The sequence below is a fragment of the Anopheles cruzii genome, chromosome 3, assembly GCF_943734635.1.
Source record: "Anopheles cruzii chromosome 3, idAnoCruzAS_RS32_06, whole genome shotgun sequence".
In the NCBI taxonomy this organism is placed as follows: Eukaryota; Metazoa; Arthropoda; class Insecta; order Diptera; family Culicidae; genus Anopheles; species Anopheles cruzii.
Window position 1 is genome coordinate 14,697,267 of NC_069145.1, and position 68,339 is coordinate 14,765,605.

Sequence of the window (68,339 nt, forward strand, 5' to 3'; positions counted from 1 at the left end):
CATCATCAGCAGCAGCACGGTCACCACGGTGGTCATCCGGGGCTGCATCCGCATCACCTGCTGACGCACGACGACCTGGCCGGCATCCCGATCGTATCGTCGTCCTCCAACCCGGCGACCAGCAGCTTGTAGACCGAGCTTTCGTCGATCGATATTATGCGATTGAATGATCCCCAGATCGAGCTAGTCCACGACGACCCATTCATGGGCTACATCAACGAAGAGAGCCCCACCGCCGTGGCGGGCGCACAATCCCCGCCACTCACCGTAGTAGACGACAAGCAGGAGCAGGAACCGGGCCCGACCACCAGACCACCCGGGGCCGACGTGGTGGACGACGACGACGAGCTGAGCGTGGTGGACGTTGGTGAAAACAGCCGGTCGGAATCTGGACCCCGGGAAGCTCCAGAAGAACCGCGCTCCGGCACGACCACCACGGGCACCAACCCTGCGCAACCACTTGTGATCGTTTTACTGATGGAGTGAAGTCCCGGAGTGAAGTCCCGCCGTTTCGTATACGACCGACAGCGACAGCGACTGCCGCTGTCACACGCTTCACCACGTGCCAACAAGTCGGCGGACAGTGGACGAACAGCTAGCAAAAAGGAAAACATCACCGCATCATCGCTCACAACGGAGGAGGACGGAGGAGATTCAGATCAGAGATCACCAGAGACCATTCATTGCTCGCTCAATACCGTTTGACAAAATAGAACCAGAAGCACAAACAAACCACCAACTCTTACGCTCAAATTCATAAATCCCGGAGTTCCGAAGATCCGGAAACTTCCGGGATCCATTTTTGACGTTTCTGCACCCGATTCACGTTTACAACGTTGTCTTCAGCACTTCAGCGCACACTTTATGTCTATTCCATCGCAGCACTCTTGGATGTGTGCACCACCAATGTTTCCCATTTTTGCGTGTCTCTTTGTGGTGTTGTTTGCGTGTTGATAACTTTCGATGTCCGATCTCGTTTCTTCGCTAGTGTTCGGTGTGTCCGATTTTAGTTTTCCCTGTCCGAGAGGGGCCACCGGCAACTGAGCAACCGGTGACTTCCGCGGCGTGCGGTACCTAAGCTGCCCAAAAAAACAAACAAACAAAAAAAAACGGTAACAAAAAACCCTTGCTCTCAACTATTTAATCCTTTATCCCTTAGAACACTGTGATCTCATTGTTTCGTAAGAGCAGCAAAATGGGCGCCTCCTGCGATCGCCCATAGAAGAAAGCCCCGCGCGCGAAAGGTACCGTAAGCCGTAAAGTTGTTGGTGGTTGTTGTCGAAGCCCATGCCGGTGATGAACGTCTTAAGCCAAACTCCGCTCAAATCAGCCTGGGTGGACAAATCCGTTGCCCCGTTGCTACCTGTCACACATCCGCGACGAAATCATTAGCGTAGGAAGATCATTTTTGATGTTGTAAAAGGACGAACAAACGTATCTCTCGTACCGTCCGGCCAGCTCCATCGCGTAAGAGGCTCCCGGAGTCGTAAGACGATTTCGTGGAGCCCCGGAACCGACCGATCCGAGAGATTACGAATCGAGTGGGGCTCCCCTTTTAGTGTTATCATAGTAATTAGATGTACTCCCAGTGTAGGTTAAGCAGAGAACGTTAGTTAGGATGCATTTTTCTAAAAGAAAATAGAACACGCCCGGTTGGTTGATGAAACGAAACCCCTTCGTTCCTTTCGTAGCCTGTGTGAGGTCTTCGAGGTCATTGGCCTTACCCTTGGCGTACCCTAATACCCTTTGTCTCATACCGTGTTTTTGCTAACCGGAAGTAATCGGCTAACGTCCCGTAGCAGCAGCAGCAGCATAACAAAACGTCAGCACCGACACCGATCTGTACAGACCTGTGGCTGTAGGCTGAGATGTAAAGCAAAACTAGGCCGAGAACCGCTAAGCCCGAGTGCGCTGCCATATTAAGATATCGTAGACCCCCGGCCCAAGATTGCGACCCGATCGCCTACGGTGGTAGTTCCAAGAGAGCGTCCGGCTTTTCTTGTGCTCACCACCGGACTGTGTACAGTTGACTAGGTTCCGGGAGGTCTTGTGTGTTGTTTGATTTGTAAATAGGTTCGTTCGATTTAACACTACACTACATACTTTGTTCGTTTTGCCTCCCCCTATTTGCCGTTTTGCACCCGCAGAGGTTCTCGCAGTGCCATTAGTAAGTCATCAGTGCCAGCATTTTGTGTGCGCCGCAATAAGAATAATCAGTATATAGTTTTTTTTAACAATTATATATATTTAAACAACACTTTGTCCGCTTTCTATCGAGTAAGATTTAACTACTTTCCACCGACCGAAGCCTAGCCTATAGCAGGCGGAACCCGCACGGTGCCAGTAACTGGTAGGCCGAGCCGAGCTCAGGAGCGCAGCTCGTCGAGTGGTGGGCCGCTTAGCCTCCCTTAGCCACCGATCGTTTTGTTTTGGCGAAACCGTATCCTTACTGTGTATCACCCCCCGGATTGTGTGCCGCCAGTGGTTCGCAGCTAGTCGTAACGCTTGTTCTAGTTTTAACAGTACAACTACACGTCTGACGGTAGCGAACGTTTTAGCGCATTTGCTGCCCGCAGACAGTGTTACTATTTAGTGTTTGCTGTGTGTGAGCGTTTGTGTTTTTAACATACTAATTTGCAATAACCTGTTTATTAATGGAAGGTGAGCGAAGAAGCCCACAGGCACCGGCTTTAATAAATTAATCTTAGTCGCATAAGTTTGCTACGCGGCAAGTAAATTGGAGTAACCACGCTGGCACGCTGAACTAAACCATCGAAGGTTTTCATAAATCATTTAAGCATAAAGTCACTACGAAAAGCATACCTTGAAAATGGGGAAATGAAAGTAGTAAAACAGAAACCGATCGTGGCAAAGAGAGAATTAAAGAAGGATCGTGAGCTAGGATCATAAAAGGAGACTGGAACGAACGTAGGAAATGAAGAGAAATATAGATAGTGCAAAAAAGAGAGAGAGAGAGAGAGTGAAAGGACAGAATAGAATGTACACCTCCACACACACAATGGTGCCTCTTTTCTCGCCTTTAGGCTTACCACATCGGTACCACCCCCCTTGTAGTTGATCATTCGTCCTCTATTATCGTAAGGTTTCGTTTACATCGTGGGTGAACTGACCCCATCCCGGGTCCGATTGCGGTTGGTTGAAGCTCGCAAGAAGCTCGGAAAATGCAATTCACTACTACATGATAGTACTTTGTTTAATTTATAACACCTAACCTCGACCGACCGGACCGGAGGATTTCGAGCATTACGGTACGCAAAGGAAGAAAAGAAAAAAAAAGAATGCAAAGCGCCCTTATTTCTAATAAACAAAAATAAAAATTAAGAATACATTCCACAATTTGAGTTTTCTTTTCTGTTTCCCCCGTTACTTATTATTGTTTTATTCTTCACTTTTGTATCGTTTCGTTTCTGTTTTATGTTTAAAGGTTTGTATTTTGTTCTACCTTATTTTTTGTTCTTCATTTTTCCACCCACACCCCCAAAGCCAACCGGGCCGAAGCGTGGACATTCGAGGTTGTGTCCAGCGGTACTTAAAACAGACTTCATGCTCTTACCGCGGCATTGCTCTTACCGCTCCCAGCGTAGTTAGGAAACTTATCAACTTGAACTACCAAAAAACCGAGTGGCTTGTAGCGAAAACCCAAAGTGCGGCAAACAATTGCGATACCGTAACGTGTGCGCGTGTGTGTGTCTCCTCGTGGAGAGAAAGTAAATTTACAGGTTAAAAAAGGGCCTTAAATTTTATGCAAATTATGTTGCCCCGTTTTGTGGGGCTCGGGCACTACACTACGGCCACGGCGTATGAGTGACAATGTATTAGGTTTTTTTTTCGAAAATCAAAACATCTTACAAAACGTTGGCAAAAAAACTTAGAGCCTCTGGCCAAGGTGAGAACACTGTAGAGAACTAAGCGAAGTAGTTGCATAACAACACTTACGGTACCGAATCAATCGGCCTATTTAGTGGACGAAACCAGGGGTTATGTGTTCGATCGAACACATGACAGGATAACGAACGTTGCGCTTCGCCGGAAAAAAGGAACGGCGCAAAATAACCGTTGTATCCGTTTGGAAGAAAAAGTTTAGTTTTAAACTGCAGCAGCCTTACGGGCAGCGAGTATGAGCGGATCTTGTCAATTGTGAAGCGTTCAGTTTGACCAGTCGGAGAATCGGCGGCAAGGAAAATGCTACAAAGAAACAAACGGCGGAAAACGAAAAGATAATTAGGTCTTATTTTAGTATAAATCACGTTTACATACAAATTTTCTACAAAAGCATGGTCGTATTCCCCACATTAGCCGATTCCGTAACAACAGTTTTCAGCCCCTAAGCGCATGAAACCGTTGGCCCTACTCTATGTCATCATCGAACGTTGAACTAGGATAATATTTACGAGCTCTTTAGATGTGTAAGGATCAACAACCAAAAAGTGTGTATGATTTTTCACGCATTAAGCGTTTCCTCTTTCACTTTTGCTAAGTCGCTAAGTCTCTTTGTCGTTAACTGTAAGCGCGTCACGCGCAACGATTCAGACATTTATTCTAGATAGAAGTTTACGGTCACGTTTAATATGCTACAACTCGTATTTCGCTAAAAGCGTTCTTGGACTGTTTTATTAACCACCAGAGAGAGAAGGATAAGAGAGAGAGAAAAGGGGGCGCACAAAAAGGTGAAGATAAAGTAAAACCGTTCGAAGTCGAGAACGTCTTCACGAGAAGGGTATTTTCTCATTTTTAGATAGATCTTACAACGGCCATAGGCCACCCCTTGTCCCGGGAATATCGGAAGCTCATTGTCAGGCCGCTCGGCAGGGCGTGATGGAACACCGATGGTGGACTTAGTAATTGGCGTTAACGAATAAGGCATAATATCAATCGATTGATGGTTTCAAAATTTAAAACATAAAACACTTCAAACCCCCGCAGTTACCGTGTGTGAGGGTCATCGAACACTTCCAACACGCCCGGCACGGCGACGAACCGACGCCCGCAGTTTTACAACCGAGTGGACAACGTGCTTATTTCATACCGTAGATGTTAAGGAATCAAACGTCACGGGGGCTCAAAATGGCCCACCATCTTAGGAATAGAAAGGATAATTACAGTACAAACGCATACATACAGCCATACACTCGTCCTGGTCCAAGGAACGCTCATTGCGATACGGCAGCAGCCAGCGGAACAGGAACACCCGACAGCACGTCGTACCAGGGTTTGCGGAACGTTTCGGAACGCACATATTTCAAACTAAACAAACAAAAGCATATTTTTGGGAAAAAACAGAGAAGAAAACAACAAAAGTTCCAAAAGTATTTTGATCATCGTAGGGTTAAGAAGTCAAACAGATGCCAACCGGAAGCCAGAGCCTTGGCAGAAATCGAGGCGATTTTCGATCTACAATTACCTTCACCTTCAACTCTCGTACCTCCGCCACATTTCTGTATCGTATTTCTGCAAAACCCTTTCGAAACATAAAATCGATCGCCAAACCCAGGGGAAGCAACCCAACCGCGGGGAATCCCTCGTAAAAGTACACGTGCGAATGGGATGCGATAAGTGTGGACCGGCAACGGATCAGGACAAACTAGAATCACTTATTTACCACACAAAGGAATGACATTACTACGTCCTATTATCGCAAATCCGATGCAAATTTAGCTAAAATCAAAATAAACTTAACTCTCCAGCCAACTGACACTAGTGGTGACGCATTGGTGAAGCTCAATGGCCGGACCTTTGCCGAAAGTAGCTGCAAGGAACCTAAGTGAGAAACACACAGTGAATGGAACAAAGTTCATTGTAATCTTGGTTGTAAGCTCTTGCTCTTGAAACAAAAAGTATGAAATAAAATACACAGAAAGCATAACAGAAAAACAACAACCGTAATCTTGTTTAGTTGATTTGGTTTTAGTTAAAATTTTCTAGTTCATTCCATTATTTAATTTTTATTTGCACTCACTAATTCTTCCATTTCTGCATACTGTTCTGGAAAATTATGTTCCCAAACATCACGCTGGCTATTCTGGACCTTAACCCCATGATCCCCAGCACGTAACGGAGCATAACAATCGGTCAAAAACCTGATCAAAACCACATTCGATGGACTTATTGCAGCCACAACATACCGAGTGTGTCCCCAGTCTGTAACATGCAGTCCAAAAGGAAGACAAACTGGACGCGCGAATCAGGTCTCAATTCAAGCAGCCGCACAATCGTGTTCAGCATCCCGCCGGGACAAGGCGAGCATAACAACGATCGGAGCCCAACGCTTGTGTGGCCCAATTTTCCAACCAACCGGGCCAGCACGGCAACACAATGTTAACTAGCTCCATTCGTCGCCATCGTCTTGGAGCAATGGATCAAGAGGATCGCCTTTTTTTGGACGAACCGAGATCCACACAATGGTACAATGCAATTTGCTGACACTGCTCGGACAGGACCTCGGCAGAACAGAAGGGTGCCACAATAGGGAGCGTTTGAATGGACGCGTTAAGGGTTTAGGATCGTATAAATAAAATGTGTTCCGTTGTCAAAACACTGAATGGGCTCACGGGTTCTGCGGTTCCGTTCCGTGCTCCCAAAAAGTGCTTTAATAACCGATTTCAGCTCGGCAGCCACCAGTGCTGAATGCTACGCCACGTGGTCAATAAAATAAACTCCAAATCAGCTCCATCAGCACGTCCGTTGTATGAAGTTATAAATATTGTCATCTAATGATACCGCCGGAACCCACCGGGCGGTGTCGGTTAAGTGACATAATGGGCGAGAATATTGAACCCCACCGTGACTTCTCGTGAACACAAATGAACTGCCAAAGATGGAATAAATAAGGACGCACGGACTAGGTTGATTACCTTCGTTACCGTCTCGCGGTGGACTCGTGGCTAGATCCCAAGGTGCACCCAAGAAACGGCAGTGCGTACGGCATCGGATCGTCTTCGATCGCGGATCCACGTGCAAAAGTCGCCGATCGGTCGAGCGGCCGAGGCACTCGATAACGTTCGATTGTTGGTAATGATAATTTATGCTCCCATAATTGAAACCCTCTGTGACCGACCTTTCCGGCCAACGATCGCGATCATTCGTTGACAGTAGCCGCCCCGTCTTCGGGTGGGGTACCTTGGGCGGACTGGAATATGAGGGAAACCAGAATCAAAAACGGTTCCGTAGCCCAGCACGTGCCTTGGCGTGCCATACGCAGAACAGCCTGACGATGGCCTAATGGCACGGCGATGTGTTACGCGAGAAACTATTCAATAAATATCGCGCAAGCAAGATTTATTTTATGTTGCACCTCGCTGATTATGTGGCCGTTTTTTTTCATTAAAATTCTAATCAACATTGTAAAGGAGGGAATTTAAAAGTAGAGCGATGTAACAAGAATTGAACCGAAAGACTCGTTTAGACTTCTTTCTGGCTCAATTGAATTCTAACCTTCAACAGCGAAAAAGTAAAACCAATTCGCTGCAGACTTTCTGGTGGATGTCTTCATTAGCGTTTGGCGCTTCCCAACTCGGTGCCGGTCGTCACCAAAAATCGCGCAAAGAAATGCGCAATACAGGTCAGTCGCCGGTCACAAACGTGACGGCGACCAACGCGACCGATATCTGCGCGCCCGCACACCGTTTGCAGATTGGCTACCGAAAAAACGCCACCGAAAATTCGATCCGATAAGAGGACACCGGGCCGGCGCCAGCATGGAATGGCCCCAAACGACCTCTTGTTGATGCGGCTCACATGGCTGGCGGTCGGAAGTGGCTCAACGCGACGCCGGTATAGGCATGTCCCGCCGGACGGTCCGCCTTTCGTTCTTGACCACCGCGGCGAACTGGGCCGAAGGGGAGAGCACACATCGCACATCGAGGCGCAGACAATCGTGCCTTCGCCCGCCGCGAAAGATACATCCCGAATCCTCGGGCGGGATCCTTTGAGGCGACGCGGCACACGTTTACATTTCACTCACGACTCACGCCCGGGAGCACGGTCGCTTCGGCGGGAAATCTTGATCATGCTGCTTCACAGTTCCGCTATCGAAGTTTTAAGTCATATCTAACGTCCCAGCTGCTCGCAGTTTGCTCGCAATTACTCCCTCCGGCACGTAGCATCCGTACGTGCGCACTCCGCAAGCTTTTGGCCACCGATTTCGACTGAACTCTGTTTCGGTTCCGGTGAACCATAAATATTTCTTGGTGCTTGAATCTTTGAAGTCTTAAGCTACACTTTTACGGAAAGAATTGAAAATGTTTCACCGAACGGTGAACAATGTTAAGGCAGAAAGGATACTAAAACGGGATACAGTCATTCATTCGAAACCATCTAAGAGTTTCCAAGATTATAAATTGATTTTTTAAGTCGTTTTCACCACTGCACGATCGAATCCATTTGCTCTTCTACGTTACTGTTTTGTGCAACAAATGTTTTAATGAGCAATCATTCGTTATTCCTTAAGCGATTTTAAACAAAAAGACCCCTTTCTGACATTGACCTTTACGGTACGGGAAGTGGAACACATCGCCGTTGGAAAGGGAAACCGTTGCGCGGGACATAAATCAGCACCGAGTGTAACGAAGCAGCGTCGCGGGTTGCCTGCAAAGTGTGTCGACGGCCAACGGCCAAGATGAGTATGTTTATGAGTTAAGTTTTGTCTATTTTTTAGCAAACCCGAACAGCACACGGTTGGTCAGCTGATGATGCTGTTGTTCAAAGCGTATTCCGATGGACAAATGAATGTGAAGAAGTTTTCCTGAAATTGACCATCGACCATAAACATCAGTTTTAAACGCTAACCTTAAAGGTGCTAGGCAACAAAATGGGTTTGGTTAATTCAATTGGATGGCTTGAAAGTTTCAAATGTTTGGTTTGAAAATCATGAACTTAATTGTTATCGTTTGACCAACGTTATCTTCAGTAATATGTTGGACCCTTCAAGTCTTAAGTCTAAAATAAATTGATTGTTTTTAAAGCCAAATAAGGATACAAAAAAAACTTTTTGTATGATTTACACTTATATTATACTCAACTTACAGCAAGGGCCTTTATCTTTTTCCTCCAGCACTTTTTCTACCACATCCACCACCCTTTGCCCAACGAGCGCAGAATGGAGTTGTCGCAGAGAAATGTCGATACTTATCAGCTTCCGTACGATCATTTTATAAATTGTACAAATAAATAATGCTACCCCATAAGTGCGCTTCCGTGCGCACATTCCGTCGACCTGACCGCTCTCAGCAGTAGCAGTAACAGCTACAACAGCATATTTGCTACATGCTCCCAGGCAAACGGACGAACCGCCGACACTCTGACTCCCGTATGGAAATGGTCACTATCATTTACGGCCTTCATCCCGACGGCCAGCCCGTCCGTTGTGCACCGGGACCAAATTGTCCCAGCCAATTGCAGAACAAGATCTTTTTCCCCGAGGTTCGTGCGACAAACCGACGACCGACCCCCCATCGGGAGCTGCCGCGCCGTCTGCACCGTGCGGCCGTTTCGAGAGCGAGAACTCCCATTTCAAACGGTTTTCGAGGTTGTGGGCCCTTTTTTTCTTATGCTCCGCTCGGTCCCGAACGGCCCGGAGGGAAAATTAATTACCCCTGATGAGATATTGCCACCGATTAATCTTGGACGATCGGCGACGGCCACTGTTTTGAGGTTATGCCCGGGACTCGCGGTAGTTCTGGGGCTACCATACATTGTGCGCTTATCGAACGTCCAGGAGCACGGCTGGACTGGAGCTCTTGCTGGAGAAGCGGGCCACCAGGATTCTCGATCGAACACCATCGACCCCACAGAGCTGGGGGGTGATCATCGCCGATAAGCCCGCGTGTCACGTCTAGTCGATTAAGAGTCTCGCGCGCATCGCCATGGCGCCAGCTGATTATGCCCGATCGACCTGAAACGCATGCACGGATGTTTGCCACTTCTTCCACACCGACACCCGGTGCAAGGAGGGGCCGGTGATAACCATCGAACGAGTTCGAGATAAACAGGACAGGAGTCGCGAGCAGTTCGCGATCATCGCTTCGCATCGCGGTCCCAGCCCGCGGTGAGAGGTGAATGTTAAAATGTCTTGTTAATTTCACGTTTCATTAACAAAATAATGTAAAATGCAAATCAACGGCGATCTCGACGGCCACGCTCGTCGGTCGCATTCGCCGGTCTGCCGAGCCGCTGCGAACGGAAGCAACCCGAACGGTCAAAAGCATCGCCAGCTCAAGAAAAAAAAAATGAATATAAAACTCCGGCCCCATACGACACAAACAATTAATTAACGACGATGATAAAGTATGGTACAAAACTGGCTCCCGCTTGTGCCTTAACTACTTCGCCAGGTTCGACAGACCGGAGCGCCCGGAATGTCGTTTAAGGCCTCCGTTCCGGTTGATTGGGGTGCCACCTCATCGCATCGCAGCTCCGAATTGAGGGCTTTCCAACCCTTTCAATCCCAGGACCCCAAAAAACCAGACAATCGACAGCCGGGAAGTGTGGCCGTGCGAAACCGCTCACCTTCGACGACTAATCAGCTGCACCGGAGGCATCCGGACTGCCGGCCATAGGGTCCCCTGCCTGGTGGTGTGATAATTTATCGGAAGCAAACTTCCCAAAACGCATGCCCAGCATCGGCCGACCCGACCGACATTAACCACATATTTTCTGCGGTTTAATCGGTGCAGCCCGAAGTCCAGACTTCGGGCGGCTTCAGGTTTGCGGTCCTTTCGACGCCTCGCGCTTGTGGTTTTCTTGATAGGCTATCGATGCACGCGGTCCTCACGCGGGTTGGACCCCGATTTGGGATTGATTTCGATCATTAGCGTGTGACATCCGATTAAAATTGTGTCATTAGCAGCCGGGGGACAAACCGGCCCCGTGGGGCTGCTTCTTCGTCCCGTTTCGCGTCGCCTTTTCGGTCAAATTTTGGAGATATTTCACAAATTAAAATCCAGTTTATCCTGCACCGTAACACGCATTTATCGTTTCTTCGTCTTTCGTTGGCTGCTGCCGATGGCCGTTGGTTTTTAATGTGCTGTGACATTCGCGGCCAGCGCTGACGGTGACAGCGAAGCATCAAACTGTCATAGTAAAAAAAACGCTCCCGATCAACCGCCACAAAAAAGCGAGATCGAGTTTATCGAACAGAAGTCGGCCCGAAGAACCGGTGGATCCAATTTGCTGTTTTCGTCCATCATTAGGCCGGCCGGCTGCGGTGATAAGAGCCTGGCGCGGCGATGCTCCAACGCCGTGCCACGGCGCGACCCGAAACTATTCCAATTTGTGGTTTTGGTTGTAGCGATTTACATTTTGCCTTTTTCGGGCCGTAGATTACGAGTCGGAGAGGCGAGTCGTATAATGGCGTTTACTAAAAACCGAAAGAAGCTAGACGAGGATCGATCTCTTTCAAGCATACGGTTGCCTTTTTTTCAACCCCACCAAAGCATAGGCATTATGGTGTGGCTAACTTGTTTGGTTAATTTTTCCTGATCGTATCGACACACCTTCACCGGCCGGGCAGACTGGCAAATTATGCTAGGCGATAGTTTCATTAATGCTGTTCGGCGAAGTAGGTGCTATTGTTCTAATCAATTCAATCTCTTCTGTCTAAAGCAGCTCACGATCGTTGGGTATCGTTTGGGCTAGATCCTCGGTAGCTGATGACTCGGAGATACAAATTGGATTTTATGCATCTCGGGGCCGTTTATAATCGATTGATAGAACCATAAAGCATAAAGCTAGATTTTTCTATGTTCAGGAAGTTGAAGAATCTTTTTAAGATAATATTTTTTGTTTGAAATTTGTGTTACAAAATCATTAACTACTACAGCTTTTATTCCCGATATTGGGTAAATTCGATCAGAGCTTAAAGAATGTCCTAATAAATCCTCGAATAGTCCCATAAATAATACCAAACTGTGAGCTTCGCCGAAAACAGTAAAATGGATCTCTACCCAGCCAATCCGATTGTCCATAATCTTCCCCCGGGGAGGTCCCTAAAGGCGACCGCGCGGTTATAATTAATTAACATCACGTCTACGACAGGAAATGTCACATTTTACGCTGTGTGTCTCCGTCGCGTTACTGCTTTTCGCTCGCCGTTACGGTCACGACGTGGAGTCTTAGCGCTCCCTCCAACACGGGTCCATTCACAGGTCCCCAGTATCGGCATCAGCATCTTTCGACGTGGTTTCCGAACGTCCCAGGTTCCTCTTCGGACCTCCACAGGGAAGCCCAGACAAGACCTTCGCCTGAAGTGCTGGTCAAAAAGGGAAGGTCAGCGAAAGCAGGGGCTCAATGGGCGGCAAAGAATGAATGAATCTTAAGCAGTAAAAAACCATGGATAAGAAAAGTAAAAATTTTAAGCGGCGCAGCACTTGGAAGCTGTGCAAAACAAGCGTCTGGATAGTTTGAAGTGTGTAGCGAAAGAAGGTGTGTAATAAGCCGGCATTGTAGGTTTGTGACATCGAAGGCGAAGAAAAAAACGACGAAGCATCGAAAGTGAAACAGAAGTTAAACGCTGGAACGAACCGTTCAAGATGGAAGAACCAGGATAGTAACGATCTAACCAATAGGGGAACCGACAAAAAATGGAGCCCAGCGAGTCGCAAGGGCACTTCAGCAACCTGTTATCAGATTTTACGGCGAACTGAGGCTTTGTTAAACTACCAAACCAGCGAAGTAAACGTCCCGAAACGGTGTGAATGGGCGATCAAAAATGAGACACCCGTAATCTCTTACACCTCGATTGTATTCGTGGTATTTTCCTAATTGATTATTACGTTGGTAGAAAGGAAAGCATAGGCGATGACGAATTACTAACACTGTCAAAACGTTTAGCGCTCCGACAGACGTTAGAACGACAAACGTTTGACGGTCCGACGATCGCGTAGTCGGACAGCGTATCAAGCGAGAGGGAATGCGTTTGTCTCGCTCGCGCGGAGCGAACGGGATTAGTGAAAAAACCATCGGAGAAAACGGACGCGATTTTAGCTCGCCAAAAAACCCGCAAAATTCAGAAAATAAAGCCATCTGAAAAGAGCTTAAAATAGCCGTTCTCGACTTATTGGTTGATTGAATCATTGTTACGCACTCATCGTAACAAACACTTTGAGTCGATCAGATTTCAGGAGATATGGCCGACTGTAAGGGCATACTTTCTGTTTTCTTTTTCAAACTACAGTTAATATCATATTTATACGGTAGTAGTGGATCAGAAACTGATAGTTCTGAAGGACTAGGACTGATTGTATCCCATCGTTTCCAAAGGGATTAATTTTCAAACGATCAGCAACGAACCGCTACACTTGATCTATCGAACTACTAAACATGAACGGAGCTGATCCGCCGAAGCCACCGATTTCGAGTAAATTACTTCCCCGGCCAGGCATTTGTCACGTCGAACACCGAAAACCGATGCTTTCGGGACAATATTTATCGTCCCCCGGGCCCCGTGTGTTGTGCCGGTTTCGACATCTGAATAAGATACATCGATCGCTTCTGATCGCCACCGATTACGCCGATCATCTCCTGCTGCCCGGCACGATCCCGGGGTGCGCGTCTTCTTCACACAATCTGGGAGCGCCCGATCGTTGGACGTCGATAAGAAGGTATCACCTCTCCTGCGGGTGGGCAGTCTCAATCCCACCAAGTCGGCAGCCAAACTCGCCGACCAGGCCGGATGCTATCAATTCATCGCCACCAGCAATTTGGAAGCAACCGGCGATTATTCGCTGATGTCGCTGAAGATGATCATCGGTTAGCGATAGTGATCGATATCGAGCCGATCGGATCCCCATACCGGTGGATCCGCACCGGTGGAAGTCTCATCGTTTCCCGTTCGCTGAGCCCCTCGAAAATGATCGTGTGTGGCATCGGGTGGCTGTGCTGCCGTTTGGTAGCTGACAAAGAACACCCAGCCACCCAACAACATACACGAAACATGAGATATCACTATTCATCAACATGAAAGCAATCCGTTGTTGTTCGGTGGCCCCCGAAAACCTCCTCGATCGCGGCCGTGCCGTATTTATTTTGCCCCTATTGCTCCGCTTTATTGAATCACTACCGTAGCTGGCTGGCTGGCTGACTGTCTGGGGCCCACTTGACCGAGCCGGACTAGACGGAACGAGAGTTTGGTTACCAAACACTCCACACGCCTCGATCCGGAGCCTTCAGCCGGAGTTGGGAAATCAAACGGAAAGGAGCCAAACAATAATCGAAAGGGTAGTCGGGATACGCGGGCGCGGCCGGCAGCTACCGGGTTGATGTGTATATTGAAGGCGCGCATAGCTCCGCAGCTCAGCTGCCCCGTTCGTGGTATGCGGCCAACCCCGCTTAGAATAACAGTCCGTCCTGTGCAATTCGACAGTTTTCTGAGATTAGTGGACGGATGGCGAAGCAAAAGGGCAAAGAAGCCCCCCCCGGGCTTCAGCATAAAAGTATGCTGGCCGCTTCCGATCGCGGCTGTTCACGCGTGCCGCGTGGACATAGCGCGCGTAGCGTACGATTCAAAAGCGAGTTGATTGAAATGGGCTTTTAACAACATTTGTGCGATGCTTCAATTTCTTACCGAACAGCAGATTGATCGTCTAGATCAAGCGTCAGCGTTCAGCTTCCGTTAGGCCAGCTTTCTATTAATATTTGTGGCTTGCCTCGGCAGCGCGCTGTTAATAAGATTATGAATGGGCCGTCCGGGTGTTGCGTTTTGATGTCTTGATGCTCGCCGTGCTGTCCGGTTCGATGCTGGTCCGTTTCCACTAGTCATCCCGCAGACCTAGGCAGATCAATACCCAGGTACTTTGCGCGATCGCGATCGCAAGAAACAACAACCCGGCTGCTGGCCGTTGCTCGTTGGCTCGTTGGCTTAGGTTTTAGGGGCTAGGAGCTACGACGCGAGATGCTCGTTAGCAGCGAGCGGACCGGACCATCGATTGAACCGTTTGTAAAGTGATACAAATGATGATTGTGATTTAATTTTTTCCGATTGCCCGGACTCTGGAACGGAAGCCATTATTTGGCGGTCCGATCGATTTAATGGACCGCATAGGCAATGGCTCAACGTGACCTGTGCGACATGGAGCCGACCGTGGACGCGGGTGAACGAAAAAAAAAAACAGAAAACTGTTTACAATGATAAAGGAAGGCTTTTACGGCGGTTGACATGACACGGACAACGCGGCGTTTCGGTAAGTGTTTTCAGCCCCACCACGCCGGAATGTGCTTTGTTGCGTTGAGGAACGATTTTGACGATGTGTCATGTTTATCTCAATTCTGTTCGTCTATTTTATAACGTGTTGTGAGCCTTCTTTACCCGCGAGATGTGTGTTATGCCTTCCTTCGACTTTTGTACGTTTTTCACCGATGTTGATTGGATGCAAATAAAAGAGGTCCGACAGGCGCAAAATATGAAATACGTAAAACATCTTCTGATATATGATTACTGATTGGAGCAAAACAATAATGGTATAAGAGTCCTGAACCCGTGATAGAAATTTGTTTTTTACATCCTTAGTATCATTGCTTGAAATGCAACCGCCTTCAGTGTTGCAGTGTTTTTCAAGTTGAAACTTCCTAATTTTACGGTCGTTCGGGATGCGAATAATGCGTTTAACACGCTGAAGCCACACATCGATCGCGGAATTCGTCACCGAAGGCTTTGGCAACATTGCTCGCTTTCCTATCACCAGCCAGCGCCAGTTCTAAGCGTGCCATCGGCACACGTCAGTTCAGGCAAGATATGTTGCAAACGAAGATGGGTATAGATGTTAGCTATTCTAGTCAGCTTCGGAGTTTCGTTGCGTAACGCCAAAGCCGAGTCGACCCTAATCTCGCGCCCGCGATCATACACCGAGCACCGTTAGTTACGCGATCGCCGAACGAATCGGACGACACCATCAGCTGACTGCTGGCTGGGTGAGGTTGGCCATGCGTCGGGCCGAGGCCTGTGTGCTATGATTTAATGGGGCACACGCATCGGCGCACGGATGCAAAACGCATCCAATTGCATCGATCGATCCGAGGGGCCATAAATTAAACGCACGTCACGCCACACAAAGAACCCGCTGCAAGCCCCGTTCGGATCGTCCTGCACCGTAATCCGGCACCGGCTCAACAGGGGCCACCGGGTACCTAGCCATTAATTAATCATGAAGCGCACGCTGATTTGTGGTATGCTGCCGGTGCCACCGACTCGCTGTTGGCCAAACCGGAGATAATTGAACCCGATCGCACTCCGATGATCGGTGAGGTTTTAGCGCCTTTCGACTGATGGCGATGATCGACCAGCTGCCTAGCTGTTCGCTGGAGCAGGTTTCCTGTAAGCAACAGGCTTGCGCTATTTTTATGGTGAACGAAAGAATATGGACGGAGATTTGTGGTGCACCTTGGCACAACGCATCTCATGTCTTCAGCCTTTAAATCTAATTTGCAAACAGCCAATAAAAATACTTCAGTTTATTGGGCGACTGTTTTGTGATCGACCTGCCCAAAAAAATCCCTGGCCAGCAGTGGCCACCGGTACCGGGCGAAACCAACATAACTTAGTTGGTGTGGCGCGTGTGTATGAATCATTTTGTTTTCGAATGCCTTTTCGGAGGGTCCCGGGGCCCCCGGTTGCTGGACTCCCGCCGGGAAGCTTGCTGAAGCTCCCACCGAGGCCTCCCCACGGTGTGATAAGCTCATTCTCCGGCAGAGCCCGGAGAAAGGTACCACTCGTGCGGTCCGAAAAAGGATGCTGAGTTAAGGCGCTGATGATGGTGATGCGCCCGCAAATGTTGCTTATGTCAAATTTACATGCGATAACTGATTCGAATCGATCGCGAACAGCACCGCCGATCTGGCAGCGGCGGGTCAGCCCCCGATTGCCGCGGCGGCATCCTAACGGCGGGACTTCCGTGGCATGGGGTCCCCGATTTGTTCGAAAGCTCGACGGCCACTTTGCGGCGGACGCGCGGAATGTAAATAAAACATGAATTTAATCGTCTGCCATCGTCCGCGGCGAGGGACCGTGCCGCGTTTGCTTTCATATGCCGTGTCAGGTGAGCGTGTACTCCACGGACCATCTCCTCGATTTCGCTGAGCGGCCGCTGCCGCCACCGAGGGTCCGGTTTTACGTTTTTTTCTTTTTCCTTCCAATCGGTACCTTCTTGCTTCGTCCGACCGATCCGGTGGTCCAGTTACGGCTCCAGGGTCGGGGTCCGGGTTAGTGAACTAAATTGGTGGATGTTGATCAGTGCTTGCCATGCAACTGAGACCCCACCGGAGACTGGCCGTGGATGTGCAGCGGATTCGAGCCACCCGGACGCACATTACAACCTGCCAACCATCCCGGCCGGCTGGGGATGGCCCGGACGCAAGGGGTCTGTTTTTATTACGTCTTAACGCGCAGAACGCTCCTAACCTATAAAAAGGAAAATTATGCACACCATAAAACCAGCGCGTCGCGTTGGATGGTGGATTGCGTTCCACCGAGCCAAACGAGATGCTAGTCGAGGTCGACTGGACTTGCTTATCGATCGGACGACTCGTCCGGAGGGAAATTTAGCGAACAAAACTCTACCTTTCGCTCCAACCCAGAAATGGATTTTGGCCATTTAATGGCCGTGTCTATGCACCAAAAACCGACGAAGGTGTCGAAGATTAAACATTGTCGTCGTAGTTTAATTGACTATCCAGCAATTACTTGCGGCAAGTACTTATTGTCGTTAAGTAGTAGCATAAACCGCTTTCACAGCCAAATGAGTACATTCGCAGTGACCAAAAATTCTACGTGAATTATCTTGCAATGAATGATCGAACCAATTACCATACGATCGCATTGATAAATGTCCTACGGCACTGTACCGCACATATTCTTCAACACGGGCGGAAATTGAATAACTTTTACAATTTATCTAACCGTTGTCTAACCTCAAATCTAATCTATCCGTTTGTCTGCGCTGTTGCATAATGAGACGACCATCGCCGAAGGGAGAGTCTCCTAGGGCCAGTTGTCTAGTACCAGCCCGACGTGGTGGTCGATTAATTTGCGCCAGTACTTCGATCAATCAATCCTGCAATCCACGAGCCCCGGATGCCGATCTGTCATTCTGCAACACCCCTGCTGAACTTCGGGACGGGTCCTCTACAGACTGACCAAAGACACCGATCCGAAGCGTTCGACCATTACCACCAACCGTTTAGCGTTGCATTAGCGATGGCCGGTAATCGGTTTGGACACTTTATTTTATTTTTCTTCCACTTTGGCTTCTCAAATTTCACGTAGTTTTTTTGTGCTTATTTTATGATTTCCCAAGCCGCCTAGCTTTCGGCTATGCTTAGGCATTTCCGTGTTTCGTCTCGCAATGCGCGCGTGCCTTCGCCAACATTGTGTCCCCGCGGAAGAAGAAGACGACGACGAAGGTGCTGCCGGCACGCGCCATCCTCCATCCTCGAAGGCGGCCCCTCGGCGAGCCCTCCCGAGTATCGCGTTTCACGTTATGAGTTATTGGTCGTTGGACAAATTGTTTTGTTTTAATTTAACGACAACCGTTGCCGACGATCGGGCCGCGTCAGTCAGATCGGTGTCGTTGCGGGCAATTAGCATACGAATATGTGTGCCCTGGCCGGCCCGAAGATCTATCCCTCTGGGGAGGAGAAAAAAACACCAAAGTAAATCTCAACAACCAGCCACCGAGGATCGGAATGGCCGCACCTCCAGGTCCACCGGCATCGGCGGCGACGGTGCATATTTTCTGACTTCATCCCAATTTTGATGGGCTTCGGCGCGATAATATGCACGTATTATTGATATTATTAGCTTTACGACGCCAAGATGCGCCGCTTGGTCGGTAGGCCAGGCAATCGCCTCGATCGCGCCCGGAACCCCCACGCCGCAACAGGGGCACCATTCGCTTGGTTCAATAATTTTCAATAATTTAATGAGTGATCGTATCGGGCCGAGGCCCGGGTCTCGATCGTGTCACCGTGACAGTGACACGCAGTGAACCGCGTGCTGCGCGTATCGCAATGATTGAATCAGCATACCGAAAGGAAAAGGGGTCTACAAGAGACGACAGGGAGAGGATGAGAGAAGGACGAGGTTGACAAACACTTGCGCGAAGTTGATGCAAATTTGCAACCGACAGAATGCAGCAAATGGCGAAGTGGCAGGCCAGCATGACGAAGACAGTCGGGCTACGTTCTCGGGCGGTGCAGGCTCCACAGGAACACACACGATGCGCGGGAATCGATAGCTATGAATGTGAAAAAATAAGAAGTTGAAGCATAACAACGTTGTTCGAATTTTAGACTATAGACATTTTTTTCTATGAAAAGTAGGTGATAAATTTAAAGGTGTAATCAATTTTTTCAATCGTCCACGATTCAAAACAGTTTGGCAAACATAAAAAAATCGAATCTAACAAACGAATAATTAGTGGCGGGAAAAATATTTGGCAAAGCACCATTAACATTTTAAGTAATGAATGAGGAGATTGAAGATCAAATCATATTTCAACTAAAACCACAGAATAACATAATAACATGAACAGTGTTTATAGAAAGTACCATCAAGTAAGGATTAATCACTGATTAAACGATTAAATAGTTGTTCCGTCTGTGATTTAATTTTCTGTTTTCCGAAAAACCTTCATTGTATGGAGAAAACGCGAAAACGAGAGGTAGCAATTGTTGTAGATAAAGATTGACAACCGCAATATTGGCGTACGTGGTTCATTAGTGCGCCAACGAACGCTCTTGGCCTATCTGATCACATAGTGGCAGACCCGGCGATTCGCAGCGATCGGAGAACGATCATCCTGCTGAGCAACCTCGGCGACATCGCCGACTCACCGACACCAGAAGCTGGCACAACTCGCACCCGCTACCGTTCAGTGTTGCATCAAATATGATTGTCGGTCGATAATTTTGCTTCTTCTCACGTCCCACTGACTGAACCCCCCGCCATTGGTGGCCGTTGATGCTTCAGAACGGTCCTCCAGATGGTATGGATTGACCGTCTTATGTTTCGTTTTCCCTTTTTCATTTATCACCGTTTTTGCACCTCATTCTACGACCACGGAACGGCTCCACGGCTCCAGCCGAGGTGAAGGGCTCGTTCTAAGGAGGTGCCAAAGGTTGGGAAACAAAACTCACATCGCGCGCTTCAATGCTCGCGAGGTGTACGGAAAGGGGCAGGAAGCGAGGAAGAGAGCGTCGATGCAGAGAAATGGGCGCGATCGTCAGTCGCTGGGAGGGACTGAAACAACTTTACGCGGATTAAATTAAATGATACCTTTTAAGATGTCACGATCGGAGCATAAATACGGGGAAATAACATATCATAAGATTATCAATTAAGGGCCGCAGCGATTGTCTTTCGCGGTATCAGCGTGCAGCGACGCGAAGGACCACTCGCCCCGGACTTCGCTTCGCATATTTTAGTTCGCGCTTTCATTGCCGATCGATTTTTATTTGCGACATTCAATTCTTGGCCCATCTCCGGCTAGCGGTGTTTCAGTGGCCGGTGTCGCAGTATTCAACACGGGGGTCCTCAGCTTTGCCTGCTTCAAACCAAGAAAGGCTTGGCTTTTAGTTTCATTTTTGTGTCAAATGCTTCTTCCTTTCGTCTTCTGGATCGAGGAAAACGAAGCAGCTCATCCTGGTGGCAATCGTAACATAAAATTTTCGTGCCAGCGGTTAGGGTGGAGTGGATTAAGAATCCTCGATCGTGCTCGATCGTTGCACTTACCTTGGCCCTTAAGCTACGAAAACATTGTGAACAGCCCATCAAACCTTGTGAATTGAACCTAGAGCATCGTTTCAGCCGTTAAAATTTCACATACTTAAACTGAGTTCGTTACAGTAGTTAAAGTTTTAACGATCGAGCTCTGCCTTAATCCTCAAAAGCGTGTGGCTGCGAAGAAATTCACACACTTCCACGATCTGTAGCTTGCCGTTTGTTTTTAATTCAACGGAAGAGCTTCTTAACATCGATCAGCCATAGAGTACCAGATTTTCCCTTCCGGCAGCAACATAACAGGCTTTAAAAGCTTAAATAATACATCTGTCGATTGCGGTGCTGCAAAGATTGTAGAGACAGTAAGTCAAAGCTACAGGATATTCAGAAGCACGGGAAAAGTTTGAACGAAAGTAACAACACGAGACGTGCGTTAAAGAAAGACAACGATTGGCTAAAGGATTGAATATTCGATCCATCAATTTCTGCAAAGTGCAATAGACAAAACCTAGTGTAATTAAGTTTATTCTCATACGCAAACGTCTACAAACTAACGGGATCGAAATGATGTGCGCAAACTCAAAAATAACATCACAAACGCGCGGCGTATCGAAAACAAACAGATAAAATTCCTTAATCTACGTTGCATACGTCTTTATCCACTCAGCTTCGTCACGCAAAAAATAAGGAAAAACGAAAAAATGTCAGCCTTTGGTGCCTGCCTCTCGAGCGAAACGCGAACTAACCATCGCCCTATTGCCAGAGATCGCCCCTAACAAAGCAGGATGAGCGAATGAAACACAGTTGGCTACAAAGTATGCTGGCCGGCGCCGTCTATCCACCCTCGAGCTGAATGGACGGTTCCGATTCGGACCGTTTGTGCGTTCGCGCGTGATGATGATGGTGAGTTCTTTCGCCATCATCGCTGCCAATGGCTTCCCCGTGATGGTGTCGGCCGGGAGTTTTCTCCAGGCCCGGTTCTTGCTGCAAATCCGGCACACTACGTGCAACGTTTTCCTCTTCACTTTTGTCGGTCGTCACCGTGCTACCGTTCAGTACCTGATCGTTTAGCTTCACGTCGTCCAGATCGACGTCACTGTTGGAGAAGAGGGCGGTCGCCCCGAGGCTGGAAGTTTTCCGCAGCACATCGGTTGAACCCGAGCTATTCGAGCTGCCCATCGGCCCGGGGGACTTGGTAAAGGAAGTTGGCGGTTGCAGGGGTTGGGAGTTTACGACCGTACCGATCGGACCAGAGTGTTGATCGGTGCTCGCTGACGGTGCACGATGCTGCGCGTGATGAATCGGTGAAGTTGCCGTATCGCTTGTTGCTCTGGCCCCCCGGGGTAGCGGTGTCGAGGTGAGTGGATGGCAACCCGATTGATTCTTCTCGTTCTGATGCTTCTGCGTAAGATCGCAAGCCTTGCCGAGCGTATAGATTGTGTTCAGGACACGCCCGGCCAGTAATGCGAAAAACGCAACGAGCAGAATCACAACGGAGCCGGCATTCTCGAACACCAGTGCATGATAGAGAGCTTTCACCAACACGACGCCGAGCGGGTACGGTATGAAACCCATCCGCCGCGCGACCAGATCCGAATGATCGCTGAAAGCGTGCTTCTGGCGTGTCTGTGTCATGTCGTACGCTAGACTCGTCGTGTACTCCCGGTACACATCGCACGGTATCTCGTTGAAACGCGTGATGAACGCGTGCTTGATCCAGTCCACCAGACACTCGGTAAACATCACGTAGAGACAGTCGGGAAACATCACGAAGAACTGTTCCGACTTCCAGCTAAACTCCTTCATCGTCTGTATCAGTACGATCAGCATCAGCACGGACAGGTGGAATCGCTCCCGCACGTCGCTGCACGTTAGCTGGAAGAGGTTGTTCTTGTCGAACTTCTTAAACACGCTGCCCTTCAGCTCGACAAAGTTGTTCGACATCATGATCGTCAGTAGACCCTTGTTGTTCGAGTTGATCGCCACGTTGAGCGAGGTCGCCTGAAACATTACCAGCACGCTGTGCATTGTAACGTATACGATCGCGAACAGAAAGTGCGGTATCGTTCCGAGGTGTTGCCGTTTGCTGTGTTTCGGTTCGGTGGCCGTCCAGAAGAGCGCATCGATCGTGTCTTGCCCGAACGCGGACAGCAACCGATCGCCGACCTCCAGCATGTTGTAGAAAATGTACAGCTTAATGATCGACTGGCTCTTAATCATGTGGTACAGCATGTTGGTGTCCACGTACAGCAGAGTGTAACTGCAGATGATCCAGATCGTGCCCTTCAACAGGTCGCATATCTCGGCCGGTGCTAGCAATCGCTGCGAGGGTCTCCGAAGCCCAAGACACCGAGCGAGCGGCCGCGTCACGAGCGCCCACAGCGCCAGCAAGTAACGGATCGGTAGAAAGGTGTAGATGTAAAGGAACGAGTCGGCACACTGCAGCACGCCATACAGCATAAAGTTTTCCAGTTCGCGTGGTATTTTCAAAAACGAGTAAATTTTCTCCCTCCGCGCCGAATAGCGTTCCTCGTCGTGCTCGAGCACATAGCCGCGCGTGAGTTCGATGCGCACGAAATCGTACAGACTTCCCCGTTCGCTCCGGTCTGAAAGCATTGTTTGTGCAAATGCGCCAAAGTTAGTGAATTCCATTGGGAGCCCTGCAAGAAACAAGCAACAGTCTTCCGTCAGCACTCACCGTCGGCCGAGTCTCCGCTGTCGAGTCGTTTTGAGTCATCTTCGGAGGACAGTTCCTCGATGCGATTGTTTCCACCCGATGCTCCATTCAGCCCGGAACTGAGGGAATCCCGTGCGAAACCATAGTGCGCAGCTAGGTCACCACGGAAGCGTAATTTTTTTTTCTGCCGCTCCTGGGGAGTCGTGAAGAGGTCCTCTTTGCGATGCATTCTCACCGCACCGTTGGCATGTCCTTACCGATTACAACACTACACCAAATGGTCGCGGATTCTTTTGCGTTATAACTCTTGTTACGACAAACATTTACGAAATTTGTACGGTGAGCGAACAAACTACGTCAGCTGTTTGACAATCAATCCGTTCGCGATACAGAGAAGGGATGATTTCACGCAACGCCGCTTTATTTACCAACAAAAGGCACAAGCCAAACGTCATTTTTCAGCTAAACTGTCACTCAATTTTCCTCGTGGTTCACTGTTTTTATTGCTTCTGAACTTTAGAAAAATTGCTTACACAAAAAACCAAAGTAACTTTAAAAATTTGTTGCAGGAAATTACTACCAAGCAAGCATGGAGTCTAGCAAACTTCCTCCTGCTAGGAAAATTCCGGTGCCACCTAACTACCGGAACGCGGCCCGTATACTTCGGCAAGTGATAGAGGAGAAGAAAAACCTCAAGTTGCTGTTGCAAGCTGAAAAACACTTTCGTGCCGGGAGAAGCATCATGAATCGCATTATAGACAACTTACCGCAAATCAACGCAATTATTGAGCACATGAATTTGGCCGTCAACCACCCGCGAATGAATGTGTGGCTGGCACGGGTGTTGATTTCTGAACTTCTTTTCGGCCGTGGTGAGCTGGTGGGCTCGTCCTTGCCGGTAGAGTGTATACGAAGTTGTGACCAGCAAATACGCGAAGCATTCGAGGCTACCAAATCGAGCGTTCCAGCTGTGACGATTTTCAAAGGTATGTTAATGACTGAATTTAACGAACATTGCTGCCGCTGGCTGCAGCTGCCGTAATTTTCTCTTTAACAAATGGTCGCATGCTTTGTTCAGAACCGCGATTCGTACGGGTGAATACTGCCGTCCTGAACATGGAGGAAGCCAAGCAACAGTTGAAAGAGGAAGGATGGATATTGGTTGACGTTGTCTTCTTGAGCTATCGAGCGTTCTTGGACCGAGTATCTGCGCTTTCGGATTACGAGTACACTGTAGACTTTCATTTCAACGATTTGTTAGTGTTCCCGAACAGTTCGAAAAGCTATTGGGCGCGGGCGGAACATCTGCGTTCAAAGTTTTTTCTACAAAACAAGGTAAAGATCTGACCGTGTCCTCAACTATTCTGAGCGCATTGTTGTACGAAAAACTTCCGTTGTTGTCGGGCACAATGAATAATGCGCAACGTTATATTGTTGTCCCCTTTTCGTCTATTAGGCCTGCCTGGTTCCGACATATTTGCTAAAGCCACCGAAAAAATCCGTCGTTTTGGACATGTGTGCTGCTCCCGGCCTGAAGACAACGCATCTCGCCAACCTGATGAAGAATAAGGGTCGCATTTACGCCGTAGAGCGTAACGACGACCGCTACAAACTTTTATGTCAGTATGCGGCACAGTTTGGCGTTATTAAAACAATCCACGGCGACTGTTTGGAAATGACCGACGATCAGGTGCCTGGCGTTGAGTACGTTTTGCTGGACCCCAGCTGCTCTGGTTCGGGTATGCTGGACCGTCTTCGAATGAAGGAACCAGTGGACGAGGGTCGACTCTACAAGTTGGCAGGCCTTCAGTACAAACTCCTGTCGCACGCGATGAACGCTTATCCCAACGTCCGGCGCATTGTGTACTCCACCTGCTCGCTCCACGTTGAGGAGAATGAAATGGTTGTAATGGGTGTACTGCGTCATAACGGCCATTTCAAGTTGCTCGATGCACGTACCGAACTTGGTATGGAGTGGCTTCATGTTGGCTCGCCTGCGTACGAGGGTGTCGGGGAACATTGCTTGTATGCCCGATCGGAGGTTGACCTTACCATAGGAATGTTTGTGGCAGTCTTTAGCCGGTGTGCAGAAGGCGAACAAAACGATTTATACATGGCGCACGAGCAGCAAAAGCACAGTTTTGACCAGCTAGTAACGATGGTCCAGAATATTAGGAAAGCAGAAAAGGATCGCGAAGTGTCACGGGAAATGGAAGAGAATAACGCAGATACCAATGGAAATACCATATCGCCTTCCCAGAACCGGGTGAGGCACAATGCTCATAATCCATTCGAAAACACAACTGCACGCAACTCCGATTTACATGAACAAACACTTATGCAAGAAAACGAAAACTTGGTGATTGATGCAGAAGTTGTTAACAAGAAAAAGGATAAACGGAAAAAACGAAAAAGCGAGGTTAACAATGATATAATAGATCACAACAGCGAAACATTTGGGACGACTGTAGAAGAAAAGGAAGACAAAAACGTTAAATCTAATTCAGAAATTGCATCAGAATTGGTGCACGAGAAAGTCAAACGAAAAAAAGTAAAACAACAATTTGAAGACCAGATTTTGGATCAGCCTGATAGAACGGTAGAAGTAGAGTCAAATATAGAAATGGACAATAATGTTGAAAATTTATCGGAAATCGTTGATAAGAAGGTCAAACGAAAAAAACGAAAACATCAGGCTGAAGACAATATTTTGGATCAGGCTGATGAAACCGCAGAATTAGGGACAAATTTAAAAATGGAAAATGATATCGAAAATTTATCAGAAGTCGTTGATAAAAAGGTCAAACGAAAAAAACGAAAGCATCAGGCTGAAGACAATATATTGGATCTAACTGAGGGCATCGTAGAAGTAAAGGAAGACAAAAATAACATAGAAAACGCACCAGAAGCTGTTGATATGGTGAAGGAGAAACGTAAAAAACAAAAAAAGAAAGATAAGGAAAACAGTGGTTTTGAGCAAACAGAGACATCGATAGAAGTAGAGACAAACACAAAAATGGAAAAACATATCGAAATTACATCAGAAAAGGTTGATAAGAAGGAGAAGCGAAAAAAACGAAAGCAAAAGATTGAGGACATTGCAGAGTCGTACACCCTACAGTGAAAATACACCTTATATAATAACCATTTATTATAATAAAAGGACTTCCGCTCACCAGTTATTTTCTTTAATAAACTTTATTTCTGCTATTCATAAAAACGAACTTTTGATGCTGTCACTTTCGTGGTCGGCGTGAAACGTCAAATGGAAACTCTCCACACATTGGAGAGTTACTTGCCAGTCACATTTTGTCAACAAACCCTCCAAGTTACACAATAAAATTCTAGTACCGTGAGTAAATCGACTATTCGGCGTTTGGTGAATAGCAATGTACAAATACAAGGACCTCGCGAAACTGGGAACGACTTACTCCCGACGAATGAATTACTTATCGAACCGGATATTCGGTGAGGTCGCGAGACCGACGAATTCACAGTCGATGAAAGTGGTGAAGATGTTCAGCGAAGAGCCGATCCACCAGCGGGATTACGTCGTCAACTGGTACCCGCGGCACGTTGAAACCCATCTGCTGGCGATGAAGTTGCGCGAGTACGGTCTCTTCCGGGACGAGCATCAGGACTTCAAGGAAGAAATGAAACGGTTACGGGCTCTCCGTGGGAAGGCACCACCGAAGAAGGGTGAAGGCAAGCGTGCGAAGAAGTAATGGCCATACGATGTGCTGCCTTGTTTAGGGGTTAATTTTGTGCGGGGTGTAATTAATAAACAGTGGACATACATAAACATCTGTTACACATCCGTCCATTTTATTTATCACTTATCGTAGTGTGCTACACTTTGCTACCTCATTCATTCCCCGAACAAATGGAACAAATGAACGAATTAAGACTTAACAAAATCAACATCGGCTCCTTCAACAGCATGAATCTGCATAGTTCTATACGTAATACGGCATAAATAGTTTAGTAAATACAATGTTACCAGCTTGCATCAATCCGACACTGCCCGTCACTACCATCATCATGGTAAACGCCGTTAAACTACGGCATAGCACGATTTTTCACAACCAGAGTGGGTTAGGTTGGGCCTGGGTGGCCGCCGGTGTTCCACCTGCACAGCCGGAGCCCGATCCGGAGCTACTGTACGTTCGGCTGTCCTTTCGACGCGGTGGCAGCTCGAAGTGCCACTCATCACCCTCTTCCGACTCGAATGAACCACCATTGGTTGCGACCGTCGGACTGCCATCCACCACGAGCGTTTCGTCAACAACGCCCAACGCGTTGCTCGATTTATTCGAAAGCATCCGCTTGAACGGTGGGTGCGCCTTGATGCCGAATGTTGTCGGTCGCTTCTTTGGCGAATCGGCCAACATCAACGACAGGAGTTTGTACTGAAAGCAGCGGTAAAGTAAGAAGCAACGGTAAATCATCAATGTACGTTTCCTTTGCACCCGAAACTTACCTCACACTGGTATTCCTGCTCAAAGCCATGCGGAAAAACGGTCTTTCGTACAGACTTTAGTGTGCCGATGCGTTCCATTTCGGTGCCGAAGCTGACGAGTAGCTCGAACAAAATCAGCCCTAACGAGTATATGTCGACCTTGTAGTCGTACGGTAGTCCGCGCAGTTGCTCCGGCGACATGTAGAGCTGCGTCCCGACTTGCCGCGTGTGCCGATCGCGCCCCATCGCTGGCATGTTGTTTTCACTGTCGTACTGCAGCTCGCCCGAGTCGGTGACGAGCCCAAAGTCGCCGATCTTAATTTTGCCGTCGAGCGAAAAGAAAATGTTGCTGGGTTTCAGGTCACGGTGTATCAGGCCCTTCAGATGTACGTACTCGACGCCCGCAACGATCTGCTCGAAGATCGGTACGATCTTGTCACGCCGTGCTGGGAATCCGTTCAGACTGAGCCACTCCTTGAGCGACTGCTTGTGACACAATTGCATCTGAATGTAGAGATATATCTTGTTGCTTTGTGGCACGAGAGAAGAGGACGCATAGGAAGGCGGCTTCGAGGCGGTGTTGCTCTCTGGGCGGGACTCCTCATTCGTCGTTGGCCTTTTGCGGACGTTTCCCGTGCTCGTGAGATCAAGTGAAAGCGGCCGTCGGTGTGTTTTGCGGAATGGATTTCGAGTACCGAACGGAGGACCGTCCCCGTTCGGAGGCGGTGGCGGTGGAAGAGAAGCGGAAACATCAATCGAAACAGAATTATGGACCCCGTTGGCGGTGCCATTGCAAGAGGGTTCTTTAAACACAATATCGAACGAATCATCGTTTTCATCAGTTCGATCCCAGCGTTTGGCGCAGCTTACTCCGGACGATTTGGCACTCTCCGATGGCTCATGCTCCGACTGGGAGGATTCTGATGTCTCATCATTCAGCGGACCTGATGGTTGCTGGGATCCGGCAGATGATTGTACTGCATCTGCCCGGAACTCGATGAACGAGCAGCTCTCACTCTGTTCCAAATGCCTTTCGCCGCTCGTGATGGACCCATTCGCTTCCGGAAAGTGGGGCATCCAAATGTGCGGGTGAACAGCAGAGGAAAGAGGGCCCTTATTTACACCAACCAATGGTGTTGAAAGCGATGCTGATGTTGCTAAGGCTGCTGCAGGAGGTTGTGTATCGGTCGGCGTTTCAATGTCGATCGACGTCGACAGACAGTTCCGCTCGATCCACTCGCGATCGTGTCGCTCCTGCCAGCCGGGAGGCGGTGTTTCGATCCACGCATGAAAGTAGCGGACAATATTCTGATGCTCACTGTGCGCCAACGTTTTCACCTCGCGCATCACACGATCCTTCGATTCCGGTTTGTTTGGCAGCACGACACGTTTGATCGCGTACCGACAATCGTCCAGCTTGTTGCGCACCTCAAATACTACTCCGAAGCCACCTTTGCCGAGACACTGGACGAGATCGAAATCTTCTCGAAACCGCGAAGTGTAGTTTTCCGGCAGGGCGACCGCTCCCTGTGAGCTCGATTCTGAAAGGCTGCGTGTCGAAGACATGCGTATGGCGGGCAGTGGAAACTCTTCGCGCGCTTCGACGGCCATCGAAATTGGTACCTCAATCTTTCGCTCGACCACCACCATAGCCGGGGGCTTTTCGATCCGCAGTTTTAGCACCATGTTAAACAGAAGTGCAGTAGTCACGGAGATGATCAGTATTTCCTTCCACCAGAACCACATGGAAATGATGATCACCTTCACTGGTGCTTCGAACATCGCGTCGAGGTCGTCTTCTTCGCCCCTCGGCGGAAAGCTTGAACTGTTGTCTTTCGAGTGATCGTCCCCGTCGTGCTCACACCGCTGATCACCCGAAGTGGGATCATCGAAAACCAAGAAAAATCCATTTCCATTAATGTAGCTCGATGCGTAAAGGACGGATCGGGCAATGGCCGTTGATTCCCCGTTATCATCCCCTGGTGCCGATGATGGTGTTCCGAGGGCCAAGTCCTTTTCCTCGCCGGTCAATAAACCCGCCACTGCAGGGCTGGCCGGTAAGGGTTTCCACGGAATTGCCGGGAGCTGGCCGTCTCCGTCCGTCAGTAGCGCCAACTCTTGGGTCTTGCCTTCGCGCTCCGCCAGCAGTGCACTCGACTCCTGAATGTAAAGCTGTTTGTCGTGCATTCCGATGTACAGCGATGGGTTAACCAGCGGAGGCACTTTATTATCACCTTCGCTTCCATCGACACCACTTTCGCCCACGTTTCCATTCCACAGCCAATCGGTACGATCGAACAGATCCACACCTTCCAACAGTCCGTCCGATTTGTCCGACGATCGCCAAGCGCTCACGATCGGCACTTCGAACTTGTGCCTCCAGACAATCTCTCCCGGGGCGCTTTTCCGTATCGCACAAATTACACCCTCGGGAATGATTACCTTGAGTTCGAGATCAAGTGCGATCGGATTTGCCTCGCTCCGTTCCCGACCTCCGCGACACTCTTCGCTTCTCGTCCGTTCCAGTTCGTGGTGTCCGATGCTAAAGTTCCAGCGTTCGCTACCGGTGCGAGCTTCTACTGCCCGGACCGTCTGTGTTTGCCGCCGGATAATGATCACATCATCCTCTACCGTGCCATCGATCGTGCCATCGTCTCGCCCTGGTGGACCGTACTTTGCTTCGCCCGTACGCTCCGTCGCTAGTTCGGTTGCATTTTTACACCCATGCATCGTGCAAAGGTACAGGAGCTGGCCCGTTTGCAGCGAAACGCCGTAAGAGCGCGTTTCTTTGCCACCGGAAATGACGAGATCGTCGGAGAACTTGAACGAAGATTTCAGCATATCCTCCGCAGTGAACGGTATCGGTTCGATGGAATCACCGTCGAACTTGTACAGGCTGCCACCAAGCGACGGGATCATGCGGACCCATCGGCCATTGTTAGTCAGCTCTAGACGGTGAATGCTGGAGGAAAGCAGCGGCCCGGGGCCGGTCTGAATGCTCCAGCGTTCAGTGCCCCCATTGAGCATGTCCAGTGCCGACAGTTTACCGTCCAGTGTGGTTACGAACACCAATCTGCAAGGGGAAATGATACGATGCTCATATCTGATTCTATTTCCGATGGTTCCAAGTAACCCTGAACAAACGATGGATTAAAAGTGAAATAGAATCTGGGAGCTTCAAAATCCGTCAACAAATACTATCCATTGTTCATCGAACCAGGGTGCAACGACGCAAATGAAAAAAGAATTTGCCACCTTGGCAATTTGTTAATAGCTGATAAGAGTGCAATTTCGGGGAGATAAAGTTTGAGTCGTGACCAACGCACGATGGATGACGCCAAAACATGTGCGTGATAATTGATAAGGTTTTTAGGTTTGAAATGAAATGTGAAATGTTTGTATCTCCCTTTCTCAGAATGTTGCACGAAGGGAAACAAAGTTTGATCTAGTAAAAGGCGCCATTTTTCTTAGCATGAGTCAGAAACAGACTCGGCAAACAAATAGAGTCATTGTGTGTTCTCACGTTGAACAACTGTTGAGCCAACCTGCCCGAAGGTATTATTTTTTGCCATCTTTGGCTTCGCGGTGTGCTTTCTTGTCAACAAAACACGGTTGGAAAAAAATTCACGTTTCTCTCACTTTAGTTTTAGAAAAGCTAAATAGAATACAGTACATGAAACAAATCGGAATATTTAAAAGCTGATTGGTTAATCTAATTAGACCACCTTAATGTTGACCAGCGCGAAAACGGCATCAATGACGCAATTTTGGCGTCTGATAAGGCGATGATTTCACCTGCCCGGTTACAGGTGCTCAAAAAAGAAGCCCTTAAATTTATTATTTTGGAATTTTATCTTAAGTTCTTTGATCGCTTGTTCAGCATTCGATCGGCGTAAAAAACGCATTCCAAATCACGTAGCCCAAAGGGTTCCGCGGAGATGCGTTGGTAGTGTTGTTGGCGTTCCCTCCCTACCCACGGATCGCTGCGATTCGAAACCTGAACGATCGTGTTGCGACATGTTGGAGCGAAAGGGGGGTCTGTGCGCTGCTTACCCATCGCTAAGGTCACGCTGGCGGGCTACATCTTCGTCGCAGTACGGAAGCTGCTCCACTGGGGCCGCACCATCATCGGTCGGGGACGGGGTTCCAGCGACTCCAGTGGTCACCGTGAAGGACGCGGTCAACAGGACGGCAGCCCAGAAGAACACGGAGGCACGGCGAATCAAAACAGAGCACGTCGACATGACGCCGCGAGTAGTTCATCAGTTGAATGTGGCGAACCTCGGCAACACTCGCCGCGGACTCATATTTCGTTGACCGCACGCACTTTTGGCCTAACGATCGCTCATTAACGAATACGATATGGGGTGCACTTTAGGCAGATTGCTTGTTTTTTCGAGCGCGGAATCCGTTTCACCGTCCAACACCCGCGGATTCACCGAATGCAACTGAAAAACATCCAACAGGGAGCTGTCAAACGCAAGCGAACGAACGTGCCAAGGAATGTCCACTTGACGCTTTATGAAGCCAGGGAAAGCAGTGATAAGAAATTCGATACCTCCAGAATTTGAGTGTAAAGGCGTAAAAGTTAGGAAGTTCGCTGGCTATATTTTAATTTGTATTTTTTATTTTAACAAAATCAAACAAAATGTCCTCCATGCGACAGTGCATGGTGGATTCGGTATCCAAGTGACAGCTTGGCGGTTTCGCGCGCAGCTGTCAAACTCTCGGCTTTTGTAAACGGTTGCTTTGGTCGCAGGCAAAAGTGTATTCGTGACTCAGCTTGTGCACGCAGCGCCCAATTCTCGAAGGAATAGTCGAAAATCTATGCAGCCATTGTTGCAAGATCCGAACCACAACGGTGCACAATTGTCGACAAAATGAGTGCACCTTCGGTAAGCCATAAATCGGCGGATTCAGTGTCGCCCACCAGGTTTTAGCCGTACAGCTCTCTTCATGCTTCTTGCTTGTTTCTTGCAGAATTCAAAGAGTGGCACATCGTCTGGCGGGGCCACTGGACCGAACGCCCCTAGTGGGCCCGTCTCGGTGCAGGAGTTCGTGATACGAGTGCCGAAAAACATGAAAAAGAAGCACCACGTCATGCGGTTTAATGCAACGCTCAACGTAGACTTTGCCCAGTGGCGCACGGTGAAGATGGAGCGGGAGAACAACCAGAAGGAATTCAAGGGTATGGAGGAGGTGATGCCAAAGTTCGGTGCCGGGTCGGAGTTTAATCGGGACCTGCGCGAAGAGGCACGCCGCAAGCGGTTCGGAATCATCTCGAAGAAGTACAAACCGGAAGCGCAACCGTGGATATTGCGGGCCGGGGGCAAAAACGGCAAGATGTTCCGGGGCATCCGGGAGGGCGGCGTGGGCGAGAATGCCGCATTCTACGTGTTCACGCATGCACCGGACGGTGCGATCGAGGCGTATCCGCTGAACGAATGGTACAATTTTCAACCGATCAATCGCTACAAGGCCCTCTCGGCGGAAGAGGCCGAGCAAGAGTATGGGCGGCGCAAGCGAACGATGAACTACTTTTCGCTCATGTTCCGGAAGCGCCTGAAGAAGGGCGAGGACAATGAGGCTGACGACCAGGAGGAGACGAAGGGAAAGAAGGGCGAAGGGGGCAAGAGTAAGGACCTGAAGATCAGTGATATGGACGAGTGGATCGACTCGGACGATGTGTCGTCGTCGGGCGATGACGATGACGAAGGAAAACCGAAACAGAAGGACAGCGACGACGAGGCGAACGAAAAGAAGGCAAAAAACAAAAAGAAAGCGCTGGCAGATAGCAAGAAAAAGAAGCGCGACGTGGACGAGGAAGCGTTCGAGGAGTCGGACGATGGCGATGAGGAGGGCCGCGAACTGGATTACATTTCGGACTCGAGCGACAGCGAATCGGATCACGATGCGAAGGTTGTGAAGGAAATGAAATCGGTCGCGGAAGAGGATGCACTCCGGAAGCTGCTAACGTCCGACGAAGACTCGGAAGAGGAAGAGAAACCGTCCGAGGAGGATGAAGAAAAAAAAGAGGACGAAAAGAATGGCAAAACGAAGGAAAAGGACAAGGATGGCAAAGAGAAGGACAGCAAGGAGGCCAAGAAGAAAAAGAAAGCCAAGAAAAACAAGAACAAAAAGTCCGAATCGGACAAGAAGGACTCGTCGACGGATTTCAGCTCGGACAGTTCCGATTCAGATGCGGCCGATGCAAAGACCAAGAAGAAACTGAAAAAGGAAAAAGAAGGCATTGGCTCGAACCTATCTAGTGCAAACAATTCCAGATCAGCGTCACCGAGTGTTGGCCAGCTGGACGCTAACAAGCGTAAGATGGCTGGATCGAACATGCCTTCGACGGATCTGACGGGGTCCGATAACAGTAACAGTCCCGTATCGACGCCGGCTAAAAAAGTGAAGCTAGAATCGACCCCGTCGCTTCCACCAACGTTTGCGGGAATTGTGAACTCGAGCAGCAAAGAGTAAGTTCCCCGAACTGGTGGAGCTGAGGGCGGCGCAGTAGTCGAGTAACCGGTATTTTACCCCTTTTTCTTACAGCGATTACGGCATTACGGAGGAAGCTGTCAGGCGATATCTGATGAGGAAACCGATGACCACGACGGAGCTGTTGACAAAGTTTAAGAACAAGAAAACGGGTGTTTCGAGCGACAAATTGGTAGAAACGATGACACAGATACTGAAGCGGATCAATCCGGTGAAGCAAACAATACAGGGCAAAATGTATCTTAGTATAAAGGTTGCCAAGTAGTCGGCTCTTGGCCAGCCACCTACCATCCGATTTCGCAACGCTGAAAAACCCATAAATAAATAAGTCTTATTCGTATAAAATGATACAGTTTATTGGATACTTCTTAGTATAAATTAATCCTATGCGATTACTTCCGCACCTCTTCCGTGCTGATGTTGTACTTCGCCTTGACCTGGTCCAGTTCGTCTTGCTTCTTGTCCAGGTCGAGCTGTTTGAATGCCTTCGTCGATTGGTAGTACAACACTACCAGGTAGCGATTGCAGACGTTGAAACCGGACAGGTGATCCCGAGCGTTTTTGGCGTCGAAAATGTCCTCGTAAACAACGAAGGCAGTTCCGCGGGTTTCGGGTGTGTTGCCGCTGCGGGTTAAAGCAATGTTATTAACGGTGCGCACATAATGGAGCTGGATTGAAATTCTGCACAGAAGAGCACTTACACACGAATTTGTCGAATTGCACCGTACTTTCCGAATATATCGTACATTTCGTCGGAGGTGATCTTGTACGGAAGGTTTCGCACGTACAGCACTCGATTCACCTCCGGAGGAAGTCGAACCTGGAGAATCAAAGGATAGTATTGAGTTGCCGTGGTCCTCAGGCAATTCCGCGAACATACTTACATTATTTCTTTTCTGCATAGCAAGAGCCATTGTGTAGGAAAGATAATTTCACGTTTATTCTGCCAAAAAACACCAAACAAACCACGCTCGAAATGTTTTCGTTTACAAATGTTTGACAGTTCTATCTCCGGTCGCGACAGTGGTTCACTTGTTTACTGTAACAGATTCAACGATTCGTTTTTTTACTTTGTTTGATACTATTTGTACATTTTTTTAAAACTAAAGTAATGCTAATGTTAGGAACAATTGGATTTCATTAGAAAGAAACACAAGATTGCGTGTCCTGTTTAAAAGTGCCAGAAGAAACGTCATCCATGTGACCAGTTTGATGCATGACTTTGACTGCATTAATTATTTTGTCCTTTAAGTAAAACACGCAGTCCATAGTGCGGTGGGCTGTCAACTGGATTGGCATTGTTCACGAGTTTTTATTATTCTTCTTCCATCTGCAAGTGGAACTGCTAATTGTTGTTTGGGCGGAAGAAAATGTTACAAAACTGGGCGTAAAATGTCTTCATTCGTGGTGCCCGTAGTTCTATGAGGGTTCCGTAACGTGCCCGAAGTGTTTTAGGCGCAGTGCGAGCTCCAATATCTCAGTTAGCCGCAATGTTTCGCAGCCGTAGTTGGTTCGGTGGCGGTTGGAACCGTCCCAAGAACCGTCTGTCGCTCGATCATCTAAAATATCTGTACAGCGTGCTGGAACGTAATACGACCGTCTCGGAGAGCAATCGTGGTCTGCTGGTGGAATCGTTGCGTTCGATTGCGGAAATTCTCATCTGGGGCGATCAGAATGATTCGTCCGTGTTCGAGTAAGTTCCGCCACAGGTTGTTCCTACTTCCGCCTTTCGGAAGTGTGTTCGATCGATGCCTACGCATGTCTTTCGCTTTTGAACGCTACTCAACTGTGATGTACACTTTCGTAGTTTCTTCCTGGAGAAGAACATGCTCTCGTACTTCCTGCATATCATGCGCCAGAAGAGTGGAGGTTCCAGCTTCGTTTGCGTGCAGCTCCTGCAAACGCTAAACATTCTGTTCGAAAACATACGAAACGAAACTTCTCTCTGTGAGTATCCCGCGCGGGGCAGAGCAACGAAACCGAAAGTAACGTCACCGTTCGTTCACTTGTAGATTATTTACTCAGCAATAATTTGGTCAATTCGATCATCGTCCACAAGTTTGACTTCTCCGACGAGGACGTGATGGGTTACTATATTCTGTTCCTGAAAACACTCAGCCTCAAGCTGAACACGCACACGATACACTTCTTCTACAACGAGCACACGAACGATTTTCCGCTTTACACGGAAGGGATCAAATTCTTCAACCACCCCGAGTCGATGGTCCGTATCGCAGTGCGTACGATCACACTGAACGTCTACCGGGTGCAGAATCCGAACATGCTGCAGTTTATACGGGACAAGACGGCCGCCCCGTACTTCAGCAATCTCGTTTGGTTCATTGGCAAGCACATCCTCGAGCTCGATGCGTGCGTTCGAAATGACATTGAGTAAGTAAGCGGCCGCCACCGGGCGCTGGTGACCATCCGGCTGATAATCCGTTTCCATCCCCGGGCTTTTCAACAGCCACCAATCGCAGCACCGACTGGCGAATCTCGTGGCGGAACACTTGGATCATCTTCACTACCTGAACGACATTCTCTGTCTCGATATACCCGACCTGAATGCGGTGCTGACCGAGCATCTGCTGCACAAGCTGTTCGTGCCGTTGTACATATTCTCGCTCACACCATCGCCACCGATTTCGATGGCCGTCGTGACCCGTAATCTGGCGGCTGTCCTCAACAAGGTGGTCGATATTGACATCAAGGAGATGAACAATCCGCGTGTTGCCAGCGTCGTGGCACTGTTTCTGCTGTCGCTCGTCTTTCTGGTGATCACGCACCGCCCGCTGATTAATGCCCTCACGTGGGTCATCCTGAATGCCGATCACACCGTGTTCAAGGAGGGAGCCGCACAGGTGTTGAACGCCTACATCGATAACCGAGAGGTGGTGGCACTCGGGTTCGGTCAACCGGTTGAAAGTTTGGAGGAAGCGCTAGAAAGTACGGTGGCGACGGGTTCGGGTTACGGAGCTGATCATGCGGGTGACGAAACGAGTCCGAAGAGTCCAAAAAGTAGCAGCAGCAGTAGCGGCAACAGTGGTAACAGCAGCAACAGCAGCTCATCCACCAACAATGAGCCTCCTGTTTCGAGTAGGTTTTTGGAAGAATACGCAATTCGATTACCTAAAATGTATTGGGTCGTCTTGCACCGTAGATTCCCCTAGTCCACCGACCCTTTCCGAGGAGATCGAGAAGGTCAACATAACCGATGAGGAGAAGGAAAAGTTACTGCTCAATGCGTACCGCACACCGGAGACGAACCGTCCCTTCCTCGACATGGTTCTATCGTCGTTGGAGTGCGTCGAAAATGACTATCACGCACTGCTGGCACTGTGTTTGCTGTACGCGTTGGCCAACAATAAAGGTAAGACGTGGGCAATTGACAGAAAACCAATCGTAGTGATAGACGTTGGAGGATCGGGACCGTTCATAATGTATTTAAAATCAGCAACTCATCATTAATGGCTGATCATACTCATCTATGCTTCCTGCTCACGCTTCTACTAACACGGCTGCGTACATTTTACCATTACATTAACTGGAATACTCTACCTTTGCTTGTAACTCGGACTACTTTCAACACTGCACACTGCCCATCTGCCCATTGTCGTCTGTCGACCGTGTGTTTCTGAACTTGTCGTGCCCGTGCAACGATCGCCCCATTTTCCGCTGCCGGTGCTGCTCTCCCGTAGACGGTTGGTTGATTTTCTTCGAATGTTGTTCATGCCTGTGTTTCACGCGTTTGGTTTTCAAATGTTGTAACATTATTTCGCTAAATTTAGTATAGCACACCAAATACGCTCTGTTAATGCATTGTCCAAGGTTATTGTTGGCAAATCTCGATCTTATGCGACCTTATGTAAAGTTTTGTAATTTAGCAGTAGTGAATGGCACGTCATAGTGTAACTCTATATTAAGTTTTTGTTGTTGTTTCCGTACCTTGCTTTTTTACATCATTGTTTGATTGGGATGACTAATTGCTCTTCAAATGTCAGGTGTCAACGCCGAATGGCTGGAGATCGTGTTGAACCGTTCGTCGCCCATCAACCGCACGCAGTACAATGTGATACTGATCGAGAAGTTGTTGCAGATCGTCAACATTTCCAGTCAACCATGTGAGTGCACCATTCATGTCAGCAGTACTAGTTCTGATTCTGATGCATTTTGCGTTGTATTTCAGCCTGTCGAATACGTTTGGTAACAACGGAACTAGGGTTGAAGCTTCTCGCGCAGATTGTCGGGGCTGGCGAGGATTCAAGCGCCGTCCCGGAGGAATACCGAGTGGCACTGAATCAGGCGCGCAATCAAGCGATGAATGTGTTGAAAAATTTCTACAAATCCGAAGACATATTTCTGGACCTATTCGAGGATGAGTAAGGCACAAAGGAACGGACATTCTGAAACGTTTCTCTGTTAACTCGCGTTCGATACTTTACTTAGGTACAACGAGATGCTAAAATCGACGTTGAATGTGGAATTTCTTTGCAACGATTCCGCCATCCTGCTGCCACCGACCGGCACACCCCTGACGGGGATCAGTTTCACGCGTCGGCTACCGTGTGGTGAGGTGGAAAAGGCTCGCCGTGCCATTCGTGTGTTCTTTCTGCTGCGACGCATGTGTCAGACGATTACCGGCGAGCGGGAAACACTTCTTCCTCTAACCAATTCGGCTCAGTGTGTTCAGTTAGATAATGCGCTCGATCTGAGTAAGTGTCTCGCCCGTCGGGGCCAGTTGGGGCCTGTCTGTGAATGGTACGGTGAATTTCTCTTCGCTTCGCAGATAATAGCGATCTGATCGCTTGCACCGTGGTGATGCGTGACGGAACCAAGTACCGTCGGTTTCTGGTGATGGATATCCTGCAGCTGATACTGGTCGAGCCGGACAGTAAACGGTTAGGTTGGGGTGTGGCCAAGTTCGTTGGCTTCTTGCAGGACGTTGAGGTGAACGGTGACAAGGAGGATTCTCGAAGTCTGCACCTGACCATCCACCGGGGAGGGGCCACCAACAACCGGACACCCATTCTGTCGGCCAAGTTCCTGTTCGATGATCACATCCGGTGTATGGCAGCGAAGCAACGGCTTACGAAGGGGCGTAGCAAAGCGCGCCAGAAGAAAATGTTTCAAATTGCCCAGCTGCTCGAAATTCCTGGCCAGCTGAGTGAGTCGACGTTTCCCTCGCTCACGGGTGGGGCGACCGGTGGACCAGGATCCCGTCACGGTGGCAGTGCACGACGTCAAGCAGGCGAGCACAGGCCACTATTCTCCACCAGCAACCGTGTGCCAGGTGTTGCAGCCGCTTTGCGCCGAGACAGTATGCCCTCCGGAAGCGTCGTTAGTCGCGTACAGATCAGTGCGAGTCGCTCAACCGAATGGTAAGGTTCCGCTGTAATCGACCCATGCCTAGAGGTGGAGCTGAAAATATGCTCTTTACATTTTAGCGAACCGACCGGGGCACGACGGAAGTTAGTAGTATCCGGAGCAGCCCGTCGCGAAAGCAGCCAACCAATTGGAGTCTCTTCCGGGGCAATGAAATCACGCGAATGTTCACGCAATCGCTCCGGAACTCCACGGTCCCGGGAATCGAGTCCCCGTATTCCGAGACCGCGATCGGAAGAGATTCCACTGGAAGATTTTCGTCGCTCGCAAAACTCCAGTCCTGTGTCACGCGGTTCCTCTAATAATCCTTCGCGTGCGCATACCCCGCTACGCCTCACGATGGAACCGCTGAGTCTGGCCACCGTTACAGGTAGTGGTGGAGGTGGTGGTCTTGGCATTACGAACGCAAATGGCAGTGGAAATGGTAACATCCTCACCGTAACCCTTAAGGATCAGCCCATTCCCATCACTTTTCCGGTGGCTAGTGCTGCTGTTGGTGTTAGTGGAGCAGCAGCCCCAGCAACAGGGTCCACCGCCCTTCCACCCTCGACTGCGGCTCCGTCGGAGGAACTAAGCCCGACATCGGAAGAAACGTCGTTTATTGCGAACGAGGAGCGGCAAAAGAAGCGTGGTGTAATCGAAACTGTGTAAACCGGCGAAGCTTACACAAAGATGGTTTCTTCTTCTTTTGTATTGATTTGCGTTGTTATGCCGAGTACGTTTTATTGTTGAGATTTTAAATGTTTTTTAGTAATAAATCATACATTGTGGATGTGTATAAAGGATAAATACAGTGGAAATTGCTCATGAGTTTGAGGGAAGGTCGTTTTGCATGAGAGATTTTAACAAATGCTTTGGCATGTTAACGTTTATCATTGTTCAAGCGCCACGTCCAACATTACCGCTCTGCGTGACTGGATTAGGACGAGTAGGATTAAATTAACGGTAAACCCAACAATCACATTCCGCCGGAGTGTACCTTGCGCACCTTCGGCCTGATTTTATATTGGATGGGTGGGTTGGGTTTGGCCAGCAGTTCAACGTCTTATCTTGAATTTTGTTTAAATATTTCAATTTCGTCCATTCACATGAGTGAAATATTTCAACAAAACGCTTCTTTAGAGCGTTACCAGCGTTACGTCTCCATTGCGAAACGTTTATTTGACACAACTGTCAGTTCGGTGCGTTTCGCCTGCACGCTTCCCCGCTTCGTGCGCGCCATTTGTTCTTGTTCACTTCACACCCGGCAAACTTGCGGTGCGATCGAGCATTGTTTCGGCGGAAAAGTTGGCTAAAACGGTGGCCATTGGTTTTGATTGAACATTGTGAAGTGCTCATTTTATCCGTTTCATCGTTCATCGTGCCTGAAGTTCGCAAGCGAGCGTAAGGTAAGTGTATTTTCCGTTGTCTACAACAGCGACGTCCGGCACGGCTTTTTGACCGACAAGAAGCTGTTGATATCCGGCGAACCGGATGCGTCTGTTGTAAAATATAACGGATTCTTTATACTTTTAGTCCGAAGAGCATAGCCGGCGGTCGGGGAAAAACGCCAATGTATATCGTAGATAAGCTGCCAGAAGCTAGAATGTGGTAGCGGAACATGGTAACGCTATCGTTGTTTGTTTCGAAATTTGTCGTAAGAAGCGATGTTACCACAGGCATGCGGATTGAAACACTGCCGCCACACTGTTTAAAAGTTGCACACAGATTCCTCTATGCGGAACACTATGATGTGGCCGTGATATGATGTGAGATAAGTCCATCGACACCGGCGCCCTGCCGTCAGTGGTGTACTGCAGGAGTTTATTTGTATAATTAATATGTTTTGTATATGTATATATAGAGAATCTGGTTTGTTCCACTTCTTCTGCCACTTCTTGTTATGTTTCACTTACACGTTATAAGGCAAAGCTTTTACATAAACTAACGTCGATAGTGTTCCGCTGTGGATGCTTTCCTTCGTTCCGCCGTAAGCCTCGCGCTGGGCGCCCACCATCCCACCGTTGCTGGGTGATGCTGACAATGCCAGACGCTTTTCCGAACTTGGCCTCAGGCTGTGGGAAACTCATCTGACGAACCGTTCAAAGGATCACCGCCACACGCACCGGGGATACACGCAACCGAAAGTGGAACTCCGGTTGGTGGCGTTTGCTCCTTCGTGCAAGCGCATAAGTAGCGAAATCATAACGGATACCTGTATATTTCTACTTCGCCGGCAATGAAAGCATTGCGATAAGAGAGTGGATTAAATTTTCGTTTTAAGCTTCAAAACTTTCCGCTAGTTCAGAAGTGAGTTCTTCTTTAGTTTTTAAGCGTGTCCGTGTAGAAGGGTGGTGTATATGTTTAAGATAGGTTAGTACAGTCTGTGGGCGCTTCTTATGGTTTAGAGTTTTTTTAACTATCTCCGGTCCCTTGCAACAACCGGCGCCAGCCGGTCCGGCAACATCCCGATAAAATACGTACCATATATAGTTTTCAAACTTAACAAATCATCGTTCCATTAAAAGTGTAGTCACCTAACCTGCTTACTTGCGCAGAGTTCTTAAGGACAAACGCAAAAATGGGTTAAAATGTAGATTTTTGATGCGTTTTTTGTTTTGTTATCAACCATAGAATTGTTTCGTAAGTGAATACTGATGTTCAGAAGCCTTCCGCAAAATTTGCGCATAATCTTAAACCTTAGTGTTGGGTTTTTCGTGATGTAAAATGAGAATGGACCGCTCCAACTGATTTTTGGATGTTACCTTCCGCGTCGGTGTTGTCCCTCCGCTTCCGCGCACCGACATTGCGATATTGTTTGCGAATCAGGCAAAAGTTATGACAAATTTCACTTTGCTACGGTTCGAGTAAAGTACAGGAAAAGTCTTTCTCTAGAGCGCGCCCTCAGTGCGCAACGTCAAGCCACTACGAATCGGAGAAATCAGACCTGAAGCTATCTAATCTCTAATTTATTCGGTAGCAGCGTTTGTTATCATGCGCCAAAACTTTCTACTTGAAAAACTTGCCATATTCTCATCTTCTGTCGTTCGTGCCACGGATCGATGTAAAGAGTTGAGAAGCGAATGGATGAAACGCGAAAACCTGACCAGATGACGCTGGCTATCGATGTAAGAGATGCTATATTATTACGAATTCGCTACTGTTGGAAACACGTCCCATTACCGATGACGTGGACTAAGTAGAGAAGGTTGTTTGCGCGTATGATTAATGGCCGAATTTTATCACAAACAATTTCGTTACGATTTTGACTACTCCCTCCTTTTTTGATTGTTGTAATGAAATGAATTATGAAGCTCATCAAGAACGGGCCGCGGTCCCGCTGTTCCCCTGCTGTGGGTACACCGGAGTGATTTCGTATCGAGCCGCGCAGCTTGCTAGTTGACATTGTAGACCGCGACCTTGTTGAATTTGATTTGGAATCATCAAATCATCGCCGACAGTGGGTTGAAGCGCATAATTTTCGACAGCAGAATCCACAGGAACGAGGTGAAGGTGCACAGGACGACACCGCCCCAGCCGAGCTCCAGGCTCCAGGCGGTGACGAAGATGCGTGCGCCCAGAAACTTCGATGCCGCCCGTGCCGTCCCCTTGATCGCCACCACACCGTCGATGGTCCCATCGAAGTCGCTGTCGAGCAGCGGCCGTCCCTGTTGTCGCTTGAAGTGTATTATCATCAGCGTGAACAGTGCAAAGAGGGCTGCAGGAAGACGCGGAAGCGGAATCGATTATTCATACCCAGCAGCCGGATCGGATGATCCGGGCGGGAAAGTGTTTGGAATTGGTTCGAATCAATCACGTTTCGCTAGGTAATGGTCCGCACATTAATCATACATCTGGAATCGGGGCCCCACAGTAAATGAGAGCGACAGGCTGTTGGTTTTTCGAAAAATTGTCACCGTTAGCTGCAAAAGGATCAGCAACATGGGCGCTTCTGGTTGCGTGACCTCACCGGAAAGAGCGCACTAGTGGCGTGTCTGTGTCTGTTTTAACCTTGATCGGCAGCCGCCAAGGAATAGAAAATGTCATTTTCTATTTTCATCGCACACACGAGCCCTACTACTACTCGAGAGGGCAGTAATGTGTGGCAGAAGGCTGCCTGGAGGCGGATTATTGAAATGCCGCCGTGCATCTTCGCCACTGTGACAGGCGAAGGCTTCGCGGAACCACACGCGGATGGATACTGTGAGCCTGGCGCACCAGGCGAGAGCCGCCCGTTGGGGCAAGACACACGCGCCGTGGTGAAATGTAAGCGAGCAACAGATCGATTTTCAATAGCATCGTCCTAGGATTAGCGTGCTGGCCGGCGGTTGTGGGACGATTGGGTAGTTCCTAGTATCGCATGCCACATTCACTCACAATTTGCGTCGATCTGTGCCTAACGATTGACGGCGAAGGTTGCTTATGGTGGCCGCGTGCGAGACAGTTAACATGTCAGGGTGCTCGAGAGAGTCTTCGAAAACATGGCCTATGAATTGTTCAAGACCCGAGAGGGTTTACTGTTCTTTTTTTGGTGCTCGCTCTGGCCTGCACAAAATTGTATTAATAATGCATCACGCCGCATCGCGAGGCCGAAGAAAACGAGGTGCAAAAATACCTCGGGCATATGGCTTAAGTATCCTAACCAGTTTCGAGCTGGGTCTGGGTCGTATTGTAGGCCAATGTGGGTCACGGGGAGTACGGAAGTAATCTGAAGCAACACTACTTACCAGCTAACAGGTACATCACACCGGTCACCAGCACCGCACTGATCTGCCGCTGGCAGACGCCGAAAGCACCCACCAGTGCCGCGCTACCGAGTATGATGAGACACACCAGCGAGCAGGATATCGACAGGTTCTGCATTCCTGTTGGTTGGTTCCAGTGTTGAAAGGGTCCAAAAAAGAGTTCACACCAAGAGAAGGAGCATTAAAACGAATGTTTAGTATTTTGCTTCCCTTTTACGACCCCGGAAGCTGTCCGCAGTTGGGAACCACTTTCTCGCTGAAGCATTTTAAGAGAAGAAGAAAGAGTTTTAAGAGGAAAAAGAATAGAACAGCGGAAGCGGAAAGCGCGGTGACGCCCAACGGGGGGGAAGGCACTGTTGTGCCCAGGGCGAGTTGCACTAAAATGGCAAACGAAAATGTAGTCCCCTTGGGGTCCAAAGTAGTAGAAGCGCCTGCAAACCAGGATGCGCGAACCAAGAAATGGTGAAGCGGCGGCTGGCGGGCATGATGAGCATCGCTGTTGCGGTGCAGTGCAAAGCAACGGAACTCGTGGTCGGTCGGGTTGATGAATGTTTGGCAGTGGCAAGCAGCCACTTCGACCGTGCCCAGATACATCGTCAGGAGACGGAAGGTGTGGTGTCCTGATCGATGATGACTGCAGTATGCCGTTGTGCACGGACGGATGCTGAACACAGTCTCGTCAGAATCGAGCAGTAGAGCTTCTTTTATAGTACATCTGGGACCGGCCACTGTTGCTGGCGGCCGGCCGATTTCCTCCAGGCGGCTGCTTACTTGCATACAGCGAAACTGAACACAGCATTTTTAAGCAAACTTGAACTTGAGAATAAATGTTTGAATTTTATGCACAAAACTAATGATAAACGTACGATGGTGCGCGAAGCTCAAGCTATTTTGCAACTTTAATTACAAACTGTTTACAAAATATACAAAAGGGCTAATAAAATACGTTCTCCTGACGATGGGGGTACCGATTATGTTGTGTAATGTTAGAAGGTGCTAAACCAATTCAGATTCTCGGAGCTTCATGGTAGATTCGAAAATTGATCGAAATCGAAATTTTTTGATCAAATGTGACCCAGTGGTCTGTGAAGGGTAATTGGAATAGACAGGCTTTGAAGAGGAGGACAGAAAGTAAGATGGTTCGGGAGGAATCAGGACAATACACATACGCCCAAGTTGTACCTACTTAAATGCGGATGTAAGGAGGCCTGGGACTCACTGTGTTGCCAATCGGCCCTGGCGTCCTCGTCGTTGCCCTGGGCGCTCTCCATCGTGCCGGCCAGATAGTTGACGCACTGTTCGACCTGCGGGAAGCCATCCTTCGACATGGTGCGTATCTCGTCCGCCGTCAGGTCGATGCACAGCGTCCAGATGCCACCATTCATCGGCACCAGAAATACGCCGGCACGGTCATCCGTGACGGCCGGCGGTCGGAGCGTGGTTGGTCCCGGCACATGGTGGTGCGGTTTGTGGTGCACGTTTGGCAACCCTACCGTCGTCGGAACTACTGGTACAGAAGACGCGCACCTTGAGCACCGACAGCCGTTTCATGTTCAAAGTCTTCGGCTCTTACCTTTCCCTTTTAGCGGTATCTTGGCGGCCCGACCGTCGAGGTACCAGTGCAGCTCGGTGGCGGTCTCGTTGCTGATCCGGTCCAGGCTGTTGCGGTCCCAGGACACGTGCTCCCAGTGGTCGGTCATGATGGCGGCACAGAGCATGGCGGTCGCGCTCGAGGTCATGAGCAGCGTGAGAAAGAGGAACAGTATCGGTGGCGGTATCGAGGAGCAGCACCCGCCACCATCGTTGCCGGATGGCGTTTGCTGGTGATGGTGGCTGAGTCCGGCTGTGGTGGTGGTGGTGGTCGCTGCCCCACCCTGGCCCCCAAGAACGGTGGTCATGGCCGATGGTTGCTGCATCGGCGTGCTGAAGCTGTAGTGTTGATAATAGTAGCAACTGTCGATGCTGGGCGATTTGTCCGGTGGTCCTGACGCGGGATAACCGCCCGCTAGATACTGGTAGTCACTGTTCGAGGCGTTCGTAGCCGAGTAGCCGAGCAGACTGTTGTTGTTGGTGTCATTGGTCGGACAGTAGTTTACACCGGGCAGCGGGGCATCGTAGTCGTACTGCAGATACCCGTGCTGTCGGCGGTACGTCGAAGACTGATACTGCGTTGCATTCGCCGTGCCACCACCGCCACCACCACCACCGCTGCCACCGGCCAGACCTACCGCGCCCTGTGCCGGATAGCGATAGTAGGAATTGTTCCGATGGATCACCGGCCAGCTACGGGTGGTGGACTTGTTCCTCGAGTAACTGTTCGCCGTGATGGTGGTGCTGGCGGCCGTCGTCGTCGCGCACGTCGTCCCCTCGTGTGGGGCGTCCACGCCCGGTGTGTTGGTATCGTTTGGCCCTTCGCACCGGTCGCTTTGACCAGGCGATGCGGTTTGCTTCTCGGCGATCGTGCTATCGGTGGTCGGCGGATCGGGGAAAAGCTCGCTGCCCGGGGGTACGGTCCCCGCTCGGTTGGTGGATTGGTTCGGTGTTGACGGTAGCGATGGCGGCGGCGGTGTATTCGTCGGTGGAGAAGGAGCTGCAGCAACGACTGACGGTGGTTTCTGTTTGGGAATGATGTAGGTTGTTATCGAGGACGCTTCCGGCAGGCAACCGGTGGTTACGGTGTACTTGCAGCCGGCACCCCGTTCCGTTTGCACGAGTCATAAATCGGTGCCCCGTTTCTTCATTTTGGCGCCTCGGTGGTCGGTCGGGATATTTACGTTTTTCGAACCCTTTCGGGTGGGCTCTTCGCACGCACCCGATGCCGTCGGTCAGGTGTGGTCGTATTGTCGCAATGCTGCGCCAAATGTATCGGCCGTGCTAAAGGGGACAGTCCGTAAAAATCATGAACGCACGTTAGAAGAGAGGGTTTAAAGCATACATACGAAAATGACCAAAGAATTTAGAAAATGGAGTGGCAAGATCATTCATCACGGATCAGCGCACTGGTGGAAATTCAATTCAGAGGAATAAGGAAATTCAATTCAATTTACAGCACACTCGGGACAACCACTGACATTAGCTTTTTGATGCAATTAGGGTAATGTGCACTGGTGTCGGTATCGCGTGCCGCTTGGCTCAACCTTTAGCTTATCGTTCACTCGCAATCATCCGGCAGCACCGGTTTATGTTTGAGCTTTGAGCCCCGCTCCGGCGCATCGTCTCGACCAGTCACTCCGTCGGCCAGAGATCGCTACTTTCGGTTCCCCGGCGACGATACGATGTCATGTTTCGGCGCCAGGCGGCTTCCGTTGGACGAACGGAACGGGCACTGGCAGTGAACGTGCTGCCAGGCGAAGAAGAAAGTCATTCACGATCCTTCTGCAAACTCTGGACCGAGACTGGAAGACGTCACACACAGACAGACACACAGACAGACTCGGCACCGCTGTGCGATGGAGGCGCATGGTACGATAATGGGGTTGCGATAAGGTCGCTCGAAACACCCGCTCGATCTTGGGTTAGGATGCAAAACAACCGGTCCTAGGACGTGGCCGCGCTCGGTGAGTGGTCGGCATGATAGGTGACAGGATAGATTTATCCTAATTAACATTGTGTTCGTAGCGCGCCCCTCTAATGTGGCACGCCGACCGACTGAGTGCCGTGTAGCATCGTGCTGTAAAACGAATCTAATCCAGCGCGCAAAGTGTCAGACTCTCCACACTTAATGGGTTCGTGTAATCAGAATCCTTAATTAATATTTGCCCGCCTGTTTCGAAACGCGGCTCCTCGAACTGGGGAAGAAGTGCTTTTAGGCCAGCAAGAGATACTAAATTAGATTTAAACGATAGTTTAAAGCTAATTAAAAGCAATACCCACAATTGGTATTGACGGCAGGACCGCGCTTGCTTGGCCGTGTCGGAGCACAGCCATTTTGGAAGCTAACGATTTAGCGAACAACATGATGCTGCTGTTGAGATTTGTGAAATGTTCCAATCGGCTTACACGTTTGGATGGAATATATTTGTTTGCCAAATCGCGATCCTTGTGGAAACAGAGCCTTCGGCCCAATCTTCTCCGTCGCCCCGAGTAGTGATTTGCATATTATTTTTCCTCTGGCGAATGATGTTGGCCCAAAGCGAATTAAACATCTAGCGACACGGCCCGGGCCCCCCAATCATGAATGTTTGTAATTATTATGCATTGAATATTCCATAATGTGTGGCGCCGTTGGTAGGTAGATCAGAGCAGCGATTTGAGTTTGTTCCATGAAAAATACGATTTGTATTCATTTTTTGATTTGTTTCGAGGCCCCATTCGCGTCCCCTCAGGCGCACATCCCGTTGTTATTGTTGCTTATGTGTCCTGTGGCGACGGCTTGTTGTTGTTGTGCGCAGTTCTTTCGACTACATCATATCCTATCTGCCTGCCCCTCATTGCCCACGGGGTGGCCGCATTCGTGTGCCCACTGTTCACTATGCAAATTGGCACGTTAATTAATTTGAATATTAAAATGGTACCTCCCGAAAGCGGTGCGCCGAATGCGTTCTCTCGTGCGTGAAAATTGTGTTATTCCGCGCCCGCGCGTCTGGTGCTGCGAACGCAATGTGTTTGGCAGCGCCAATCGTGCGTGAAAGTGGTACGCTGAGGCGTGTGCCGGGTTTATGCTTTGGCTGACGTGAGCATTATGTGAGGCCAGCCGCCACCACGGTATGCGTTAATTATTCATTGCGTTATGCAATCGTTAACCCATTAAATGTGCGTATGCTTTTTGTAAGGGTATTAGCATCAATAATGAATAAGTCAACACTTCGCACAGAAAGTGGAAAAAGGTCCCCGAGAAAGCCGAGGAAAGTTGGCACCAATGGCGGGGATGAACTGTGTCGTCTCTCCATCGTCGTCTTAATTGGATTGGCTTTCGTGAATTGTTTCCATCTCATTTGTCCGCTTTTTCCAGTGTCCTTTTGTCGACCCCGCTGGTCCAATGGCTTCGGATTTTGATTCCAAAAATAAGATAGAAGCCGATGCGCTCTTGAAGTCCTCGTGTGGAACCTTCCATGGTGACCTCACGAGGAGACGAGCGTGTGTGTCCCCACCATCTTTCGTGTCCCGTGGATGGCCTTCGTGGATCCCACACTCGCAGTCCGTTTTGCAGGGGTATTTATTTTATCACAAAAAATCCGTGTAAGCTGTTTACTGACATTTACTGAGTTCTCACAGCCACACCGTGGGGCATGATTCGCCTCTGCAGTGGGACTCGACTCTGTGTGGGACGGCACCGGCACGGCTGCATGCTGCTCCCGCTTCGAGAGGAGGATCTCTTGGCTGCTGTCAACCTTTATGTCTGCTGGCCGTTGGGCGCACCGACCAGGATAAGCCGAAATGGGTTAATGTCAATTTGTTTGAGGAGGCTGACTAAGGATGGAATAAAATGGCTTAGTTTGCGAGTGGGACGGAATCCTTTCCGAAAATCCGCTACTATTTGCTGTACTGGCCCCGTCGGTCCATTAGTGCGTATGGCGCTCTACTTGAGAGGGTTTTACTTCTTCAGGGCTGTGGCTGACAAAGCGGGCGTGATGATCCAGGCGGCCTCCAGAGTGCTGTCGTAATAAATACTGAGTCAATAAAAAAGCTGCACAATCTTCAACCGGAGCCGGTTTGTGTTAGCTAAAAGAAAACCCACCCATTTTGTAGCTAGGGACAACCGTGCTATGCAAGGGGCCGCCGCCGGCCATCAGTTAAAACTAACCATTGTTTTTATGCTCGTATTAACCAGCCTTTTATGGAGATTATCTGCTTCTGTGTTTGTCGAGTGTCGTCGCCATGCTGTCGTCGGCCATTTGATACGGCCACTTTCGTCCACATAGAGATTTTCAATGATTCAGGATCTCAGCGGGTTGCGGAGCGTATAGTTAAATTGATATGCTTCCAACGTAACGATGAAAATTAAAAGAATGTATGTGACAATGTTACGAAATGTTATCACGCAAACACTAACAGTGTTAGAAAGGTTGCGGATTCATTAAAAAAGCTTAGCCAAGAGCTATTTCTTATCGCCAATGAGGCAACGAAACACGAAGTATGATCGCAATTCATAGTTTAGTTCCATCAGCGACTATTAAACTCCCGAAGGTGCGCCAGTTATAATAATTACATAAACTTTACTGCTCTCGTTTTATGCCGCCATACAAACTTGGCAGCCGCCTCACAGATTAACAATTCATACTCGAGCCAATTTTTTTTCCAAATGGCTACGGCGCGATTTTTAGCCTTGCCAGCGAACGAGAACCCCGGGGGACGGATATCCTTGCTCTCGGTTTCGATTGCGTGTCACCCGTGTATATGTCCAGACAGTGGTCTAGTAGACGACGAACCCCGGTCCCTGCCGTGACCTTCACTCCGTGGCCCGCCCCGTAAGTGGCCTCTTCTGGCATGGCGAACCGAAACGAAAACAGTCGCTTTAAGGTGGACGTGTTTTTGCTGTTCCGAGCCCGTGTAGCACAGGAATCGTTTGCGAATCGTTAGCCATCTTCCTTGACCCGTAAAAATCAACGACCTACAGGCCAGACCGGGCGACGACAAGGAAGGATTATGGGTGGCAGATAGTTTGGCCATCGGTACGCTGGTAGTGTTATTATCAGGTATGCTAATGGAGTGTTCCGCCACGGGAAACCAGAATGGCCACTCTCGCGTGCTGTGGTGCCGGTGTGGCCCTCGTCCTGCGCTCATTCACACACAAACTATCGAAAGGGAAAGCCATGAAACAATCGTTACACAGCGGCGAGGGATTTGATTTATAGATGGTGGCGGACATCGCGGACAGCAACAAGAGCGCGCCCCCCATTTCGAATGGACGTGATGACGTTGCTCGAGATATAGAAGTTTGATTTACAAGACCGGGAAACTTTTGCCCCGGTAGTTTCGTGAACCACGCGCGGCGATCAGACAGGTTACGAAGGTATTACTAACTTACTCAGTAATGGCGCTCAGATTAATGTTGCTTCCAGACCGAAGTTTGTTGAGAAACTTTCATCAAACGGCGATTAGTGGTTGGTCCGGTGAAGAGCTGAAGATATTGTCGTTCCCGATGTTTGCGGGTTGCGCTCAGGTTTCGCGGTTCCGGCTTTGGTGGTTTGAAGGGGTGATTTTGAGAAAAAAAACTAGTCACGAGAGATCGGGTAAGGAATGCTACACTTTTTTGCACTCTTTTTAACTTAAGTACAGGAAATTGGTTGGTTCACTTCAGCGCTATTCGAATAAGTACACTTAAAACTGTAAAGAAACGGCCATAGCTATTGTTAGTGCTGCAAGCGACTACTACCAGTGCATCATCACTAAGAATAATTATGCAATCCCACGGGGTCACACTGGGTCCGCACGGTTAATAGCTATCATGTCTCTCACTTTTTAATAGTAGACCCATGGCAGAACCTTATTCTGCGGCAGTAAGCTATCATTCGTTACAAAGGACCTCGGGAGTGAACATGCATAACACTGCACCGATCATCAACATTGTGTGGTCATAAAAGTGTGTCGCTGTTGTAAATCGCCCAAGGTTTTTGTGTGTCCAGCACTCCATGATGTCGTCGGTTCCACGCTTCGGCCGTATGCTGATGGAATCGATTTAAATTTTGCCCTCCGATGGCCAATAATGCACCTCTGTGGGCTTAGTAATTTTATAAATCACGATTGTTCAATAAATTTGCTTTCATCGAAACACGAAACTGCAACCGCTTTAAACTCCTGCGCTGCTCCGCTTTTGCTTGCATGCGTGTTATGAAACCGGTCACAAAGACCCACGGAACACTGCGATGGTTAACTGCAGTGGAGCGGAATTACTTTTCCTTCTTGACAGCAGCACCTTCCTCGGGACTTCTCCGTGGGAAGGGTTCTGCTTCCTTCAACTACGGGTTCTATTGTACACATACACACACACCGCGAAGCAATAAACAATCCTGTTCCGCACCAGAGGTACTCCGGAGGCTCGCCATCGGAACACACGGCGCTACATACAGGAAGGGTTTAAATATTTGAAACAGTGCCTACACTACTTGTATCGGTTACACAAACTAAACACAAACACATTTTCAAATCCACCGTACAACTGGCTGCTCTGACCGTTCGAATCACACGGCCACCGGGACCTTTTGTTGTCGTTCGGCACAAAAAACACACTTCAAAGTCTCCTACCTCTTCGGGGTTATGTGATCCGATTGTGGTGGTGGAGCTTTAACAAACGAAGTTACTCTCTCACGCCCACTGGTGGTGCTGTTTGTTGGTCCTTTTTGTCTTTAAACTATGAATCCGTATCCGATGGCGGCTCGTGACTCAGTGACCGGGCCAGGATGCCAGGCATGTAGCGTAAAGATTGTCTTGATCAGTGATGTCGTCGTCTGGTTCGTTGTGTTTCGTCCGGCTCCAACCGAGTCCTAGTCCTTCGCCTGTTCGTTTGCTGTTAATTTCGTTGCGTGCTGTGAATCCTTGCGCTTCTATCTCGTTCCCCACGCGTGCGCTACGGTACGTGTTTGAGCTTGAACTGTGAACTTTCGTTACGGGTCCTGTGAACTGTATGCACAGAGAGTGAGAGAGAGAGAAAAAGATAACGTGCAGAAGGAACTTTACGATGAGAAAGTGCTGATAAACAGAGAGTGCTTTGGGCTGTCATTTTGAACCACGGCACAAGCGAGACACGGGAGTTGAGAGAGAATTTTCCCCAACGGCGCTTTTTGATTTCCCAATTTCTCACGCGCTTTCGATTAATTTTCTCGTATGCAAAGCTCTCACTCTCACAGGAGGGCGGCCAACTTTAAGGACACCAGGGGCCGCCGATGGAAAGGACCGAGACAGATGGAGTAGCCGGTGTAAAGCTTGCGCACTTTTCGTACAAAGAAAAATCAATACCAAAATCAAACACCCGTGAATGAAAGAAAGAGAAACCCACACTCGGTCACGGTATGTAGGGGCCCTCCGGTTCCGCCGAGAGAGCAGGTCACTCTCCGTTTGAACTATCGTTTGACACAGTCGAACATTGAGTGATCCGGTTCGGTCCGGCTCTTTAGCGGACCGATGCCTATCTAAATAGTGACCCCGCGAGGGCAGCCCAATGTGTGGCCACCGAGATGAAATAGCATCGAACGGTCGTTCCAATTCCGCTTGCCGTACGTTGCTTGTGTCACTTGCCAGGACACTTCAAGAGTAGTAGAAAACGTGTTTCGGTTTGTTTTTCTGTTAGGCTTTCAAGTGCATCAGACTCCTAGCGAAGCCCAGCAGGGACGTGTTTCGTAGAGGAATGTTGTTTGTGTGTTTGTATTTGGTGTGAAATACGTTGAGTGATGGCACACGATGAGGGATATGTTTCGATCGACGCATCCAAGGGTTCACACATTGGAAAGCAATTTTGATTCTCTGTCGATTCTTTGATGTTCCGAGTGGCCGCGAGGGTTGCGCTGAGCGAAAGCAAAGTGAAAATGTATTGCACCGGGTGCAAGTGATGGAAAACTACAGTCAAGTACGGGGACCTTTCTAGTTGATTGGCAACATTCGCGTTGTGGAGCTTGAGTGACTAGCACAGCTTTTTTGGCGCAGGTACAACAACGGGACATGGTAAATCAAACGCACATACCGCTATGTCGTATAAATTATTAACGATCGAATGGTTCCAACGATGCCGACCGGTAAGAGTGGCCGATCGATCGTTGTACAGTTTGCCCGGTATATGTTAATGGGGAAACCTTGGAAAATTCAGAATAACGCAACAGTTAGTGACATAAAAGAGGCAGTCCCCAGGAAGTCATTACAAGCACCGCGGCGGCGAAGTCATGAGCCGGGTTAGGTGCTTGATATTTTTTCCTGGCAAGGATGGAGCAACTTTTATAATTACTGATTATGATGATGCCTAATAAACTAAACAACTCTTCAGCTAACGAGGGTAACGAAGGGTTTTTTACGAGCGAAAAACAGTTTTACAGTTTTCTAACAATATTAATGAGCTGCATGTGCTTGAAAACTTACTTTGGCATATTACAAACACTAATATTTAGAGTAAGCCTAAGAGTAAGTTTGCGCTTCGTTTAGTTTAAAAAAAATCCCACCGCACCGATGTCGAATGCAATTAAAGCCACTACTAGACATCTCAACAGACGAAAATGAGGAAAACCCGAATTATTTTTCGTTACTAGCAGGAAAATTCGGGCAAAATGCGATAAACAAAGGGAGTCGGTTCAGTTCGGTCCTGTAGAAGGATCTGCTTCGCCACTCCTAACGAAAAGCTAAAGGAGCCTGTCCTGACCCACGATTCTCGGGCCTAGTCATGAATAATTTTCTTTGATCGTGTGCAACGCTTCTTCAAGATACGTGTTTACGAGCGGAAAGTCGATTTCCGCTTGAAAAGACCTGCGCTGGGCTGCGTTGGTTTGGTTGAAATGTACGGAGAGCAACAGAGATGGCCACCTTGTACAGCATCTACTGGAGGTTAAATAATGTATATAGAAAGCTTAAACTACATCATATCGTTGCGTTTTCAGCTGAGGGTTCTGTCGCGTATTGACTATGGACTCATTTTCTCCGGGCCAGAATGCGTGCTCTTTAGCCTTTTATCTTCACATCTGCTACATGTTATCGAGCCGAGTAGTGTGTTAATGAAGGTATTTTTATTCATTCAATTTCAGAATCTTCATCTTCTCATCCCTGGACTAGCAGTGAATCGCTTTAAACGATAGTAAGCCCGAAGCACACAGAGTAGAGAGGAAAATGGCCGAAAAATCGGAAATACTCGTCACCAAGGAGGACAAGGTGAACGATGCGAAGGAACTGTTTGGTCGTGGCAGCCGAAACTATTGCATGCGACAGTACTCGGAGGCGGCCGATGATTTGAGTTCGTGCTGTGCGCTGTACTCCGAGATGCACGGCTCGCTGGGCGACGAATGTGGCCTTCCGTATCTGCTGTACGCAAGGTCATTGATTGCTTTAGGAAAGGACGAAAACAATCTGATCGTCCCGGGTGAGGACGAAGAAGACGATGATGACGATGACGAGGAGGGCGCTGAAGAGGAGGAAGGCCCCGAAGACGCCGAAGGAGCCACCGAGAAGGCCGAGGGATCCGATGGAGCTGAAGATGGCGAAGACCAGAAAGAGGGCAAAGAAGACGAAGACGGCAAAATGGAAGCTGAGGAAACGCCTGCCGAGAAAGAGGTTTCAACTTCAGTGACGGAGGAAAAGAAATCCAGCGAAGAAAAAAAGGCTGAAGAAAAAGAGTACACGAAGAAAGCGGATACCGCTGAAGCCGATAAGGCGGCGGAACCACAGCCAGGTTCGTCCACATCGAATGGCTCCGCGGGAGCCGCGGCGGAAGCGACGGAGGATTCGGCCGGTAACTTGCAGGTTGCGTGGGAAATTCTCGAACTGGCGGTCAAGATTTTCGAAAAGCAGGGCGAAAAAGGATACGAGAATCTGACCGAGTGCTACTCGGAGCTGGCGGGCATTTCGTTTGAAAACAGTCACTTCCAGGAGGCCATCAATGATTACCGTAGGTGTCCTGGAGCACACCGTCCGTAGTGGGACTTCACTTAAATTATATTGTTTCATTGTTCCTCGTTTTGTTTTGCAGAAAAAGCTTTGGCTATTCACGGAAAAACGGACAAAATCGATTTGCGTCTGATGGCCGAGACCAACTATAAGGTGGGTCTATGCTATCTGATGTTGAATAATTTCGATGCCTCGATCGATTCGTTCCGGGCCGCGGTCGTTGAGCTGGAGAAGGTAACCGAGGCAGAAAAGGCGAAAGAGCAGACGGACGAGACGAAGGAAACGATCAAGGAGCTGGTGGAAACCAAGAACGATATTCTGGATAAGATCCTCGACGTTGAAGAGGCGAAGAAAACGGTATGTATTTTCTCGGGTGGCGATAGTGCACGAAATTCATCCATTTTCCACGATCTCCGCTCTTCTCATTTCAGTCACTCGAAGAGGTGAAGCGGGAGCTGTCCAAGATAATCGCTTCCGGTGCTGCACCCAGCAGTAGTGCCACCAACGGAGCCGGCCCGTCATCATCGTCTTCGTCGTCCGTTGTGGCTGCTAACGGCTCCAAGTCATCCACGGCGCCGACAGCCACAGCTACTGCCGGTGCCTCCTCTGCTAGTTCCACGACAGCCAAACCGGCCAATGATATTTCGCACCTCATAAAGCGCAAAAAGCCCGACAGTGCCAGCTCGGAAGAGTCTCCGGCCAAAAAAACCGCAACCGAACAGGATAGCGTCTAGCGGGTTTCGTAAGCAGCGTATCGCCTGCTCGCGCTCTCCGTAGGGATGCCAATGGCCATCACGCGTACTTACGGAAAGCGGCCTCTTGAGGGCGGTTAAGTTCAAAGTTTCACAATTTGATCTGTTCCAATTATTTTGTTTATTTGTTCCTGTAGGAAGCCTCAGCTGGGCAGCGTGTGTGCGAGCGGCTTTTTTTTCGGTTTTTACATCGTTTACAACGTTTGATGGTTTGTCGAACGAAAAAGAACAAGTTGTAGATATTTAAATTATTAGTTGCCCTTGCACGCGCGCTCGACGCTGTTTCAGTTTCATCTCTCTGTTCTGTCTTTTACTGGCATTCCATTAAAAAAGTAACTGTGTGGATTCATGTTTCGTAAATAAACAACACCGGCGAGTTTGCTAAGCATGATTTGTGTTAATTTAGTTTATCGCTGTACCTGTCTGCTTCCTGACGGTAGCTTTGAACGATCTGTATCCGAAACTAAGGGTCTTTTAATTGGGCTATGTTTCAGTTGCACAACGGGCACTTTAGTCGCTCAAAAGTGATGTAGCTTAATGCTTCCTTCCGACATTAACCGTGGCGATATTTCGGTTCCGTACACCGTTGTGACATGCAGCCGGAGCGGCAGAGTGATCACCAGCGACCGTGACGAGGCCAGTCGCCGTGCAGTCGGTACAGTGCAACTGCAGGCACGTTTTCCCGTTGCCCCGGTGACATAGTGAGCGCCAACGAAACCCCCGCCGACAAAGACCCCAGACAGCAGAAAACAAAAGTGAAACAATGATGAACCACCATCAAGACAAAATGGCAGCATTTGTAATGAGCATAATAAGTAAAAGTGCGTAACCGGGCCGCGGTGCGCGCCCCGGAGGAAGCGCTCTGGGCGGATGCTGGCGATTCGTCCGATTCGAGCTCTGCGTTTGGCTGTGGCCGTGACGGACCCCTCGGGAGCGGAACCGTAGCCCCGCGGTGTAGCGGAAGATGCGGTCGTTTTGTCAGCGTCGTCGTCGGGAAAATTAACGATAATGGGACCGTTTAGTGTCATTTTGCTGCCGTCGGTGTTCCTCGGCGTAGGTTCTCGTAAACTTTCGCTGCACCGTTTCATTTCCCTTTCGCTTTCCGCGGGCGCGTGCTTTTTTTTACTTTCGAGCTGCTCGCTGGAAAGAGGCAACGGAAAACCTGCAGCGGCTGAGACAACCGAACGACCGACCCTGGGCGACCCTTTTTGTCCCGTATTACGTTAAATCGGTGAAACCGTCAGGACAAGTGAATCTGCACCGGTGTTGTTATGTTGGAAGCGGAACATTTACAGCATACTGGCGTGGCACTCGTTCGCACCGGCTGTCGACTCCTTCATTATCGTCGCCAACGTGTGGGGTGTGCGCGCTGCGTTGATTGATTGGCCATTTGGTGTCATTTCCTACCGGTCGCTTGGGAGTGTAATTTTATCACCAGCCTCTCCGAATTACCCCGAATGCGTAGCCGGCCGTGGGATCTTTCCTTTCTTTACCGGTTTGGCGATTGGGTGCGGTCCCCGGCCAAGGGTGAGGCTACAATTACGTAGCGCTCCCGGAGCGGGCCTTAATGATTTGCGGGCTATCGAAAAGTAAAAGTTAATTTAGGATATTAAATTAAAATCGAAACGAGAAACTCGGTTTCTGACGCTTGTATTGTCTCAATTGTTGATTCTCACAATTTAACAAAAGTTCATATTATTTATTTATGGTTCTCGTTTATTTAGTTTTGCCATAGGTTGTGACGAAATTCGAAATTTTACGCATTTTTGTACACATTTAATGCGAACGTGAACACACTGGAAAATTTGTGCAATCAATGAAACATTGGTTCTCCGAATGGTGTAACAAAAATAATTAGAAATATTGATAAAACTTAAGCTTGCCTTACGCATGAATTTTAAAACTGTTAAGGAAATTTGAAAGTGACCATGACATTTTTAACCCCATTTTTGGGCTCGTATCAAAACGGAGCGTCCCGTTGAAACATCTTTCGAGTGACACTTTCAACCGACACCTTTGGCCTTAGCAAAGCGTTCGGCCCTTCACTCGCTTGCTGTCCTTCTCCCTGGCAAGCATCCCAAAAAGGGTGCGATACAAATTGCAACTTAACATGCCATAAATCAATCGACCGGTGTGCAAAATTACACCTCGACGCAGCGGCGGCAGTCGCGAATCTGCCAAAGGGCGGCCTCGCTTCCCGAATGAAGGAGATGACCACGCGATAAGGCCTTCATTAATTATGACATTTTAAACCGGGTGAACCGGATTTTCGATACGAACCGTCGGACGGTGTTTGCGGTTCGTTAAACGAAACCATTGATCATAAGATTGAGGGTTTCCTGATCTCTCCCTCTCTTTCTCTGTCGCTCTTTTTGTTTGTGATCATAGCAAAACAAAACAAAAGGCCAAAAATCATCATCACAGTGAATCTCTTCGACACGGCAGGTCCTTTTTCGTTGAGGTCCGCCGCTGCTTGAAATGCAGCTCAGTCCTCGACTTGGGGACGGTCTTGAAGGAGGTCATATCCGTGTGGTGCGATCGAAGAAAGTACATGCAGTTTGGTGCCAGCAAATTAACGGGCGACAGGGGTGTAATTGTACGTTGGCGACGGAAGCGTCCCGTGTCGATTGAGTAATGCGAACACCGATCGCGGCCCTTTTGTTGGAGAAATTTGTTGGCACGATATGGCACGCACGTCGCACGGACCACAGATCGAGCGGGCGATCGAGCTGATGAAGCACTTATCGGTTGGCTTCGGTAGTCAGCGAAAAATACGCGATTGTTTACTTTTGGAACAATTTTTAAATAATTCGAACATGCGTCTTTCATTTGTTTAATACTTTGGAAACATTTCTTGTTCGGATTCATATTTTTTCATCGTTATTCTATTTACAAGAATAACAATAATTATTACCTATTTTACTGGTTAGTTATTGACTTCCTTTTGCTGCACTTACTCATTGTTGGTTCTAAACTTTCTTTCTCGTGCTGCTTGCTGTTGCTTGTGACGTCTCAAACCAACCATACAAATTAACCCACGCCAAAGTAAATCATTCTTTTTGCTGTACCGAATCGAAACATGCCTTCGGTCAACTGTTTCCAAATTAAACTCCATAGCTTGTGGTTCTCGATCGACCGTCCCGCTAACACGGAGCCGAGCCAAAAAACTTTATGGAACGTTATTTATGTCACTCCCAGCAGGACAATGTGGCAGGCAGCGTAGGAATGGCCACCCTGTCTCATTATCCTTTCGCTCGCTCGCTCGCCGGGGCCGACGGGATTCGAACTTTCACCACCCTTAAAATAGTTTCTTGCGCCCTTTTGGACAATGCATCCGTCTCTTTTTCTTTATTTTTTCTTTGTTGTTGATTGTCCTGCCCTTAAGGATCTCACTTTTCCCTTGGGGGCGACTTTGAGGGTTTGCGGAAAGCCCAGACGAAGGGAATAAAACGCAAACGCTCCAAACGAACCTTCTGCCCGGGTTTGATTGCGGGCCGCGGGTCGTTTGCGCGCCTCGTTGGTTAATTTATTTGACAGACAAATTTATTTTAAATCTTCTACGCCCCGCAGCACGCAGCAACAATTTGGCGTGGCCGGCCGTACGCCGTGACCCGCGACTGTCGTGGCTCTCCGTTCCACTGGGTGCGCTCACTCCTCCCGGTGCCTGCCGGTGAATCCTGCCAACCGGAGCGGCCGCCACATAATCGGTACAACATCTTCCCCCGTGGCTACTGCCGCGTGGCCTTCAGGTAGCCCTTCACGAGACCTGTTTCTTTCGTTTCGCTTTGGGCTCTCGACACCCATTTTCGGGCAGGACTTTCGGCCCGACACCGAATCGAACTTTCCATCTCCACAATCTGCCCCTTCGAAAACCAGTTCAAGCCCTCTGAAAACCGGCCAATCCCCGATCATCCTTTCGATGCTGCTGATCCTTGCCGGTTGATGGGGCAGAGGCAAAGGGCTCCCTGCACGTGCCACGTGGAATGGCATCCTAAAAATGGCTTGTCAAAATATTTTATCGAAAGTATCGATTCGTGGCTGGGGCAGCGAAAGAAGGTAATGTAGTCGTTGATAGGGCCCGCCCGCGGGGGGCACTTCGGCCCCAAAATGTACCGACTTGGCCGAGGGAGAAAGTTCTGGGACGATTTATGAACGAAATTCTTTACGGTGCACACGGTTGGCCGGGGCCAGTCTCACAAAGCGGGGACCCAGCGGGCTGTGGGCGTTTTTCAGGTTAAAGCCATTTTGGAACTATTGTTTGGCGGGTCACAACGGCGGGTTGGCCTGGGGAGTTAAAGTCGTGGTCGCCTTTTCCTCTCTTGTTTTTTGCATTTCAAGGTTTTATGCTAAAGCCCAGCCTGGTGATATGCGTTTTCTGGGCCATTCTCTCCGTCGGTCGGTGGCTTCGCTCGCCCAATTTCCCAGCGACCGTCGAGAAGGAAAATTGGCAATAACTTGCCCTGCTCGGCCGGCTCGTGACGCTTATTGGCCGTTTATGCATAAAGACATTATCCATGCAATACGACCCCGATGCAACGGTGAACTGGAATGAATATTGTTTCTTTCTACATTTATTTTGACTGAAATGGCGAGAGCTGCACACGAAGCGTGATGTAGCCCAAGGTAAAATGTAAGGCAAAGCTCACCAAGTAAGACGTAGACTTAGTTACTTTGTATCCGATTTTCGAGCGCTCTTCGGCAACTCATCGCATCGGTTCTTTTCACCTTCTTCACTCCAAGCGACCCGAAATTAAGATAAAACAACTCCAGGTGCCGCGCCGCGCAGCTGCGCGTCAGAGGGCCAAGAAAGATGGGGCTGGATAACTGTACGCAGCGTGCAGGGCCAAAGACGTGTGCGCGCCCTCGGTCTGATTGGTCCAACGGATCGGCAGGTACGGCTCGGCTGGAATAGTTCCGGTGGAGCACGTTTCCCGATGCACTGGCTAATCTGGCTGATCTGGCCGGTCAATCTGACATCTGCCTGCCTGCCTTGGGAAGGGCCGCCTGCGCTTCTACCTTTTTACTGGTTCCCCTGAGAAGTTCTTCCCGGATCGGACCCTGACCTAGTTCAACCCCACCGGTCCGGGGCCCTCGCTCAGTGGTTCGGTTCCGCTCCCGTGGGGCTTCAACTTTCTCCCTCCAGCTGGGCATCCCTCCAGCCACCGAGAGCGGGAGGATCCGTATCGTTCAACGATCCCGAGATTGCGTGTGTGCGTGCTGGCAGGTTGCGTGGTTGCGCATCAGACGGCTAGCGGACCGGCCACGTCTGGGAAACCGGTCCGTCGGCCGGACCGGACCGGACCGGAGCGTCGACGGTTCGAGATCTTCATTCGCGTAGAACTAATGATTGCACATTTCTTTCTGATTCTGATTCTGTTCCCTTCCGCCGGGCCGCGAAGTGGGCGACGGCCCGTGCTGCTGATGCTGTGAGGTGGCTCACAGCTCACGCGGAGCCTACCCAACATTGTCTGCAACAAGTCGGGTGCTGTTGCGGTTGGGTGCGATCAGCACTCTCGATCGCTAAATATTCGCACACACTCGCGATCGCGAGGCATTGTTGCAATTCACTGTTAGCTGTAGCTTTGGAACTGTAGTCGGGCAGAACTCTCTCGGTCCGAGGGCTAATGGTGCAGTTTTGATAATGGCCACCGGTAAGTGTGGTGTCGATTTGAAGAGGAAATTGAGAACGATAATTTCGGCGGGCCCTCGGTTCGTCTTCAATCAGTAAAACCGCCTCCGGACCGTGAAGTACGGGTTCTTCAGGTTTGGCAACGTGCTGCTCTATCAAAACAGATGATCAATCGGTCGGAGCGCTTGATCGGTGTAATAAAGATCGTCCGAAATACTTTCGGAAGCAGGTCCTATAATTAAACCGACGGCCCCCCCTTCGATGGATGTGGAAATGGAACCGCATCCGTTGATACGCGATCCGATAATATCCGCAGGGAAACCCTGGAGCACTTCTCGCACCGAAGTACGCCCTCACGAAGGGTGTAGCAAATTAGTCTTTGGGCCGGAACGGACCGGGACCCAGAATGCCAATCAGCCGCCGGCTCCCGGTGTGGGGGGGTTTCTTGGCCTCTCTGCGTTCGTGTGAAGCCGCCGTTAGATTGTTGCATGCGCGGGAGTTATGCTTATGGTCGTGATTATGGTTTCATCGAACCTCGGCTGGAAGAGCTTCAATCTAACTGCCCAATAAACACGGCCCCACTCGGTGGGCAAACAAAATCTGCCAGCCGGAGCCCGGTTAATCCCGCTCCGGTGGATACAGCCCTTATCGGATTAAATCTTGGCACAGGTTGCAGGTGGATAAGGCTCCGGATTCATTGGGTAAACATTTGCTTTGTTCTTGTGCCGTCGCGTGGGGGAAGTAGAGCGAGAACGTTCCGGCGGTATCGGCGAGATTGCGGGCGTTAATAGGCACCACCGGACCGGCCCTGGTCGGCCCTGTCACGAATCGCGCGGGAATTCAGCGGGAAAGAATTGCCCCAGCGCTGGCTATCATTGCACTTGAGGCACACTTCCGTTGCCGGCCTTTCGTGATCGATAAACAGAGTTCCGGCCAAGCCAAGCGACCAGCGTGCATGTCCAGGGTGTGCGTCCAGATCCTCCACCGGCGCTTCAAAGCTCCGAGTGCACTCGAAGATCACGATAGATTGCGCTCGAATAGAACCTAACGCCATTGCCTTATCGCCAGCCCGCACGTTGCCACTTAGCCGTTAACGCGCCTTTCCGGAACGATTAATTTATTAATCACTCATCAGGGTGTGGCGAAGCAAACGGGCAGTGACGTATCCGGCGGATGGCATGGCATGGATGGATGGCCAGCACCAGCCCATCAATCGCAGCCTCATGCGATCGCGTGGAATGTTTGTGGTTTGCTGGAGGAAGAATGCCGCAGCATAAAAGGTACCGGAGGTTACGGTTTCTTCTCGAAGCCTGTCAAGTGGCCGGATTATCGATTTAATGACCGAGGCGTTCCGCTGGAGCAGGGCCCTGATCCTGTCCACGGTGTTGGTGCACTGATAACGATGTGGTTTAAATTAGGGCACCCCACTCGCCGCTGTGATTAAAGGTCGACGGTGTAATAAAGCGTGAACGGAGGAAGCTGGCTTTTTTCAATACAACTTTATTTTCCAAGTGCCACACGTGGAGGTTTAACGGTTTAACATTTTTTCTCCCAATGCGTTCTCATTCTTTCCCTTTATCGGTGTCGTTTTTAAGTGTACAGGCTTAATATAGCGACAACTATAAAACATGTTTTTACGCGTTTGTTAGCATCGCAAGCCGAGAGGTGGAAGCGGCCGACAAAGTAGACCGAAGAACTGGGAATTATAAAAAAATATGAAAGTAACTAACTAACTAACTAACTAAGCGCACAAAAAGTAAACGAATTTTGTCTAATGTTTTGTATTTTACTTATAAATGTAAAATTTTATTTAGTTTTAAATACGATCCTGTTTCACTCTTTTGAAAACCGAATACGTGACATTGAATTCTGTAAAATTCTGTGCTATACAATGTAATCGCGACTCGGCGAAAATCTCTCCTTTTTGAGAGCGAAACAGTTGTTTTACCGAGAAAGCAATAGATAAACAATAAAAGTTTAAAGAATAAGTTTTAAAGCATAAAAACAATAATTAAATATTAAAGCAGAGTCACACAAATGCATCTTTACGTGTCCTTTTCTGGTGTTTACCTTTCACTGTTTCATATTTCGGATTGTCTTTGCCGTTCTTTCTCTCTGCTTTGGGTTGATCTCCGCCCCCCCCCCCCCCTCTTTCTCTCTTTTTCTCTCTCACTCGTTTTGGTATCTCAATTTACCCACAGTGCTTAGCACTTCCGCGGCGCGACCCCGTTCGGACCGTTGGCTGGCAACGGACGGATTTCCCGGGCGAGCGTCGACATTTGACTTTCCGTTTCTATTTGCACATTGGCCACGCGGCACCAGAATGCTGCGGCTCTGGACCGCCCCAGGGCTTGGTTCACCAGCACAGCACGTGTTATACCGTGCGATCGGAACGCCATCGGTGTTTGCTACGTTTTAGAGGATGTGCGCGAAGACCCACTTTCGACTGAGTTAATATGACCCGCGGTTCGCCGATGGTCGCCGGCATCGCTATGGTCTCGCTGTCTCTGGCTACTCATTTGCGTGTCACCTGGTGGAGGACGTAGAATGCCGAACGCCGAAGGGTGGCCAGAAAAACCTCTCTGAAACTCTCGAAAGCCACGTCTGGATGGATGGATTAGCGATCTGGTCGGGCGGAAGCGGATGGAAAAGGCCCTAACGGACAGCAGTGTTGTTGTTTGGCCAACAGTGCCTTCGTGGTGTTCGTGTGTATGTGCGTGTTTAATGAACTTTACCGTTTTTTTTGTTTTTCTTTTGTTGCTTTGCTTTTGTTCCACCTGCACCTCAGCGTGACTCATAAGCCTCGGCTATGCTGCGTGCACCGACCACCAATTCTTCTCGAACTGCAACGCGCGTGCATCTTTGGCTGTGTTTGAAGGGTTTTCCGTTTTTTTCCTTCTTCAATCTGAGCTGTAGCTGTGGAGCTGGACCCCAGCAATCGTCATCGCTTTAATGTTGCGGGATCTTGCGCCATTGTTTTGTGGCGGTCGATACACGGCAACTAATTGGAAAATAAATAATGGTTGAAAATGTACCGAGCCGTTTGCACAGCCGTGTGGCCGGCACGAGTCACACGAGCGCACGATCAGATACTAATTGGTGAGTGTTGACAGTTTTCTTCTCGCTTTCGGGATGCGAATGCGTAAACATTCGTCCACTTTCGATAACAGACATCGGACGACGTCTTTACGAGTTTAGTTCCAACAGACTGTTGGTTAGTTGTGTTTTCAATGTTTCGTTTAATTGAAATTCATCGTTCATTTAGAAGGTGCCCTTAGCGCCTTAGTTAAAGTGTTCTTAAAATATTTTTGAAATAAAATAATCAGACGAACCACTTTGGTTTCATCTTTTTGTATGTTTCACTAAGCTATTTAGTTTTGGAAATTTAGTGCATAAATTACTTCTAGAACTACCTCTGCAGCTCAGAGGTACTAAAGGTCATTCTCAGACACATCCTGGCGAACTGGTTTTCGATAAATACCAAATTAATTCAATTTCAAGTAATCATCTCAAGGGTTTTGTGCACAACATTAAACAAACAATAGTCAAATGGCGAGGTGTACGAACCATTTGAGCCGAAGCCACCGAAACAATCAGAAGTCGGGAAGTCGACAGCAGTCGCTGCGGACACAATCGCCGGAGACAATCGTCGGGCCGACCAAGGTAACCACAAATTGCATCATAAACAATCGACGATACTGTCGCCACCGTAATCGCACAAGCCGACACCTTGGGACGCACCTTCTTCGGGAGCAGGCGCCGGGCGGTACGGTGGCCCGTATGGGTTCCGCGTGCCAGGGATTGCACCATCCGCGATTGTGTTGTGCGTTGCGGATGGCTTCCCGGCATTGTCCACCGCCGTCTGTGGCTGATGAGGTCTGATTCGAGCGTAGCCTTCCTTGTGGTAACGGCCGGTGGCCACAGCGTCTTTCTGTGTTGCGTGATGCGAAATGCGATGGTTTTGCTGGTGCTCCCTTTTGTATTTGGGCAGCGGCTGGAAAACTACGCCAATTGCACCGCCAGTGACAATAGGTGACCTAAGAAAACACAGGCGATTAGATAACTCAAGGATCACGGGGAGAACGCGACCGCGAGGGTGAGCACGCAAAAAATCCGCTAAGCCACGGAGCTGGCTGTATATTCGCATTATGCTAAGGAAGCGGACGATCAGGAATGCCACTGAAATCAGCAACAAAAGGTGAAAACCTGTCTCCGTCCATTGTTTCTGAGATTACCCAGTACTCAACACTGCCATTGTGCCTTTGACAATTGAAGTAGTGCTCAGGGCGATAGTAAAATATTCTACTGGACTTGAAGTCATTTTTTATCGGTTTTAGAGCACCCAAAAATAAGAACCGATCGCCGGTCAAATGGCATCGCGACTGATGATCAAGTACCGATGTAGTTTTATTTTGTCGGTATTCAAAAAATGTCGACAATCCTGTATAATTCCACGGATCACATTCAATGGCAGGCTTTTTTGTACCTTTTCCACACCCAGTGTACGTGTAACTCCGATGAGACCTCAGGAGCATTAGTGTCAATACCTTTCCTCGGGGGTTTTGTTGCGATCGACTTGACCTACATGAACCGCCACTCCACTCGGACGCAGGACATGCATCGGGGCGCATCACTTGCACTCTTGCTATCAGAAAGCGTGCAGCATAACATGAGCACACCGCTTGCGACGTTAATCACCCGACGTACCGCGGAAAAGCGGACTTCTTACTCTTCCTCACACAGCTACTCGGAAGACGGATCGGTTCACGGAAATCACCGCCTCACGCGAAGGTGATGATTTATGTTCCCCCGCGGCTCCAGAGGTTTACGAGTCGCCCCGTCCATTACCCGGGGGTTTGCGCGGTTTTTTTGGGAAAGAGATAAAATTTTCAATTTCGTACGAAAATGGGACCGGCTTTGCCGCCGTGGGTAAACCTGCTCTTGCCACATGCCACACGTGTCTGTGTGATAAGGTGGCGTTGTTTTTTCGGGGGCCGAAGGGTCACATATCGCTCTGCACGGCCGGACCGGACTGGAATGCACTTTGCGGGGCACAATTTTAAATGGCTGGTGTTAATGGGCGTTCAGCTCCAGTTCGCGGCCCGTTTTTCCTTTTCGCTTTTCGGCCATTGCAACGCCAGCCAGCCGAAGGGATGCAACTGCATTCGGTATCCTTCGGTTTGATTAAGTGCCCCCCGTTGAGCGGCTGGTTGTCTGTAGTGTAAATATTTTTTCGTTAAACCGAGCCTACCGCCAATCACTTATCGTTTCGTTTACTTTTGGAGGTGTCAAGAAGAGCAAAAAGTCCTCGCAAGTGTGTCGTTAATGTTTGATTATCGATCGTTTTCGTGCACCGTCCGCCGGCAAGAGGCGGCGAGGAATCCAGCAAAGTCGCTGCAAGAATATTGATTTCGTAGCAACACCAAAGGGCAGCAAAGGCGTGTTCGGCGTCGCGCGCCAGAACGTGTGCTTCGATGTAGGGTTTTCGAATAATTAATCTTGCCGACCGAATATTGGTTTTTTTCTTCGCAACCGTACGCTCTGGCATGATTTGGGGCCTGTTTTGTCGGCTTCTGCATGTTCTGAACTAATACTACGAAACGTCATTATAACGGACGGTCTTTCCAGCACTGATGTAAGGTGCAAGATCTCTCATTACATTAGAATTGGCACAGAGAAGACCGATGCCGAACTCAAATTGGTAGCTTTATGTCTGAACCGTAAACTGAACAGCACCGTCTTACGTCTAGGAATTCGGTCTTAATTATTCACTTCAATAATTGGTGCAACATCAACATAGGGCAATTTAAATTCTAGAAGTAATACGGGAAGAGTCTCATTAAAAAGGTTGCCAGTTTGTGAATGCTTAACGTCCACCGCTAAGCTGCCTTCACAGCAAGCAATGAGATAAGCATAAAGATATCCTTGCGATACAGGAACCGGTATTGCACGTTCCGGACGTTTAAGCTTCCT

At 49.1% G+C, this 68,339-nt stretch overlaps 10 protein-coding genes across 12 annotated transcripts in view; 6 read left to right on the plus strand and 4 right to left on the minus strand.

Annotated features, from left to right (window-relative positions):
• Positions 1-132, plus strand: part of LOC128272073 (dendritic arbor reduction protein 1) — a 7,875-nt gene extending 7,743 nt beyond the window's left edge. Inside the window, exon 2 of the mRNA XM_053009803.1 lies at positions 1-132. This exon is cut by the window's left edge and continues 1,604 nt beyond it. Coding sequence (XP_052865763.1) covers positions 1-132 — 132 coding nt within the window.
• A 21,114-nt stretch (positions 133-21,246) lies between these two features.
• On the minus strand, positions 21,247-23,735 carry LOC128272277 (protein TAPT1 homolog). Its single transcript, XM_053010053.1, has 2 exons — positions 23,424-23,735; positions 21,247-23,331 (listed from the first exon to the last, which is right to left on the minus strand). The coding sequence occupies exons 1-2, from the start codon at positions 23,629-23,631 to the stop codon at positions 21,560-21,562; spliced, it is 1,980 nt and encodes a 659-aa protein (XP_052866013.1). The 5' UTR covers positions 23,632-23,735; the 3' UTR covers positions 21,247-21,559.
• A 256-nt stretch (positions 23,736-23,991) lies between these two features.
• On the plus strand, positions 23,992-26,569 carry LOC128269907 (28S rRNA (cytosine-C(5))-methyltransferase). Its single transcript, XM_053007311.1, has 3 exons — positions 23,992-24,388; positions 24,481-24,737; positions 24,859-26,569. Exons 1-3 carry the CDS (start codon positions 23,992-23,994, stop codon positions 26,524-26,526), a joined length of 2,322 nt encoding a protein of 773 aa, XP_052863271.1. The 3' UTR covers positions 26,527-26,569.
• A 202-nt stretch (positions 26,570-26,771) lies between these two features.
• On the plus strand, positions 26,772-27,207 carry LOC128275302 (28S ribosomal protein S33, mitochondrial). Its single transcript, XM_053013758.1, has one exon. The coding sequence runs from the start codon at positions 26,792-26,794 to the stop codon at positions 27,125-27,127; it is 336 nt and encodes a 111-aa protein (XP_052869718.1). The 5' UTR covers positions 26,772-26,791; the 3' UTR covers positions 27,128-27,207.
• Position 27,208: 1 nt separating this feature from the next.
• Positions 27,209-32,105, minus strand: LOC128269908 (eukaryotic translation initiation factor 2-alpha kinase-like). The gene is made up of 3 exons (XM_053007312.1): positions 31,915-32,105; positions 27,883-30,934; positions 27,209-27,811 (listed from the first exon to the last, which is right to left on the minus strand). Exons 1-3 carry the CDS (start codon positions 32,103-32,105, stop codon positions 27,482-27,484), a joined length of 3,573 nt encoding a protein of 1,190 aa, XP_052863272.1. The 3' UTR covers positions 27,209-27,481.
• A 515-nt stretch (positions 32,106-32,620) lies between these two features.
• On the plus strand, positions 32,621-34,674 carry LOC128272246 (general transcription factor IIF subunit 1). Its single transcript, XM_053010019.1, has 3 exons — positions 32,621-32,756; positions 32,842-34,340; positions 34,417-34,674. Exons 1-3 carry the CDS (start codon positions 32,742-32,744, stop codon positions 34,625-34,627), a joined length of 1,725 nt encoding a protein of 574 aa, XP_052865979.1. The 5' UTR covers positions 32,621-32,741; the 3' UTR covers positions 34,628-34,674.
• A 53-nt stretch (positions 34,675-34,727) lies between these two features.
• LOC128273066 (splicing factor 3B subunit 6) lies at positions 34,728-35,345 on the minus strand. Its single transcript, XM_053010980.1, has 3 exons — positions 35,247-35,345; positions 35,064-35,182; positions 34,728-34,986 (listed from the first exon to the last, which is right to left on the minus strand). The coding sequence occupies exons 1-3, from the start codon at positions 35,274-35,276 to the stop codon at positions 34,755-34,757; spliced, it is 381 nt and encodes a 126-aa protein (XP_052866940.1). The 5' UTR covers positions 35,277-35,345; the 3' UTR covers positions 34,728-34,754.
• Positions 35,346-35,824: 479 nt separating this feature from the next.
• Positions 35,825-40,454, plus strand: LOC128271441 (protein CLEC16A homolog). Its single transcript, XM_053008975.1, is given in 10 exon segments — positions 35,825-36,055; positions 36,170-36,309; positions 36,375-36,753; positions 36,830-37,407; positions 37,523-37,732; positions 38,364-38,483; positions 38,549-38,741; positions 38,809-39,074; positions 39,149-39,740; positions 39,969-40,454. Coding segments are annotated over 10 exon segments (3,108 nt in total). The 5' UTR covers positions 35,825-35,852; the 3' UTR covers positions 40,396-40,454.
• A 535-nt stretch (positions 40,455-40,989) lies between these two features.
• Positions 40,990-57,123, plus strand: LOC128271618 (protein NASP homolog). 3 transcript variants are annotated; one of them, XM_053009212.1, is made up of 4 exons: positions 40,990-41,132; positions 55,130-55,986; positions 56,068-56,342; positions 56,417-57,123. In XM_053009212.1, exons 2-4 carry the CDS (start codon positions 55,212-55,214, stop codon positions 56,717-56,719), a joined length of 1,353 nt encoding a protein of 450 aa, XP_052865172.1. In that variant the 5' UTR covers positions 40,990-41,132; positions 55,130-55,211; the 3' UTR covers positions 56,720-57,123. The 3 variants fall into 3 exon arrangements, with proteins under 3 accessions (XP_052865172.1, XP_052865174.1, XP_052865173.1); XM_053009214.1 differs by having other exon boundaries at positions 41,031-41,127; XM_053009213.1 differs by lacking the exon at positions 40,990-41,132 and adding an exon at positions 53,954-54,065.
• Positions 43,167-49,698, minus strand: LOC128269909 (uncharacterized). Its single transcript, XM_053007313.1, has 5 exons — positions 49,681-49,698; positions 46,042-47,083; positions 45,655-45,957; positions 44,451-44,588; positions 43,167-43,441 (listed from the first exon to the last, which is right to left on the minus strand). The coding sequence occupies exons 1-5, from the start codon at positions 49,696-49,698 to the stop codon at positions 43,167-43,169; spliced, it is 1,776 nt and encodes a 591-aa protein (XP_052863273.1).
• Positions 57,124-68,339: the final 11,216 nt, after the last annotated feature.

Coding starts and splice junctions, on each gene's coding strand:
- LOC128272277 (XM_053010053.1), bottom strand. CDS start 23,631: ATGCATCGCAAAGAGGACCTCTTCACGACTCCCCAGGAGCGGCAGAAA. Junction 23,332..23,423: donor CAGCGGAGACTCGGCCGACG/GTGAGTGCTGAC, acceptor CAATGCTTTCAG/ACCGGAGCGAACGGGGAAGT.
- LOC128269907 (XM_053007311.1), top strand. CDS start 23,992: ATGGAGTCTAGCAAACTTCCTCCTGCTAGGAAAATTCCGGTGCCACCT. Junction 24,389..24,480: donor AGCTGTGACGATTTTCAAAG/GTATGTTAATGA, acceptor TGCTTTGTTCAG/AACCGCGATTCGTACGGGTG. Junction 24,738..24,858: donor AGTTTTTTCTACAAAACAAG/GTAAAGATCTGA, acceptor TTCGTCTATTAG/GCCTGCCTGGTTCCGACATA.
- LOC128275302 (XM_053013758.1), top strand. CDS start 26,792: ATGTACAAATACAAGGACCTCGCGAAACTGGGAACGACTTACTCCCGA.
- LOC128269908 (XM_053007312.1), bottom strand. CDS start 32,105: ATGTCGACGTGCTCTGTTTTGATTCGCCGTGCCTCCGTGTTCTTCTGG. Junction 30,935..31,914: donor CAGCGTGACCTTAGCGATGG/GTAAGCAGCGCA, acceptor TTCCCCTTGCAG/ATTGGTGTTCGTAACCACAC. Junction 27,812..27,882: donor AGCAGGAATACCAGTGTGAG/GTAAGTTTCGGG, acceptor CGCTGCTTTCAG/TACAAACTCCTGTCGTTGAT.
- LOC128272246 (XM_053010019.1), top strand. Junction 34,341..34,416: donor GTGAACTCGAGCAGCAAAGA/GTAAGTTCCCCG, acceptor TTTTTCTTACAG/CGATTACGGCATTACGGAGG.
- LOC128273066 (XM_053010980.1), bottom strand. CDS start 35,276: ATGGCTCTTGCTATGCAGAAAAGAAATAAT. Junction 35,183..35,246: donor CTATGCAGAAAAGAAATAAT/GTAAGTATGTTC, acceptor TTGATTCTCCAG/GTTCGACTTCCTCCGGAGGT. Junction 34,987..35,063: donor GCAATTCGACAAATTCGTGT/GTAAGTGCTCTT, acceptor TTTAACCCGCAG/CGGCAACACACCCGAAACCC.
- LOC128269909 (XM_053007313.1), bottom strand. Junction 45,958..46,041: donor GATACCGCTAAAAGGGAAAG/GTAAGAGCCGAA, acceptor CGACGACGGTAG/GGTTGCCAAACGTGCACCAC. Junction 43,442..44,450: donor TGTGATGTACCTGTTAGCTG/GTAAGTAGTGTT, acceptor GTCTTCCTGCAG/CCCTCTTTGCACTGTTCACG.
- LOC128271618 (XM_053009212.1), top strand. CDS start 55,212: ATGGCCGAAAAATCGGAAATACTCGTCACCAAGGAGGACAAGGTGAAC. Junction 55,987..56,067: donor GGAGGCCATCAATGATTACC/GTAGGTGTCCTG, acceptor TTTGTTTTGCAG/AAAAAGCTTTGGCTATTCAC. Junction 56,343..56,416: donor TTGAAGAGGCGAAGAAAACG/GTATGTATTTTC, acceptor TTCTCATTTCAG/TCACTCGAAGAGGTGAAGCG.